Source organism: Capricornis sumatraensis, chromosome 2 (genome assembly GCF_032405125.1).
Source record: "Capricornis sumatraensis isolate serow.1 chromosome 2, serow.2, whole genome shotgun sequence".
Classification (NCBI taxonomy): domain Eukaryota; kingdom Metazoa; phylum Chordata; class Mammalia; order Artiodactyla; family Bovidae; genus Capricornis; species Capricornis sumatraensis.
Window position 1 is genome coordinate 187,982,250 of NC_091070.1, and position 72,089 is coordinate 188,054,338.

The 72,089-nt window shown below is 39.1% G+C and overlaps 1 protein-coding gene across 1 annotated transcript; it reads left to right on the top strand.

The window, feature by feature from the left end:
• The first annotated feature begins 7,431 nt into the window (after window positions 1-7,431).
• Window positions 7,432-44,992, top strand: MYSM1 (Myb like, SWIRM and MPN domains 1). Its single transcript, XM_068966518.1, has 20 exons — window positions 7,432-7,496; window positions 11,828-11,903; window positions 13,525-13,595; window positions 15,590-15,667; window positions 15,758-15,781; window positions 16,895-16,973; window positions 19,819-19,917; window positions 22,258-23,024; window positions 27,317-27,447; window positions 28,602-28,705; window positions 30,455-30,532; window positions 32,152-32,240; window positions 34,706-34,760; window positions 35,099-35,149; window positions 35,859-35,933; window positions 36,731-36,919; window positions 37,563-37,695; window positions 43,498-43,603; window positions 43,778-43,835; window positions 44,825-44,992. The coding sequence occupies exons 1-20, from the start codon at window positions 7,432-7,434 to the stop codon at window positions 44,990-44,992; spliced, it is 2,496 nt and encodes an 831-aa protein (XP_068822619.1).
• The last annotated feature ends 27,097 nt before the right edge of the window (window positions 44,993-72,089 follow it).

Consider the following 72,089-nt stretch of genomic DNA (forward strand, 5'->3'; position numbering starts at 1 on the left):
AGAGTGTATTAATGGGGGACAGAAAATTTGTAAACCCAAGACAGGTTTCCAGCCTTCAGAATACACTTTCTACTTATTTCTAGGCCAAAACACCTAAAAGAAGAACCTGATTGTGATTTATTCTTAAACCAAATGAGCAAAGTATCAATTCACATAATATTGCAAAATACCCTATTCTTTCTGTTACAAATGGGAATATAACAAAGTAAGTGTAGAGTGAGAAAGACTTGGCTTGGAATCCCAGCTCTGGTACTCAGCTATGTAACTGTATCTGAATCTCGGTTTCCTCACCTCTAAAGTGAAAGTGATCATACTTATTTTGCAGGATTCCTATGAGGTCTAAAAATGATCTTGCCTTACACACTCTTAGGGGTTTAATAGGTTGTCATGTTAGCTTTGCTTCACTCTCTGTCTGCAACTCATCTTCCTCCCTTTCCCCATCTAAAATTACTTTGACATTCATTCAGTTTATAGGAAAGCAGAGAGTCGTGATAAATTAAAATGTTCTTTCCTATATTCATTTAACATATTTTTAAACAAATAATTAAATTTTAAAGGGACCAGGAATAAATATGAGTTCATTTTAATGGGAAAAATCTAAATATGATTACTTGAAAGCTTGTCTTTTACATACTATGAAAATGTAGAGATATCTCAGTTATATTTGATCATTTCATCCCATGCTGTTTTCTCTCTCTTTTTTTTTGGGGGGGGGCATGCTATGAGGCCTCTAGGACATTAATTCCCTGACCAAGGATCAAACCTAGACCCTCCGCAGTGAAAGAGCAGAGTCCTAACCACTGGGCCACCAGGGTATTCCCCCAGAGTGTGTTCTTTGTATGAAATTAGTAAAAAGTGATGCAAAGAGGTGTGACAGTGGGAAGGTTGCTTGGGACAGTTTTACCTGTCAAGGCTTCCTTGGGCCAACTTCAATGTCTGACTTATCTTCTCAATATGCAGAGTGGTCAGACCCGAGAAGCTGACTCACACTACTAGGAAGGCTTGCAAGATTGATGTGGCCACCAGTCTGGGTTATTGTTCCTTCCATTGAGCAATTTATAGACTGCTGCACGTCTATAAATCTCACATCAGCATAATCAATCCAATCTCTTGTTTCTATGCGAAGATCATTCACAAAATCTGAAGGCTGCTATCTGAGAGGAGAGTTAACTATGTTTTCAATGTAATGGTTCTGTACTATTAGTCATGGCCTTGTGTGACCATTTACCCAACAGAAAACAAATGCCTGTACACCTTTGCCTTTTATTGCTTAAAAAAATGATACAAATAACAAATAAATTCTCATTGTTAAGGTTCAAACTTTGTTTTGTTATTGTAGTGATTATTTTAGGGTTTATGCTATACAACCTTAATATGTAACAATGATGAAATATTCAAGTGATATTATATCACTTTATATAATAACTTCACAAAAATATACAGACAGACTTCTTTCATTTGTACTTCGCAGGCACTGTGTTTTTTACAAATTGAGGGTTTGGGTCAAGGCTGTGTCAAGCAAATCTATCTGTACCATTTTTCCAATAACATTTACTCACTTCATTTCTCTCTGTCACATTTTGATAATTCTCACAATATTTCAAACTTTCAAGTACTATATATTTATTATAGTGATATGTGATCAGTGATTTTTGATGTTACTATTGTAATAGGGGTTTTTTTTGGTATTTTTTAAATTATGTAGTTTTAGACATAAAGCTATTGCACACTTAATAGGCTACCATATGGTATAAACATAACTTTTGTACACTGGAAAACCAAAACATTTTTGTACTTGCTTCATGTAATATTCTCTTTATTGTGGTGGTCTGGTACAGAGCATGCAGTATCTTTGAGGTATGCCTGCACTTGTATCCCTCCCTTTCGAGACTTTATATTATTGTTCTCATATATTTCACTCATATATATGCTGTTAATCTCACATTACATTGTAATTACTTTTGTTTAAACAGTCAATTCTCATTTAAAGAGATTTAAATACTGATAGGAACAGATCGAAGGGACAAAAGAGACAATTAAATAGTTAATCCCACTAGGGGATTATAAGTAGAAAAATACAGGAGATCCCTGTAAGTTAATAATTACTCAAGAAAGCAGATTTGCTTAACCACAAAAGCAAGCAGGCTTGCGTAGCAACAAATCCTTGCAACAGAAGCACAGGACATGCCCCCAAACAATAAAACAATGGATGCATGAGACCCCCATCCTGTCCAGTGAGCTCAGTACATTAATGATTTCTAGAACATGCTCTCCACACAGCTAAAAAACAGTAATTTTTGAACCTAGCTTGACCACAAAGGGACAAGAAAACTCCCTTTTTCAACCTGGAAGAGGAGCTGATGATGAAAACATTCAGTTCAGTTCAGTCGCTCAGTCGTGTCCAACTCTTTGCGACCCCATGGACTGCAGCATGCCAGGCCTCCCTGTCCATCACCAACTCCTGAAGTTTACTCAAACTCATGTCCATTGAGTTGGTGATGCCATCCAACCATCTCATCCTCTGTTGTCCCCTTCTCCTCCCACCTTCAATCTTTCCTGCATCAGGGTCTTTTCAAATGAGTCAGTTCTTTGCATCAGGTGGCCAAAGCGTTGGAGTTTCAGCTTCAACATCACTCCTTCCAATGAATATTCTGGGTTGATATCCTTTAGCATGGACTGGTTGAATCTCCTTGCAGTCCAAGGGACTCTCAAGAGTCTTCTCTGATACCACAGTTCTAAAGCATCAATTTGACGCTCAACTTTCTTTATAGTCCAGCTCTCACCTCCATACATGACCATTGGAAAAACCATAGCCTTGACTAGATGGACCTTTGCTGGCAAAGTAATGTCTCTGCTTTTTAATATGCTGTCTAAGTTGGTCATAACTTTTCTTCCAAGGAGTAAGCGTCTTTTAATTTCATGGCTACAGTCACCATCTGCAATGATTTTGGAGCCCCCAAGGAAGATAAAAAAGTGAAGAAAGACAAAGAAGGTCCTCTGCCTATTTTTACTTTTTCTTTGATTGTAAAACTGTTGCCCAGTAAGTTCTCAGGGTGTGGCATTTCTAGCCACTCATGTGTAAGCCTCACTTTTTATCTACCACTTTGCTCTCACTGAATTCTTCTCTGTGCTGAGATATAAAGACTATAGTATCAGAGTTCTTCAGAGAGCCCTGAAATGACACTTAATGGTTTCAATACTAAGAAAACAAATCTTATACATTTACCATGTCATTACCATCCCTGTACTCTGCCTTCTTTTACAGGGATTCAGATTTCCATCTATCATTTCTTTCTGCCATATCATTTCATTTCTTTCTATAATTTCTTTCTTTAACATTTTTTTGTAGTAGATAGGTTGATGATGTGTTCTTTCAGATTTCGTATCTCGAAAAGGCTTAACATTGCCTTCATTTTTGAAAGATATTTATACTAGATATACAGTTCTCTAAGCTGCCTTTTTCCTTTCAGTAATTTTAAAATGTTGGCTTACTGTCTTCCTGCTTCCATTGTTTCTGACAAGAAATTTATTGTCATTCTTATGTTTTTTCCTTTGTAGGGAATGTGCCTAGATTGTCTGAAAAGCTTGCTTTTCTATCACTGGTTTTGAGAAATTTGATTACAATGGGCCTTAGTATAGTTTCTTTATGTTTTCTAACGCCTAGAATTCTTTGATTTTCTTGGATATGTGAGTTTATTGTTTTCCTGAAATTTGGAAAAATTTTCCTTTTTTCCTTCAAATACTTTTCCTGATCCCTACCATCCATTTTTCAGAGCCCCCAACTGAGCATGACGTTATCCTACAGCTCACTGAATTTTCTGCTTATTTAAAAGTGTTTTCATTTCTCTGTATGTTTCATTTTGGATAGTTCTTTGATTATATGCTCAAGTTCACTAATCTTTTATTTTGTAATGTTTAATTGTTACCTGTTTGATATCTAGTAGACTGAAGTTGAAGAAAGTGGAGAAAACAACTAGACCATTCAGGTATGACCTAAATCAAATCCCTTATGACTATACAGTGGAAGTGAGAAATAGATTTAAGGTACTAGATCTGATAGACAGAGTGCCTAATGAACTACGGATAGAGGTTCGTGACATTGTACAGGAGACAGGAATCAAGACCATCCCCAAGAAAAAGAAATGCAAAAAAGCAAAGTGGCTATTTGAGGAGGCCTTACAAATAGCTGTGGAAAGAAGAGAAGCGAAAAGCAAAGGAGAAAAGGAAAGATATAAGCATCTGAATGCAGAGTTCCAAAGAATAGCAAGGAGAGATAATGCAAAGAAATCAGCAATCAATGCAAAGAAATAGAGGAAAATAACAGAATGGGAAAGACTAGAGATCTCTTCAAGAAAATTAGAGATACCAAGAGAACATTTCATGCAAAATGGGCTCAATAAAGGACAGAAATGGTATGGACCTAACAGAAGCAGAAGATATTAAGAAGAGGTGGCAAGAATACACAGAAGAACTGTACAAAAAATTTCTTCACGACCCAGATAATCATGGCGGTGTGATCACTCACCTAGAGCCAGGCATACTGGAGTGGGTTGCCATGCCCTTCTCCAGGGGATCTTCTGGACACATGGACCAAACTCGTGTCTCCTGCAGCTCCTGAATTGCAGGTGGATTCTTTGGGGTTGGGCTAAAGCTTCACAGAGCCTGTTTCACCTAAGTCAGCAAAGCAGGAGCATGGTGTGGGTTATGTGTGGGGAGGCTTCAGGCTAGTCCCCCTATTTAAGAGGCCTTTACATCTAGAGGCCTTGGGGGCATACTTGAGTTCTGTGCAGGACTTCCTTTCCTTCTTTCCACATATATTTTAATGCCTACTTATGGTGGCACTGGGCCGGAAAGCCTTCAGTTCCTTGGTGCAAGAGATGCTGTTCTCATGGTGTTCTCTGTCATGGTCTAGTGTCATTTGATATCACGGGTGTCCAAAGTTCCCATCTGGCCTGCTATGTAAAGGTCAATAAAAGGCATCTATATTCTTTTGATTATCTGGGTATGCCCATCTTTCTATCTTACTGTAAATCACATCCAAGAAATACCTCAGAATGCCTACTCTGTTACAAGCAAGCCAGCTACCACTAGAACTGGTCATTGGATAAGTCCTTTGGCAACAGGTAAAGCATCCTCACATGCACGTGACACCACCCTTATGGCAGAAAGCAAAGAGGAACTAAAGAACCTCCTGATGAAGGTGAAAGAGGAGAGTGGAAAAAGCTGGCCTAAAACTCAACATTCAAAAAACGATGATCATGGCATCTGGTTCCATCACTTCATAGCAAATAGATGGGGAAATAATGGAAACAGTGAGAGAGTTTATTTTCTTGGGCTCCAAAGTCACTGCAGATGGTGACAGCAGCCATGAAATTAAAAGACGCTTGCTCTTTGGAAGAAAAGCCATGACAAATCTAGACAGCATATTAAAAAGCAGAGACATTATTTTGCTGACAAAGGTCCATCTAGTCAAAGCTGTGGTTTTTCCAGTAGTCATGTATGGATGTGAAAGTTGAACATAGAAGGCTGAGCGCCGAAAAATTGATGCTTTTGAACTGTGGTATTGGAGAAGACTCTTGAGAGTCCCTTGGACTGCAAGGAGATCAATCCAGTCAATCCTAAAGGAAATCAACCCTGAATATTCATAGGAAGGACTGATGCTGAAGCTGAAGCTCCAATACTTTGGCCACCTGAAGTGAAGAGTCAACTCACTAGAAAAGACCCTGATGACGGGAAAGATTGAAAGCAGGAGGAGAAGGGGACAACAGAGGACAAGATGGTTGGATGGCATCACTAACTCAATGGACATGAGTTTACGCAAGCTCCAGGATGTGGTGAAGGACAGGGAAGCCTGGCATGCAAAATTCCATGAGGTCACAAAAAGTTGGACATGTCTGAGCGACTGAACAACAACAACAACAACAACAACAAAGCATCTGCAGGTTGACCTAAGGATGGGGCACTATACAGTTTCTGAGCACTGGACACCGGATCTTCCTCTGTGATAAACTTTCCCTCCATCTTCTGCCATCACATTCATAATACAGCTCATCTATGGCTTGAGCATAAACAAAAATGAGATGGAAAAAACTCACAACAGTGTCAGAAGAGGACTCATTCCATGAATTGATTGACTCATTCATCAGTATAATATTTACCAAGCACCTTCTGTGTGTCAGACACTTTGCTGAATGATGATAGTATAAGGACTAGTGAAAAGACTAGCAGATACAATGCTTATTCTTAGTGAATTCATCAACCAACAGTGGAGGCAGACAAGTGAATGAACAGCTACAATAACAGAAGTGATCCAAGGGAGAATAATCCATAAGGCCAACATCTAATTTCTTGAGAAACCATAAATTATTTGGGAGAAATGGCATTTGTCTTTCACAGTTCCCAACTACATGATGTGTAGAGGGTAAGCACTCAGTAAAGAGTCAAAAGGCCTAGATTCTGGTCCCAGCTGTCTTTGACCAGCTATCTTTCCTTTCCATTAGTTATTTCAGTTTTCAGAGCCTCAGTTTCCTCATCTGTAGAACTGTGACTGATAATATCAGTCCGGATTAATTCACTGTGCAATTGTGAAAATTAGTGGTCATGAGAATGATATTTTAATTAATTGTAAAGATCTCTACAAAATAAAATATGTAATCATAAGTTATACCCTTAATTTTTTTGATAAAACAGATGTTCAGCACTTCAATAAGTACTGAATAATTCCTTAAAAAATAAAAAAAGGAAAGGAAAGAAAACCAGCAGGTAAGGATCACTGTTGCCACCTTCACAGTTCAAAGTAGGTCTAATCTGATATTTGCAGCACTCTAGATAAAAATTTTAGCTCTTCTCTGGTGGCTCAGACGGTAAAGATCCCCTGGAGAAGGACAGGGCAACCCACTCCAGTATTCTTGTCTGGAGAATTCTCATGGACTGTAGCCCACCAGGCTGTGTCCATGGGGTCGCAAAGAGTGGGACATAACTGAGGGACTAAGCAGCAGCAGATTATTATTATTATCCCCATTTTACAAATCAGAGAAGTGAGGCGCCAAAGAATTTATGCAAGAGCACAGTCTCTTCAAAACCCAAGCCTGCGCTGCTTGCCAAGGCTTTTGTTGAAGCTTAGTCTTTACGTTGTGCCTATTTCGGGATTTCTCAGCAAGAATACGGAAGTGGGTTGCCATTTCCTACTCCAGAGGATCCAATGTAGGGATCGAACTGGCCTATCGCAACCGGATTCTTTAGCACCGAGCTGCTCAACAAAACCCCAGAACCCCAGAACTCCTTAGTATCTTTTCTCTGAAACCCCGCTTCCCCAGCCTGGAAAGAACTGGCCGAGCCGTCGACTCCGCCCCATGACGTACATGGCCCCGCCTTCAGGCCCTCCACTTCTCGCGGGATCTCTCGGGAGGACGGCTGGGGTCAGGTCCCATCATGGCGGCTGAAGAGGCAGATGTGGATATCGAAGGGGACCTAGTGCCAGCGGCGGCACAGTCTGGGTGAGCAGTTGAGACTGGGCTTGCAGAGACGAGGAGGGGCACGGCCGTGAGGAGGTACCCTCTAAAGGCCGCGGTTCCGGCAAGGGTCGGGGGAGTGGAAAACCATCCCCTGGGCCAGGGTCTCCTGCCGGCCTGAGAGGCGCGTCTCGCCCATCCCGTCTGTTGGCTCCTCCTGAGCCCAGAGGGCGGGTACCGTAGACTAGCGTGGGACGCCCATTTACCGGGATCCTGTGAGGGCGCTGACCGCGCCTAGCACATTGCATACTCTTAAGCAATTAGATTGCTTCTTCCCTTACTGCCACTCCAGAACCCGCCTCCTTGCCACCGCCCCAAAAATAATTAGAACAGGGGCAGTCCCTGGACAGAACCCAACTTAGGAATTCTTGTTCCCTCGCTTGCAGGCCGTGTGACCTTGGGCGTGTCGTTTTATCCCTACTAGCCTCTGGTTTCCTCTTCCACGTAGGGGTAGTTATGAAAAACTTCCCGACATGCAGCGTGATCTAAAAGAAAGGGGTGGGACTTAAGAGTTTGACAGCTGTGTTTTGACCCAGCTGGATGGCACCCCACTCCAGTACTCTTGCCTGGAAAATCCCATGAACGGAGGAGCCTGGTAGGCTGCAGTCCATGGGGTCGCGAAGAGTCGGACACGACTGAGCGACTTCCCTTTCACTTTTCACCTTCATACGTTGGAGAAGGAAATGGCAACCCACTCCAGTGTTCTTGCCTGGAGAATCCCAGGGACGGGGGGAGCCTGGTGGACTGCCGTCTATGGGGTCACACAGAGTCGGACACGACTGAAGTGACTTAGCAGCAGCAGCAGTTACTAGCAGTGTGACTTTGGGCCTCAGACAACTCATGTGTAAGCTGACTGTCATGTTATGTACTTCATACGGTTGTTGTGAAGATCAAATGAAATGATTTGGGGATGTGCTCTAGTATAAGAGAGGTGCTCTGTAAGTGTTGTGTTCTTTACCTTCCCACCACGGATAGTATTTTGAGGACCCAGTGAGAGGTCACCATTTAGTACCAGTTCCTGCAGAGCAGGCCAGTGTGACTTTTAAAAAGCAGCCTCCAGCTTGAGATATCTAGCTGTTTGACTCCTTGCTTGCAGAGAAAGAAATTGATACATGCGGTTTTAAAGATGTGCTTTCAGAATTCTCTTTTAGTAATAGAAGAGGCTTAGACTGGTCAGGGTCAGAAGACCTCAGTTCTCAACTCAGCCAGCTGTGTTGTTTATAACTATGAACAAGTTCATTAGAAGTCTCTACATTGAGCCAGGTAAAATTGTGAGGCTTAGACCATTTTTGACCTATAAAATAGCAATTTCACATGATCCAGCCTAATAATAGCACCTTTGTAAATTGTGAAGAAGAGTACCAACCCTGTCCATGAGGGACTGAAACAGAGCCGTTTAAAGTTTTCCTGAACTTAAAACACTATAAAAATGAGAAGTAACTAAGTCTCCTTCAACTGTTTAGACAAAACAGTACAAGTCTATACAAATGAAGAGAAGGCCTTTGATAACAGTCTTTCACATTTGTGTAGATCAAGTTAATCTTGACCGAGTGCTTCTGCATGCGTGGTTTGATTTACTTTCCACAATAAGTGTATGAAATAGGTGTGAGGGATTCTTATCTGAAGTTCAGGGGAGATGAGCTGCCCTTGGAAACACTAAAGATTATCTGAGAGCACTGACTCTTCCCCTTTCTCCATGGGTTTTTCTTTATTTTTATGATAATGTTTTATTTCTCTTTTTCTTTTTTCTTTCCTTTTCTTATTGTTCTGTTTGAGCCCAAAGTCTGCTGATGGCACTTACAGTCACATTAGTCTCATGAACCCAGTAACTGGTTGTTGGTTCCTGATGGTCATCGTCATTGTCTCACACAATTCTATAGAGCGTCATGAACATTACAGTCTAGTGACAGTTGTTCCCTAGTGTTGGTACTCTAATCATGTGGAATTTGGTGTGAGTAAACACTTAGATGCCCCTCTGAATTGTTCATTTATAGCTGATCATGACATCTTGAGGGTTAATTGAACACACTTTTAAGTCCTTGCTAAGTGCTGGTTACCAAGGTTAGAAGATGTGTTGAGGTGTTTTGTTTCCCTTCTACCATTCTTTCTCATCCTCTGTTTCTTCTGCTTGTTCTTTAAATCATAGTATTTCCAAGGAATTTTTGTCATAAGACTTCTTAACTAACCATACAGTCCATCTCTCAAGGCTTAAATTTCTGTTGAGTTGGACCATATGAAATTTTCCCAATGTTCCACCAATTTTGACCCACACAGATGACATTTAATCTTAAATTCCATCTAATAACAGGCTGATATTGCCCAAATCTGTCACCAACTCAAATCTTTCTCATGATCTTCAGATCCATTTATCCATTTTCCTGAATCTATTTGCCCTTGGGTGAGCCACAAGCTCCTCAATCTCACTTTATAGAAGCTTTCCTTACCCAACCTGCTTCCTCAAGTTCCCTAGTTCAATAAATGGCACCATCCACCCACTCATGCAGGGAAGAGACCTAGATTTTAACCTTTTTCCTTACCTCTCTCCTATTAGAGAGTCTGTAGATTCTGAGTATCCTCTCAGATGTGTTCACTTCTTCCTGTTCACATTGCTTCTGCTTTAGGTCTAAGTTACTGTCACTTCTCTCTAGTATCTATGTAATCACTCCCTCTTAACTGCTTCTTGTCTCTTTGACCCTCTTCTAGTCTTTTCTGAAGTTAGAGTAGTCTTTTCTTACATCCAGATCTGATGATGGTACTCCCAACTCCCTAGAGACCTGTGTGATCCATACCCCACCTACCTGTTCATTCAGTCATTCAACAAATATTGATTAGCATTTATATGCCTAGCTCTGGGTTTATAGCACTCACGCAAGCTAAGTCCTTGCTTTTATGGAACTCACATTCTTATTGGATGAGACAGACAATAAACTTTATATTATAGCAGTTTCTAAGAGGTATAGCAGTTTCTAAGTATAGACTGGGAAAAGTCACTAACTAGGAAACTTTTATAACTTCAAAACATATAGAAGCAAATTTTAAATTTAATTATATCACAGATTGGGCCTCCTCAAACTTAACTATTCATATGAAGTGAACAATGTGACTTTCAGTTCAGTTCAGTCGCTCAGTCGAATCTGACTCTTTGTGACCCCATGGACTGTAGCAGGCCAGGATTCCCTGTCACCAACTCCCAGAGCTTACTCAAACTCATGTCCATCAAGTCAGTGATGCCATCCAACCATCTCATCCTCTGTCATCCGCTTCCCCTGCCTTCAGTCTTTCCCAGCATCAGGGTCTTTTCCAGTGAGTCAGCTCTTCGCATCAGGTGGCCAAAGTATTGGAGCTTCAGCTTCAGCATCCGTCCTTCCAATGAATATTCAGGACTGATTTCTTTAGGATGGACTGGTTGGATTTCCTTGCAGTCCAAGGGACTCTGAAGAGTTTTTTCCAGTACTGCAGTTCAAAAGCATCAATTCTTTGGCGCTATGCTTTCTTTACAGTCCAATCTCACATCCATACATGACTACTGGAAAAACGATAGCTTTGACTAGACAGACCTTTGTTGGCAAAGTAATGTCTCTGCTTTTTAATATGCTGTCTAGGTTGGTCATAGCTTTTCTTCCAAGGAGCAAGATCTTTTAATTTCATGGCTGCAGTCACAATCTGCAGTGATTTTGGAGCCCCCCGAAATTAAGTCTCTAACTGTTTCCATTGTTTCCCCATCTAAACAGTGGAAGTAACTATGACTCTCTTAAGTGTGACTTTAGAGAGTTCTAATTAGTTAAAAGGCTGAGAATTAACAAAGTTGAATCCCTCATGGACATAGAAAAGCCCCCAGATGACTCAAGTTAATTTTTGTTATGTGAGTTAAAACAACAGGTTTCTTAGGTCTCTTCACTGTACTGTCCTCCTTCAAGTATTTTCTTTTGTTTCTTCTATTTCGTCTTGCTTTTTCTTCCATTTTGAGAATGGTACTGTTAATGGGTGGCTTTTATGCTTTAGATATAACCAGGAGAGTCATAAAGTTGAATTCCTGTATAGATGTGCATATTCATCAAAAGAAATCTGAAATGTTGGTTCATAGCCACAGAATATGTTGTGTGTGGTTGCTGTTTGGAGGTAGTTTTTTCCTCATGGAGTTGTTTATTCTTGGGAAACAGAAGTAAACAAACTTGATATTTGGCAGTTGAAATAGGATGGAGAAAGGAACTAAATATTTGTTTAACGTACAAAACCTGTCAGTCACTGTGCTGTGTAAATTATATTCATTAACTGGTATAATTTCACTTTCATACCTATTTTCTCAATTATTACAGAAGTGATGAAAATACAGCATCAGTTTTACAAGATCATTATCTTGATTCATCATGGAGAACTGAGAATGGTCTTATTGTAAGTATTTTGTGGAAATATCAGGTATATTAAGCTATTACTCAGTGCGCAGAGTATCTCTCTCTCTTTTTTTTTAACTTGGTGCTAGTTCTCAGTGGTCAGAGGTAAGATAGTGAAACCTTTTTCTTAAATTAAAAATAGAAGGAATTTATTCTTTTTTCTTTTGACTGAAAAAATGGCCTTCTGGGAAACAACTTTGGAGCCAGCTAGATTTAGGCACAAATTGGTGCTCTACCACTTATCAGATTTATAAACCGCAGTTTCTTCATCTAAACTATGGGGATTGTTGCATGGTTCATTTTTTCATTTAGCAGTTATTTATCGAGTCCTTGGGCTTCCCTGGTGACTCAGTAAAGAACCCGCTGCCATTGTGGGAGATGCAGGTTCGATCCCTGGGCAGGAAGATCCCCTGGAGGAGGAAATGGTGACCCACTCCAGTATTCTTGCTTGGGGAAGCCCATGGACGGAGGAGCCTGGCAGGCTACAGTCCATGGGTTCACAAAAGAGTCACACACAACTTAGCAACTGAGCAACAACTATTGAATACTTAGTACGTGCCAGACACCAGGCCAGGTTTTGGGGAATACAACCGTAATCAAGACGGACATGGTGAGGGAAACTGAGAAGGTAACATTTAAGTTGAAAGTAGAAGTAGGAGTGTGAAGAGTAGAGGAAAGCTACTATATGCAGAAAGAACAGCAGCACGAAGGCCGTTGTTGAAATCCAGTATCTAGAATATAGTAGGAAAGGGGGAGAGGTGACAGGTTGGGGAGGCAAATGATGGCCCTGTCACACCAGCAGGAGGCAGGAAGAAAATGAAAAAGACTAGTTAGGAAACATTTCTAGGGACCTAAGCAAGATTTGGTGATGGCTTGGCCTCAGGTTGTGGCAGAAGTTGACAGATTTGAATTATGTTTGGGTGGTAGAAATGCTTGTTTTATTGGGTTTGGGGATTGAAGGAAAAGGAAAGAATCCAGGATGATTCCTGGGTTTCAGGCTGGAATAGCTTGGTGACTAGTAATGCTGCTTACAAAACTGGGAAGGCAGGAGAGAAGCTGGTGAAGGTTATGCTTTGGTAAATTTTGTTTTGAACATGTCAAGTTTTAAGAAGCCTGTTAGGTATCCAAGTGGAAATTTTGAGTGGGTAGTTAGTTATAACTGTCTAAATAGAGTTTGGAAAAGAAACTTGGCTGAAAATGTTTACATTTTGAGAGTTAAAAAGAAGTATGGAGAGATTGTGGCTTAAGGGGAAAAAAGGAATTGTGAGTTTTGGAAATATTAATAGGTGAGGTATCTAGCAAAATCTTAGTAGTATCTTAATTGTTCCTCATGCAGGATAACCATTATTACTTTATCATGAGTAGGAGCCAGAGCCTAGGAATTAAGGCTCAAGTCTCTTCTTTCCCACTTAAAACGTTAGTTACTGCTTCTATGAATGCATCTGTGAAGTAGTGATGCCTGTCTCAGCATTATCATAGGAGTCCAAAGATATGTCTGTGTTCTCGGTAAATGGTAGCTTTATTATTTGTAATCATATTATTGTGTATTTTCATTTAACAAAATAATAGTTGGTTTCAAAAAGCAGTAAATAAAAAAAATTATTCTTCCTTTTTTTTAATAGCCTTGGACTCTGGATAGCACCATCAGTGAAGAGAACAGAGCTGTCATTGAGAAAATGTTGTTGGAAGAAGAGTATCCTTTATTGACTATGAGGAAAGTAAAGATTTCAGGGTTAAAAATCCATTAATGCAAAACTTACAAAAGAGACCACTGTTAGTTGCTAGATATAATGCTAGGGTATAATGTTACCTACCTATTCTGTTTTACCACTAAGTCTGAGATCTAACCCAATACTTTTGAGTTTCTGTTGTCAACCAACTCTTTCGATTACCTTAATATTGAACAGAAATTATAGAAATTTTTTGGTTGTTGTTGTTTTGTTTTTATTTTTTATCTTTTTGCCATGCCACATGGCATGTGGGATCTTAGTTCCCAGACCAGGGATTGAACCCATTCCCTCTTTAGGGAAAGTGTGAAGTCCTAACCATGGACCAGCAGGGAATTCCCTATAGAGTGTTTTAAATCAGCTAGAATCCTTAGTTTAAGTCCAAATTTTCTAGTCCAGACCTCCCATTTTCAGTTGTATGGGATATTAATTCGTCCAAAGACACAGAATTAGAATATGTAAAAGTTCTCACTTCTTATTCTACCAATTTATAGGTGTTACTGGGAGCAATCTAAGTAAAAAACACAAAACTATAGAATGAAGATATTTTTTCTCCCAGAAGTTGTAGGTCCTTATTCACAGTTCAGCCACTGGCTTCTTGCCCTGTTTCTTTCATCTGTTTGTGATATTTGCAACTTAAATTTTGGGGAACTCATATATTTTTTTACATGTAAAATAAAAGGATTGAATAAAAAGTTTTCTGATTTTCTGATTTATAAAGATTATTAATATAACTCTAATTAAAGTAGTGAGTGGTTTGTTTTCAACTCTTGTGTGTTTCATGGATTTTTATCTCCTTTTTAAGCCAGAATTTCTGTTCTTTTTACTCCCAGTTATTGCTGTGTTGTTTTCAGGGTGTCTGTGTACCTTTAATTCTCATAGGTAAACCCCTTTTAGGCTTTCTTACTCTCCAGCTCTGCCCAAACATTACAGCTATAGCCTGGATCATCGCTTTTCAGTAGAAAAATAGTGCAAGTCACATATGTCCTTTACAGTTTTCTAGTAGCCATGTTTAAAACAGGGGAAATCAATTATAATAACATTTTATTTGACCCAGTATATTTAAAATATATTTCAACATTTAATATGTAAACATTGAGATGTTTTACATTCTTTGTTTTATACTCTTTGAAACCCAGTGTGCATTTTATATACTTAACAGTACATCTCAGTTTGTGCTAACCACATTTCAGGTATTCAGTAGCTACACATGTGGCTATTAGCCAATGTGTTGAACAGTGTCATTCTAGATTAATGAATATTTAGGTAGTCGGTGGTTCACTTCCAGCCTTGGGAACAAAATAATGATAGTAAAAGCTATGCGAGCTCTTGGATGAACAAGGATAATGCTTTCTTCTGTCCTTGTCTTCAGCACCTGATGTCTGCCATGATGCCTTGTGCACATGACACACGGTCAGTATTTGCTAAGTGAAGAATCTAAAAATATAACAGTATAGGCTAGGTTTAATCAATCTAAGAGGTAGATTTGACCCAAGCGTTCGTTATATTTGTTAGGGTAGAGAACAACCCTAAACTCTTCTCTGTTACCTTCAGAAATGTGAAAGCAGATACTCCTGAATTATCCTGGACGACCAGTCAGCATCTGTTAATTCTCCATATGTGTTAGGAAAAAAGATTTAAATAAAACATTGAGGATATCTCTTTTCTTAGCCACTTCTAATAGGGAAGAAAGAGAAACTAGCATTTAGGTAGTACACATTTTGTGCAGATACTGTGTATGTATGACTTCACATGTAATATTTAATCCAGATAAAAACCCTATAAGATATAAACATTTTTGTTATAATTATTACACACCTGAAAAATTTTTTGAGAAGAATTGGTTTCACTTGAATTTAAGTGTGATTTTCAGGATATGTGAGTGCCTGCTTTATACAAATTGCATAATAATTTATAGGACTTTATTATTGTTTTAAAAGTTTCTTTAATAATTACACAGGTATTACTTATCCAATAAGTCACTTCCAGGAAAATTCTGGCTTGATCAAAAGGAAGATGATAAAAAATACTTGAAGAGGTAAAATCAATTTATAATGCTTTTAAAAGTCTGAATTGTATTTTTAAAAACTTCACAGGCTTCCTTATTTTCTTTTTTCATGTGGTGCAGTCTGCAGAAAACAGCAAAAATCATGTATGTACTTACATTTTATACTTTAAAGTCTTTTTGATTAGTTAAAAATTAGGGGAAAATTAAACAAGTTATAGTTGGCCTGTGGAGAAATCCTCTTGACCTTGGGTTTACACAATTATAAAATCAAAAATTTCTTGTACAAATGTTGGAATGTTACAAGATAATTTTATTGTATTATTTATTTGTCAGAACCTTTATGGCCCTACATAGGCAATTTTATTAAACTATGAGAAAGGTGGTTTTCTAGGGATTTGTGGGGAAATTTTTTTAAGCTGCCCTCTAGGATATTATGAATTGACTTGATTTCTGTTGCCCTGTCAGTTAATTTTCATTTGTTTCAAATAAAACTTTAATTTGAATTTGTAGTTTTTAAAAATTATCTAGAGAAGTTAAGTATTAACTGTTTTATAAACATCCTTTCCTTATAATTGAAGAAGGTTTGATATTATTCAGTGTTTCTAAGCTTGCATGTTGATAATCCCTTAGAGGGTAGACTTGTAATTACCAAGAGTTTGAGCACTGAACAGACTTTGGCTTTTGCATTTTGCTGAACAAGCAACAACAACTAAAAAATGAAGTTAAAGAAAAGATTAATGGTTCACGTCAATTAAATTAGTTGGCTTCATCTCAATTTTATTTTTAATTTCTTAATGTCTTGCATTTCAAAAGCAATAATTATAGTGTCATAGTACTTTCACCTCTTTTCCGGCTTGATATTTACGTAGATTTACATAGAAGAATCAGATGGTATTTCTGGAGCCCGTTTTATCTCTGACAAGCCTCTCAGGTTTTGGAGATATATTAACATTTGCTGCTTTGTGTCCAACCTAAGGAAGCCTATTTGTTATTTCCTTTGATGTCTTTTAGTGTTATCTTCACTCAGACCCAAGGATTATGTCTTTGGGGGCTCCTGTCCTGAGCTAGAGAAATATATAAGACAGGGTAAATCTGGTCCCCCAGGTAGAGGCTGCAGCCTGCTTTTTCTTCTCTTCTTTTTAATTCTTAGACTCAAAAAGTATTAAGTTTAGCCCATGGCTATCTATAACCTTTAGCTGCATAAATATGGAATGTTCCATTTCAGAAATTTTTTGCAATTCCTCTTTTTCCCCTCAGGGTACACTCTCCTACAAAACCAGCCAGTTACTCAGTAAAGTGGACGATAGAAGAAAAAGAGCTGTTTGAACAAGGGCTGGTAAATAGAGCAATTTTTAATTTATAGTGAAATAATTCTAGAAGCAAATATTGATAGAATTATAAGGTTAATTTATAGAGACTGAAAATTTCATTTTAATTACAGTAATCACATTTATAGTTTTTCTGTAGTTAAATGATGTAGTTAGAATGATTATGTTTGTAGTGTAGTAGGAGAGAATTCCTTTTAACTCATACTTAAGTTACTAAAATATTAAAATATTGATAGATTTGACTCAATATTTTAGGTAGTTTTTCACCCCTTTTTTGGTACTAATAAAACCCAAGAAATTGTACTATATACGTTTTACCAACCACCTGTACTGAAAGGCAAACTTATTTATAATTACCTGATCTTTTCTCTTGGGGAAAAACTTGTATTTGGAACAGTCTGGGTGATCAGCTCAGTTTTTTTCAATTCCGATTTTGGCATTTGTGCACACAATCTAAATATTTTAATGGATATAGTTAAAGACCAGAAACATTCCTTTTGCATCAATGTTTCACTGAGATCTATTTAAATATTCACAGTTGCATAATGGAAAAAAAAATGTACACAAGTTTCTAATTATGAGAAAGTGCCTTAATATAATGAAACTTAACAAAATATGCAGGAATTTTTTTAACTGTCTATAGTAGATTATATTTTTTTCTTTAAGGTACATATTACTCAATTAATTTTGAAATTATATATGTTTATATATTATATATGTAGAATATGTAATATTATGTAGGATTCATGAATGCGAATTGAAACATAGTTAACATAACTACAGAAACTATTTTGAGGGTTATATCTCCTCCTGAGATTTTTCTCCTATACTTTTGATGCTTTTTATACTGGTATTTTAGTCTGTCGTGTGATTGTCATTTATATAATCTAATTAACCAGTCGTATATTTAAGATTGCTGACAACTTTAGTGTTTGTCCATTACCAAAGATCAGAATATACACACAAATGGATTGTGAATTTTGGGGTTGTTCTTGTTGACATTGGTGGTAGTTATAGAGGCTTAGCTCCATGGTTCAGAACTCAAATGGCACCTTAAGTTGTAGAGTGTTAAGTCTCCTTCTGACTTCTGTCTCAACCTTTAGTTTTCTTTGCCTGTCACCTGTTCTTGTGAGTCCTTCCAGAGATAATTTGTCCCTATAAAAGCAAGTGTCTTTATTTAGGTACATATGTAGATATCTATATCTGTCTGTGTATATATAAAGAGATATTTTAAACCTAAAATATTTTCCCACAAAAATACATGGAACCATTGGTTGCATTCTCAGCCTGTGTAACTCATTAGTATCATTTGCTTATAATCTGAATTCTCTCAGGCTTGAGAGTAGGAAATTATGTGGTACTGAATGATGAAAGAAGGTTTTTTCCTTCTTGTCCCTTTGCTCTATTTTTAAATTGGTGAATGTTTTCTTTGCTTCTCTTGCTAGTGTTCCCTCTCCAATTTTCATAGTGCCCAAGCCCCTAGAATCCTAACTAGTCACACTTTATCCAGATCTTTCCTATTTCCAAAAGAGTGCTCTGTGCTACCAAATTACATATTTGCCTTCATTACACAATGTGTGTCCTCAGTCACTCGGCTGTGTCTGACTCTTTGCGACCCCATGGACTGTAGCCAGCCAGGCTTCTCTGTCCATGGGATTTTTCAGGCAACAGTACAGAAGCAGGTTGCCATTTCCTACTCCAGGAGATCTTCCTGACCCAGGGATCAAATCCGCTTCTCTTGTACCTCCTGCATTGGCAAGCAGATTGTTTACCACTGTACCACCTTGGGAAGCCCTTAGCACATACTACAGATAATTAAATCTTCAGAAAGTTGATCTCAGGTATTAGTTAAGAACTATCATAAGTTATTAATTTATACTTACTGATTTTCTCAGAACTACTTTCAGTTTTAAGAAATTGTCCATATGTCAGATTTTCTATTGAATACCAGAAATAAGTATGTAAGTTAAGATTTATCATTTAGGTCAGGATAATTTATTGCCATTACTCATGACTCTCTGGCATGTAAATCTGGCCCTGAGATCAGCTTCTCTGAGTTGTTGTATTTTTTTTTTTCCTTTAAATAGTTTTAGGAAATCTAAAAAAGGATTGTTGAGCTTCTTTGGGAAATGGAGAGTATCTTGTGTTAGAGATAATGTAAAGGAGATTTATGTATCAAATGATAGACTTGATAATTAAAAATACTGTCTAGCTTTAAAATTATACTGCATTCATGTCTGTACTTGAAAACACACCAGAGCTCCCTCAAGTTCTGTTTTTCCCTTCACAGCCTCGATGTTAGTAGGTACACAGCCTTTGACAATGAAGGGATGTAGGGAGGCGTTGGTTGGAGGTCACTTTATTTGTGATTCAATCTTTTTATCAGTTTACTGTGATATCTGAACAGTGTAAAAGTTTTTGTAATGTATATTTTAATATGGAATCTAAGAAAATTTTTTTGAAATTAGTGTTGGAACATAGTCAATTGATTCTGTAATTGGGAAATAGAACATAACAACCCACCTCCCTTTCAATGCACTTTTTTGTTGAGTTATCCTTAATTTTGGAACATCATAATGTATAATACTAATACATACTGTAGGAGTTCATAGAAGTGATGGATCTTCATTTAGGTAGCTATAGAAAGAAATTTCTAAATCATCCTGGTCTGCTTTCAGAAGTCAAGATTCAGAGGAGATTGTGGGCTTTGATTTTAAGAGTCTTAACTATATATGAGACTTGTGTGTTTTAGAAAACAAAAATAGATCATTTTACTTTTTTTTAATTTGGCAGTAATTTGGAATGTTAATTAAGCTAATCAAAAACAATTTCTTTTCCATTTTGATAACATAGGCTAAATTTGGCCGAAGGTGGACCAAAATTGCAAAGCTAATTGAAAGTCGCACTGTTTTACAAGTGAAGAGTTATGCGAGACAGTACTTTAAAAATAAGGTAAGCATGATATAAATATCCTAGTGATCATATTTAAAATAAATAAAATTAATAAGCATAAATAGTTCTTTAATTCAGGCATGCTTGCATACATGCTAAGTCGCTTCAGTCATGTCTAACTCTTTGTAACCCTATAAACTGTAGTCTGCCAGGCTCCTCTGTCTGTGGGGATTCTCCAGGCAAGAATACTGGAGTGGGTTCCTCCAGAAGATCTTCCCAACCCAGGGGTTGAACCCATGTCTCTTACATCTCCTGCATTGGCAGGCGAGTTCTTTTCCACTGGTGCCACCTGGCATTAAAGTCTTAATGTTCAGAGTGTTTATAGTGAAAATATTTTATACCCATAAAGTACCCTATAAATGTTTGTCTTCAAAAATCTCAAAGCATATCTTCAATGTATTGAGTATTGCTGTTAAATTAGTATTATTATGTTACTCCACTTAATTTCGTGCAGTTAAATAGGGCAAATTATTAGTTGCTCAAAAACATCCTATAAAGCAAATAGTATTCCAAAGAGAAAACCTTAGAGGTCATTGCTTCCTGGAAAATCTTTTTCCTTTTTAAATATTTGCATTAAACTTTTAAGAATTATTAGAGCTTAGGGGCCAAAAATGCTAACATGATTCTAAAATCTATTTAATAGCAATGAAACTTGTACAATTATTATAAAGAACTGTCTGAAAACTCTAATAAATTGCAATGTTCAAAAATGTACAGTTACGGTCTAGTTCCTTAGTCTCGAAAGTAATTTGTGCTGTATTCAACCATGTAGTTCTGATATTTAGAATTTTTCTAATATGTTCTGCTTGAGCACTAGAAGCATAATTATATAGAATTTGAAAGTGTCTTAAATGAAATTTTGTTTTTTCTTTTCGTGTAAATTGGGTTGACCCTTGAACAAAACAGGCTGAACTGAGCTGATCAACTTACATGTGGATTTTTTTTCAGTAGTCAGTAATACAGCACTGCACCATCCCCTGAGGTGGAACTGCAGGTGTGGAACTGCAGATGCTAAGGGGCCGCATAAAGGGGAGGCCAACTTTAAGTTATATGCAGATTTTCAACTGTATGGTGCTCCTGACCCGCTGTTGTTCAAGGGTCAGCTGTATTGGGTTTTACCCCGTATACAAAACTTACCTAATTTAGTGTCATTTGGTCATAGGAGGTCAGTAATGGAATGAATTCATTGTAAATCAGTCAGTCTGCTCCCTCTTAATCAGCAAAAGCATTTTCCAGACAGCCTACTAAGGTCAAGGTATTGGGAGCCAGAATAAGCCTAATTTAGTTGTTCTTAGCCATGCTTCTCTGGCTGGTATGTGCGGGACTTCTTGCAGTGTCAGTTTTACTCAGAGGCTTGAGATGAAAGGGTACATTTTAATATTTAAAAAATTAATATATAATTAAAACAATGCAAAATTTTGTCAGCAATTTTAAGCTAAAAATGAGAAACTTCAAATAATTAGGTTGTTAAAGGCTATTTCAGGCTAAATGTCCAAATTTCATTTTCCCTCCCGCTAGCCTTTCCTTTTCCTTTACGTAGTAAGCCAGTTAACTACAATACAGTATCCTCGGAGTCTGTTGTGATAAAGGATCTATACATAATGTCTTTTTAGGAGCTGTTTTGTCTTGGGTATGTTAGTTATTTGCAAGATTTTTCAAAATTATATGTAACAAAGATTTTATTTCAAAGCACATATACTCGTTAGCATTCATTTTCTTTTTCTTATTGCATTACAACATATTTATGTTTATAACAGCAGGTATGATAGTTTCCTGTCTTAAATTATAAGCTCTATAATATTAGAGCTACATTAAATGAACTTGCATAAGCCAGTTTGTTTCTATTGTCTTTGTGTTTAAATGAAAGGTGATTTTAATTTACTCAGTAAATATATGTGAGATAGACTCCTTTAACTAAAAGGAGTTTTTAGCATTATAAAGATGATCTGCTGAGGTATCAGATATTCTGAGAAATAAGCCTTCGCAATATCTTAAAAATACCTTGTATGATGGTTTTTGGTTAATTTTCTATGGTTGATCTGAGCCAGATTCCCATTTTAAGCTTCATACTGAAAACTAAGTATTAATAGTAGGTCATAATTATTTGATTAATAAAAGTCACCATTTGACCATGAATGAGTCAAATATATTTATGGAAATTTGAAGTGATGATCTTTTACACTTAAAATGTAGTTGTAACCCCTTCAGAAAAAGCACAGTAAAGATACACCTTTGACATGTACTCAGTTTAATAACTTTGTATCTTATTTTTTTTGTGTGCCAGTGATTACATTTTAAACATGTTAATATTATGGATATTTTATCTTGATTTTTAATAAGGTAAAATTAGATGGTCCAGAAAAGGAAACACCAAATCAGAAGAATAGCAGTGGCTTCCAGATGAAAAATGAAGATGAAGCGACAAAGGCATGGACAGCATCAGGTTTAAGGGGACGTGCTGATCCCAACTTGAACGCTGTAAAAATTGAAAAGTTATCCGATGATGAAGAAGTAAACATCACAGATGAAACTGATGAGTTGACTTCTCCAGTTCCCCAAAAGGATCTTAGCAGTGTTCTCTTGTTAGACATGTCTAATAATGAAAGACCTGAAACCAGTAAAGCACTGGTTTCTGAAAGCCAAGAAAATCCCATTTCCAAATCTTCCAAGGAATACCTTCTGACTATAAAGCAAGGTGAGATGGAAACGCTTTCAAGCTCAGGAATTAGACTTTGGACTGAAAATTACAACACCAGTGACCAAAAATTAGTTGAATTAAATGATCAGAAATGTGATAAGCTGATGAAGAACTGTGATAAACATGATGGGAATGGAATAACAGATGATGCCAGACAGTTGCCTTCTCCAGAGCCTTGTGAAGCTCAGAAAGACTTGAGTGATAATGAATTGCTTTTTCATTCCTCCTGCCAAATGGAGGAAGAGAGCCAAGAGGAAGAAGAGCTTAAGCCACCAGAACAAGAAATAGAAGTTGATAGAAATATCATTCAAGAAGAAGAAAAACAAGCAATTCCTGAGTTTTTTGAGGGGCGCCAAGCTAAAACACCAGAACGCTATTTGAAAATTAGGAATTATATTTTGGATCAGTGGTAAGGAAAAATTGTATTTTAGATGCTATTTTAAAGCTTATGAAACTCTAAAGTATGTACATGTGCCTGTGCAGAATTTAGTATTTTACAGTCCTAGTGTTCCAGAGAGCTTTAACATATTAATACATTTCAGTAGGCAAGACTTGGTTTCTCATAGTGAAACCGTTTGAAAGTTTTGGGAAATGTTGTCATCTGTAGCTGTCTTAACCCATCTGTCTGTTATTTTATTAGAGTCTGTGGTCCTAAAAGAAAAGGGATAAATTATTACCTTAAAAAGCAGTTTCGTAGGACAATGTTAGGAAGATATAGAAAACACTACTGAACTGGAAGAGGGGAAGAATGTCTATCTTAGTTTATGGTGTACTTTGAAGTACAAAGAGAAAACTTTCGTGACAAAGATAGTATCATTTAATGTGGCTTGATTTCAGAAACTATTCTAAAAGTCTGCCTTAAGTGCTTTTGACTGAACTTGTGACATAATGTGTCAATAATTCCTTTATCAGAATATAAGAATTTTTTTTATATATTCAGTTTACCCTCTAAATTGTCAGTACCTTTTATTTGAGTTACTTAGTGAGGGATGGGGAACAAGCCAAAAAACTTCCCACTTTATTAGCTTAAATGCTGTGAAAGTGATTTGCATTTTTCATAATAGTTTAATTAAGACATCATCAAACATTCATGATTGTTATTGCTTCAGGAGCTATAAAATTGTGTATAGCCGTCTTTACAGAGGGCTTCTGTTCTGACCTAGGAAGATTACCAAAGGAAAAAACCAGGCTTGTTAAATCAGTAACTTTCATTTTACTCACATAATATTAATCATTTTGACATCTAAAGAAAGCCCTATTCTAAAAGAAAAAAAATTTTTTTTTTCTCGCTCTTAACTCTTGGTTATTTTGCAAATGATTGAGGTTGGGAAAATGCTAAGTAAGAGTGGTATCAAAGTAAAAGAATACCTATAAGGAACCACTCCTGCTATTTACATAGGGTTTTATAGTTTACAGAGAGCTTTTCTCTATCTGATTGTTCAGAACAATCCTGTCAACTAGGCAGGTGGTGTTTTCTCTCTTTGAAAGAATGAGCTTGAGGTCAGGAGGGGCTTAGGGAGCTGCCTTGGGTTATACAGACCGGTTGTTGACAAAAGAAGGACTTCAACGCAAGTCTCGACTCTGTAAATCACTCTTTCCATTATTCTACATTGCCTAGTTCACACTTAAAACAGAAAAATTAAATCTCCCTTGGTATCTAATTTTGTGTTTGGAAATAAGAGCATGAATGGCCAAAATTGAAGTACTTCAAAATAATGACTAAATCAAAAGTGTTTATATAAATTATCAAAGACAATTTAATGTTACTTTAATCAAATTTCATTTGTTACTTTGAATTTTGGATTTACAGGCAGAGTAATTTATATGGGTAGCATGAATTATATGGCAATAGTTTCCTAATGTCATTGCCTTAGTTCATGAAACCAGTTCAATATTGCTGTTTCAGTATGATGATTTAGCCGAACAGTATGAAAGCAAAAATAAATGTTTTGAACAGGAACTCAAACCTATTCTCTTCAGAAATAGAACAGAGTATTTAGAGACTGGAGGCGGTGTTAAAAAAAAAATGAAGAATCAAGTTTTAAGATAAAAAAAAGTCCTGCTAGATTTGTTTGTAGCTAGAAGATCTTTTCCATAGCAGTTGACTCCCTGTTCTGGGGGCTATTTTATTAAAATAGTAACCAGTAATCATTGAATACTTATAAATGCCCAACATTGTATTTATCTCTAGTCCTCTTTGACAGCCTTGTCCTCATTTTACAGATGAAAGAAATGAGGTTGAGAGAGGGAACAGCTTGTTCCAGGTCACATTAGGTGGAGGTGATTCCAGAGAATGCAGTCTTGACCCATTGTTTTCACACTTACCACTCTGGGCCTTGACTGACTTTTCACACTGCCTCGAATGCTTTTCCCCACTGGATTTTGGTGAATCTCACTTCCTCTTCTCTTTCAGTTCTGCTCAAGGGAGATTAGATGCCTTCTTTCTCTACCCTGTGTCTACAATAGCTCACATATCTCCTCCCTCTCATTCTCTTACCCTGTATTGTATATATCTTATAGAACTTCTTACCACTGAAAATACTATATTTTTATTTGTGTTTTGTCTCCCCTCTCTCCACCCCAATGATAAATATAGGCTCCATGTTCATTGTTAATTGTTTTGTCCCTCCTGCTTAGAACAATGCTTGGAATACAGAGACAGATTGAAAGAATGAATCATCATTATATCATAAACAGATGTTTCTAGAGGCCTTACCATTTGTTCAGTGCTGTACTAATACTGAGCTCTTTGTTTAAAGCTTTTTGATTTGTGTAATCTTTAATTAGACCAATACAGTTTATAGTTGCCTAGTTTTTGGTAGCTGGGTATACCCTGCCCATTCCAGCTGTCCTGCCTTCATTTGTGTACAGTGTGTACTTTTCACCCAAGACACACTGAAATCCCACCTTTTTAATGGAACTTCTGATATCGTCCCACACCCCATATTATCAATACTTTTTACCCTCACTGACCTTCAGAATTTATGATTTTAAATTTGGTTTCTGCTTAGGTCTTCCCTGAACACCCTATCTAAAATAGTCTATACCTCTCTGCCCTGCTGTATCCCCTTATCCTTATTCTGTCTTCCTAGCGCTATTGCTACCTGACAATACAGTATTTATTCATTCATTTATTGACTTACTAGAATGTAAGGTCTGAAAGTTCAGGAACTTCAGATTCATCTCTGTATCTGTGCCTAGAACAGTGCCTGATATGTAGGACACAAAATATATATTTGTAATATAAAGATTGATTAAGGAATTCCTATGTTATGTAATATATCTGAACACTCAGTTCATAAAGTCTGTGTTTGAATCCTGTCACTTCCTTAACAAAGTGCTTTAATTTCTCTTACCTTCTTGTTGCTTTATCTCAAAAATAAGAATAATAAAATCTACTTTGTAGAGTTGTATATAACCCGTAGTATGGCATCTGTTCTAAGTACTCAGTAACTGTTTGCTACTCTTACTAAGTTCCATTACTAAGACTTCATGTTATACCATCTAGCATGGTATATTAAGTATATTTAGTTGTTGTTCAGTCACTCAGTCATGTCTAACTCTTTGCAACCCTATGGACTGCAGCATGCCAGGCTTCCCTGTCCTTCACCATCTCCCAGAGCTTGCTCAAACTCATGTCCATTGAGTTGGTCATGCCATCCAACCATCTCGTCCTTTGTCCCTTTCTCCTGCCTTCCATCTTTCCCAGCATCAGTGAGAAAAGTGAAAGTGCAAATCACTCAGTTGAATCCAACTCTTTGTGACCCCATGGACTCTATACTGTATACAGGCCAGGATACTGGAGTGGGGAGCCTTTCTCTTCTCCAGGGCATCTTCCCAACCCAGGGATCGAACCCAGGTCTCCTGCATTGCAGGCAGATTGTTTACCAGCTGAGCCACAAGGGAAGCCCAAGAATACTGGAGTGGGTAGCCTATCCCTTCTGCAGCGGATCTTCCCAACCCAGGAATCGAACCAGGGTCTCATGCATTGCGGGCGGATTCTTTACCAACTGAGCTATCAAGGAAGCCCTCCCAGCATCAGGGTCTTTTCTAATAAGTCACCTCTTCAGGTTGACTATCTTAGTTTAGTGACCAAAGTATTTAGTAATTGTTTTATTTTGTAAACCTCTTCTTTCTTTCAGTCTTTGGGTGTTTCTTGATTCTTTAGCATGGAATATAGTATCTGTTTTCCACTGAGAGCACTTAATGTTACTGGCATAAAGATTAAAAGTAATCTATAACTTTTAAGCATTTATAAGGTAGCTTGTAATTAAAAGATGCTGTCCAGCAAAGTAAAAGTAGATGAACCTAAGCAATGTATTAAAAATTGGAATGTCTAATACTAAGCATTTTCAACATATTATGAATATGCCCTTTTTATTCAAAGATTGAGGCTTGCATTTGGGTCTGTAGATAAATATGCTTCTAACTTCAAAGTCCTGGGATCTATGGAGTTTAATGTTTGGGAAGAAATGATACTTGTAAAAGTCACACTGTACTTGTTAATGAGTGTATCATTGAAAAATATTTCATTTCAGAAAAAAGTACACTTGGGTATTATGTATTAGCATTGTATTTACTACACATTTACATATTGAGAAGGGGGTACATTTTAAAAATATTTCAAGTATTAAAAGTTTCCCCCAGAAGTCTTCTTTTATGTTTTTATTTATCCAAAATAATTGTACTTCCGTCTCTTAGGGAGATATGCAAACCGAAATACTTAAATAAGACCTCAGTACGTCCTGGCCTGAAGAACTGTGGGGATGTTAATTGTATTGGACGGATTCATACATACCTCGAGTTGATAGGAGCAATCAATTTTGGATGTGGTAAAAATAAAAACCCAACAACATCTTTTACTCAACATTTTTTATCCTTACAGCACCCATTAATTTCTTTGATAGTCAGAATTCAAGTAGATTTAGTGTTGATAGAAAATACAGAAAGGTGCTCTAATGTTATAGAATAAATGTATTGAGATTTTGTTTTAAAACAGATTTCTGTTGATAAACTATATTTCCTTTTAACCTGCAGTCAAAATTGATGCTTTTAAAGGAAAAATATTAAGTAGTAGAAATGATTTAAGGATGCAGTTCTTTGTCAAGTAAAAGTAAATTTTATGAAAAGTCCAGTCAAAGCCCATTTAATTTGGAAATACTGTATTAATGCTAAACATATTGTCTAGCAGTATTTAAATAAAATAATTTATGAGCCTTTATACTTAAATGTAATAAAAGTGCCAAAATATTTTTTGTGGTAGAAAGTTTTTCTCAAATGTAAAGTCATGCATATTTTTAATGTATTCTGCCCTTTTATTGAATTGCTGCTGCTGCTGTACATGAATGTTTTCATGTACAAGTTGCTGGAGTTGGTGCTAATCATACATAATTTTGAAGAAAGATAATAGTTATAATAGTTGGAAAGTGATAAGTTAATTAGAATGTTGTAACCCGTGATTCCAGTGGAGTATATTCTGTGTTCTTTGTCTATGAAAAGACAACCAGAAAACTTCCTACCAGAGATTATTTCATTTCATGTAGAGATAGATAGAATTTACAGTCTTCCGTGGGCTCTATCCTTCATTTTAGTGTCTTTTCTTGCCCAAAGCAAGGTACCAGGGATGGCTTTATAGGAAAGCTAAGATGCCATAGCTTCCCTAGCCACGCAAAAGAAAGTGAAATCATGTTTACTGTATTAGAATACCAAAATTAGCAAAATAGGCTTAGCACTCATTTAATCAAAAATTAAACAAATGACCCATTTCCTAAATGTTTCATTTTATTGAGATTTCCTTATGAAAACAGCATTACTTTCATGTGAGAACTACCAGGTAGCACATCAGATGTGTATTGTGAAATAAGATAGAAACACAGATACTTAAAAAAAACTTAGAAATTGGGTTATAATTGTAGATGTGTCTTCCTATTGGACAAATAATTCTACAAAATAATAGACTGTTTTCTTTTTTTCTGGGTTCCAATAGAACAGGCTGTATATAACAGGCCACAACCAGTTGACAAAGTACGAATCAGAGACAGAAAAGACACGGTAGAAGCATACCAGCTTGCCCAGCGCCTGCAGTCTATGGTGAGCAGCCCCGCGGCTCACTGAATGATGGGGTGTTCTTTGCTCTGTTGAATAGGCTGTGCCTGCTTCTCTTCACCTGTTTGACAAATGACCATCTAGTAGAAGAAGGTGTTTTCTTTCACCCAAGCCGTTCACTTTTCTGTTTCCATTCAATTTAATGTTAATTTATAGACAAAAAACAAACCCCCCAAATCTAAAAATCATTCACAGACTTTACACAGAAGCATGGTGTTTTGCTTAAAGTGGTCTTAGACTGCTTCATTTTGATATCCATATCTAACATATCTTTTAAAAACCATACATTTAAGCTCTTTTTTTGTTTCCATTTTCTTTTTGTTTGCTTAAAATTCTTGCCATAAGATATAGCTTTTCGGAAGAGCTGTTCGAAATATTTTAGTCTTTTTTAATTCTTGAGGTTAATGAGTTTTACAGGCTTCCATGGTCTTACATGGCTCAGTGGTAAAGAATTCACCTGCCATTGCAGGAGCCGTGGATTCAATCCCTGGGTCAGGAAGATCTCCTGGAGAAGCAAATGGCAGCCCACTCCAGCATTCTTGCCTGGGAAATCCCACAGACAGAGAAGCCTGGCGGGCTGTCTGTGAGGTCGCAGAAAAGTCAGACATGACTGAGCAACTAAACAGCAACGAGTTTTACAGTGTCTTACAATGCATGCATCTTATTTTAAAAATAGGTGATCCAGCAAGTCTCCCAAAAGGCAGAGTCATGCTGTGGTCTTGTTGGCTTTTACTAATTGTTGCTGTTGTTTAGTTGGTAAGTCGTGTCTGACTCTTCTGCGACCCCATGGACTCTAACCCACCAGGCTAGAGATTTCCCAGGGAGGAATACTGGAGTGGGTTGCCATTTCCTTCTCCAGGGCTTTACTAATAAAATAGGTGAAATTGGTAAAAGGTAAGGTAAATAGAGGAGAAGGCAATGGCACCCCACTCCAGTTCTCTTGCCTGGAAAACCCCATGGAGAGAGGAACCTGGTTGGCTGCAGTCCATGGGGTCGCTAAGGGTTGAACATGACTGAGCGACTTCACTTTCACTTTTCACTTTCATGCATTGGAGAAGGACATGGCAACCCACTCCGGTGTTCTTGCCTGGAGAATCCCAGGGACGGGGGAGCCTGGTGGGCTGCTGTCTATGGGGTCGCACAGAGTCAGATACGACTGAAGTGACGTAGCAGCAGCAAGGTAAATAGAAAAGAATAGAAGATGAAAGAGCAGGTTTTTTTCCTCAGAGTATTTAGGCTATAAAACATGTCTACCCTAGTTTTTTTGTTTTTGTTTTAAAGAAAGAATTTTCATGTACAGTTGCTGGAGTTGGTGCTAGTTTTACATATTCGTAAGTCTGAGATACAATTATTTTGCTTCTAGTTTTCATTATTATACCTCTGGCTGTGTATTGCTTCTAGTTTTCTACCATGAAGTTATTTTTGTGGTGGTTCTTCTTGGCGCTAAAAAATATTATTTTCCTACAGTTGTAACTCCCATATGATGAAAGGAAATGAAAATTAAAGGAGAAATCAGAATAAAATTTCAAAAATCATTACTTACTTATTTTTGAGCCAAATGCTTACTGTTGAACATAAATTAATAAAAAACAGGCATTGCTGATGAGGGATTACAGTAATTTAATGGAGAAATTGATGTTTAGGAAATTATCATTTTGGTTTTATATGTTAATGTGCTATGATTTCTCCAAGCTAATCTTGTTACCTTTTGCTCTATTTTAAATTTCCTAACAGCGCACAAGGAGACGCAGAGTCCGAGACCCTTGGGGAAATTGGTGTGATGCAAAAGATTTGGAAGGGCAGACATTTGAGGTAACTTTGATCCCTTCAGATGACTCAGAAGTGAAAATTATTTTGTCAGTATACATTTGTGTATCTTTAATGTCACATATATTATACTTGTTTTATATGTCTAGATGTATAGGTCTCTTTCCCATGTTAATTTATTTGTCTAAAAGTCACCAATAAACAACAAAGAAAAAGGTACTGAGGATGCAGTTAACTAGAAGTGTGACTGGTTTTCAGAACCGTTATGATCTGTCCCAATATTCTGGTCTTTAGCTCCAGAATATCTGTCAGCATGCCAGGGAGGTGTGCCCTGTTCATTTCAGTAAACAGTTCCTGAATGATGTTCTGATATACCAATTAAAATGTTGTTCTGAGCATTAGACATAAATTGAATTACAAATATTGAAGTATTATTTCTACTAACAAAAATTATGGTTCTATAAAGAAACATAGGCAGTGAATTATGTATGTACATGCGTGCACACACACACACCTTCTATGACTATATAATCTGTTTGTGAACAACCAGTGCAGTTAAATGGGAAGAATGTATGAATGTGTACTACTGGCTTTGTTACACTGGGTAACTGTATCGAATCTCAGGGTTTTATTTATAATCCCCTCAAAGGTTGAATAAAATGTATGAAGGTCCTAATACTCGGTACTCAGTAAGTCTTGCATATACCAGGTGTTCAAGAAGCGTCAGTTCTCTTTCTCTCTTCCCCATTCCCTGCCCCCAGCCTCACACATGAGTATTATTCTAGGCACAGCAATTAGTGACACATGGTCCCTGCCTTGAAGGAATTTACATTTCTAGTAGGAAAGATAAAACCTTTGGTGAGTTCCATCAAATTGGTTCCAAGAAATAAAAGATTGACTTAACAGGTATGATCAGGGTAGGTTTCAAAGAAGATGTGATGTTTCATCTGTGACTTAAAGGATGAGCAAGAGAATCTCACAGTGTGGAAATGTAGATGAGGGACTCTCGGCTGAAAGAGACATATAAGTAAAGGTACAGACATGTTCCAGACGTGGGAAAATACCAGGTATAGTCTGGAAAAGGTATGTAGTTCATATGGGCTGGAGTATAAGACTGATACGTGAGTGTGTGCACTTTAGTCGCTTCAGTCGTGTCTGACTTTGCGACCCCATGGACTGTAGCCTACCAGGCTCCTCTGTCCATGGGTTGCCATGACCTGCTCCAGGGGATCTTCCCAACCCAGGGATCAAACCGATGACTCTCGTCTCCTGCATTGGCGGACGGGTTCTGTACCACTAGTGCGACCTGGGAAACCCAATAAGACTGGTAGTAGATAGGAAATGAGAGTTATTTTATTTTATATTTATGTAGGATTTACTATGTTAGACACTACTGTCAGTATTTCACAAACATTAATTCATTTAGTCTTCACAGTAACATCATAGCGTTGTTATTATTAGCATTCCCATTTTAAAGATGAGGAAAACAAACACAGAAAGCTTCAGTAACTTGGCCAGAGTCACCCAGTTAGTGTGAGGCAGAGCCAGGCATTGTCTCTGCAGAATCTGTGCATGTTAGCTTTATGCTGTGATGTCGCTTTATTAATTCTCCCTTTAGTGGTTGATGGATGCTTTGATCAAATGGTGGGGTTTTTTTTTTTTAGCATCTCTCTGCTGAGGAATTGGCAAGAAGAAGAGAAGAGGAAAAATGCAAACTTGGTAAACCTTCAAAAGTACCAAGACCAACAAAAAGGTATAATTTGACATTATGCAAGTATGATTTTGTTAATAATCATAAATGATTAGAAAACGTATGGAAGGAATATCTGATGTTGCAGCATTATATTGTTCACTTATGAAGTTTAAAAATACTGCTGAAAGTTAAAATTTTTTTTATTTCACTGATTGTTAATTTGGGAGACCATAGCAAAAGTTTTAATTTGTTCTTGTTCAATAAATATAGGATCCAACATATGTTGTGAGGCCTTGTTTATGACAGGTGGTTATTTAACTCCTTAGACATTATAAACCAGTAACCTCATGAAATGACTAATTCCCTCTTTTGGTTGGTGCTGAATGTGAGTGAGGCTCTTTTTTTTTTTTAATAATATAAAATATGTAGCTTGTAACATTAAGGGGTCACTGTATAAATTAAATGCCTTGATTTTCTAGACCCTCACTTCCTGCAGATGACCCATGAAATAGACTGTAGTTTTGTCAAGTGTCCCTTTTAAAACAAGATATCCAGGAACACCTCTTGGTTATTTTCAGTGGAAAGAGCCCTAATACTCAGCAGTTAGATGTTCCTGGGTAGGTTACATAATGCCTTTATAAGCCTTAGGTCCTCATTTATAAAATAATAACTTTAACAGCACTATTAGCTATGTTTTAAGCATATCACATATATTAACTCATTTAATCCTCATAACAACCCTATGAAGTAGTTAATATAATCATTCCCATTTTATAAATGAGGAGACTGAGAGGCACAAAGAGGTTATATGACTTGCCCATGCTTGTTAATGGTGGTGGTGTCATTTAACCCAGGCATTAAAGCTTAAGAATCCATGCTCCTAACCATTACATTATATATCACCTCTCTAAAAATTAAAATCTAACTTTAGAATTGTTGTGAGAATAAATTAAATAGATAAGCTACAGTCATCCATAAACTAGGACTCCTCATCTCATATCCAGACGTTCGATTTCCTGAATCTAAATGTGAAACATACTGTAATTTTCAAGTCATTCTTCCAAGTAGGATCTTTTTGAATCCAGATTCACTTTTTTCATATTAGTCTTCATAGCTTTGAATCATGAACATTTCAATAAGCTTGCCTTTTCCACCATTGATCACTGATTAAAATGTTAAACTGAAATAATGTGAACCTCAGACATCATTGTTGAATCAGCTGTATATTACCACAGTTAACCCAGTTAACCCATTCTTCATCTTATGCAGAAGAATAATCATAGCAGATATCTTGCTTACATTTAATAACTGTATTTGAGTCTTTATGAGTCTGCTAGTTTCTAGCATATCATTGTTATCAAAAGTGAAATTTAGGTGTATCTATCATGACTTATAGTTTCATGAGCCCATTATTCTTAGTCACCTCTTCACTTGCTAAAGGCTTGCAAAGCAGTTGTTAAATAACCTCTTCTAGAATTTTCCTCTGCTGCTTTTTTGGTGAAAACAGGCCTGAAAACAGGACTATTCCTAGTCCTCCCGTCATTTTCCATTCTCTACAGTGCCGCAAAAAGTGTTGATGGTGGTTTCGATGATGGTTCTTCAGAGTGCTCTGGGATGTAAATGCTTTGTTTCTGTTTTCTTAACTCTCTTGACTTTTTCTTTTTTTTTCATTTTATTTGCGTTGATTAAGCACTTTCTAATTTGAACATCTTCCTCATTCAGCAAACGCTTTTTAAATGCCTACTGTTCTCAGTATTTGGAATACAGTATTCAGCAAAACAAAGTGTCTCATCTCCTAGCACTAAGTCTCTGGTAGAATAGGAACTAAATAGTTCTGCTCTTTCCCAGTTGTTAACATGAACATATTCCTTGTTTATTTGCTTTCTCTGGATGTAGCCTAACAGTTTTTATTTTTCTGAAACCTCAATTCTTTATTGGTCAAAGCCTTTCTAATATTTCTCTCATATTTATACATGTTTTTGTATCTAGCTTTGGTTAGGTGGCCGTCTTTCCATCTTTTATAATTCATTTTAAAAGATGAGTTTACCATAGAACTTTGTATATACATTAATTTCTTTAACAGAATTATTTGTCATTTATTCATTCAGCAAAGACTTAATGAGTGCTTCCTTTATCCTAAACACATTGTACTGACATAAATGTTTCTGAGAAACGTCTGTCTTTCTTGAACTTCCTTTCCTATCTTATGTCAGAGTTAGGTTTCCATTGAAACCTGCTTTCAGTGTAGGACATGTCTGGCCATTTATAATGTTCTCTTTAGGTGTTAAAAGAAATTAAGACAAAATTACTTTCTCAAAGGTCCTGTTGTTTCTCAAATTTTTAGTCAAGTCCAAAAGAACCGTGCTTCTTTCCAAAGGTTTATATCATAAATTCTCCTAGTTTATTATTTTTACACTTGGAAAGAATTTAGGTTTAGATTATTGGTATACATTTTCAAATTTGTGAATAAATGATGTTATTGAAATTATATTAGGAATGATTTTCTTTTCTTTTTCCTTTTCCAGCTCATTTGATCCCTTCCAACTGATACCTTGTAATTTTTTCAGTGAAGAAAAGCAGGTACTATTCATTCATCACAGAATGACCATAAATAATGCCCTCCTCTCTGACATGAAATATTCTTTTTCTATGTGTACAAGGCATGTGTATATGAAAGGTTGGGTAAGGCAGGGTACACTAAGGGTCAGATGAGTGATACAGATGGAAAATGAGAAAGAATTTCTCCATGCTAGGGCTTTGAATTATACAAATATTTCTTTAAAAGTCTGATTTGTGCTGAGCCTTGGTTGGTAGTGAGAACTTGGTGTGATAGATAAAGGAGAAAAGGGTGGACATTCCAGTTAGAAAGAATAAAATCTCTATTTTTATGCTCCCCCCCTTTTTTTTTTATATTTCAGGAGCCATTTCAGGTGAAAGTAGCTTCAGAAGCACTTTTAATAATGGATTTGGTAAGGATATTATATTGTGTTTACTTAGTTATTCTGATTTCCGTTCTTGTGTATTTTTATTGCAGGCATAAGAGAGAGTATGGAAGACGTGTATTTTGGATCTTAACTAACCTCTTTTACAAGGAATCTAAAAATAAGTCTTTTCTTTTGGAGAAAAGCCAAACAATTGCATGTTTCCATATTTTAGAGAAAATAAATTAATGTGAGTTTTTGCAGACTGTTTCTCATCATTAACCCTATTTTAATTTCCTAGTATCCTTGTCTGCTGCCTTCTAGATAACTGCAACAAAGCACAACTCTTATAATTTGGAGGCTCCTTGTTTTGCACTAAACTACTGAGATCTCCAATAGTTGTGTGTGTGTTCATGGTATTTTTCTAAAGGAGGACCCAGAGTAGTTTTACTTTGTATCCTTATGATACCTTTCCTGTGTCAGGAGAGCAAAACAGTATCTTCATTTTGTAAATGTAAAAAATGGCATCTTGGAGTGTTTAAATGTTTGGTTCAGTTTCTCAGCCAGCAGTAAAGATAGGTCTTAAATCCTAAGTCTGTGTATGCTGAGCCTAGCATCTGGTTCCTCTTCATTTTAGAAAAGTATAATTATCATACTTGTAAATGACTCTCCTATGATAAGTGAGATTTGTTCTAGTATTTTGTCAGATGGATTTGGTTTGTATGTTTGGACTAAGTCTATCTTGTATTTCTTTTAGCATGCTCATGTTTCTATGGCAGAAGTGATTGGTCTGTTAGGAGGAAGATATTCAGAAGCTGATAAAATAGTTGAGGTAAGTTTTCTCTTAAAATCTTAAAAATTATTTAGTCTTGCTGCTATACCAAGTGTTTTTATAGATTTCAGTGCATATAATTAACATATAAACTTTATGATATAAATGAGAATATGCGATTGTAGAAAGTTATTTGTTCCCTGGGACTTCCCTGGTGACCCAGTGGTTAAGAATCTGCCTTGCAATGCAGGGGATGCAGGTTTGATCCCTGGCCTGGAAATTGAGATCCCGCATGGCGCGGGGCAGCTAAGCCTATGCGCTGTGCCACGCACAGCCACGAAAGAGCCTGCATGCCACAGCTAAGACCCGATGCAGCCAAATAAGTAAATATTTTTTTTAAAGGAGGAAGAAAGTTTTGTGTTCCTGGAGGTTACTGAACATTCCGTGTATTGAGCACCTGTTTCCCTTTTCCACCGAGAAGGAGGGAACATTGCCAGGCCTTGGTTGCATATTGCCTTCACCAGTAAAAGCTTCAACTCCTAAGAGGTCACCTTATAATAGAAACTCGGTATACATTATTTGCTAGAAATTACCATGAATAATAGGGGTCATTGAATGACTTTTTACAAACATTTATATGGGCTGACCAACACTTCACTTGTCTGAGCAGAAAAACGGATTTTGAGTTCGTAGCATACAGTCACACTTTTGGAGAGTACTTCATTTGCAAGTTAAAGGCTGCCTGTGATAGAGACAAATAAAAGATTTGGCTTTAAAAAGTTTCTGTTCCTGTGTATGAATTCTGTATAGAATTATCAGGATTTCAGTATAATCATTTAAGGATTAATCCTTTATAGGTCTGTGCAGCAGAACCATGTAACAGTCTGAGTACAGGACTACAGTGTGAGATGGATCCTGTCTCACAAACACAAGCCTCGGAAACCTTGGCTGTCAGGGGCTATAGTGTTATTGGATGGTATCATTCTCACCCTGCCTTTGACCCTAATCCTTCCTTACGAGATATTGACACTCAAGCCAAATACCAGGTGTGTTTATAGGTCTTTGTGTATATAGTCTGAAAATAATTGCACATTCTCTCCCCTCTCATTGTTTTCTATTAATTAAATATGCTTAGAAATAACATTTCTAGCAAAGTAATTACAAGAGTAATCTATGTATTTTGTTTAATACAGACAAGCCATTACAGTACGGTGATAATTCTTCCCAGAGCCTTTAAAAATGATGGGCTGACTAGGACAGAGACTAGGTACAACTGAAAAAATTGGAAATATCATGTATTTTGCATCTCTGGAAAAAAGTTTTGTTTTATTCTTCAGTTTTATATTTGATATCTGGATGTTTTCACTGTTGGCAACTGATTGTAACTTATTACCATATTGGTAAAGATTACAGCTGAAGGGTAGTGAATAAAATTTATATATGTATTCATGGAAAATGTAGATTATATAGGCCAGGTGATCTTTTCAGGTTGGGTTGGACGACTCTTGGCCTGAAAATTTTAGGGTATGGAATAAATTTAATCTAGTTGCTGTTTGGAAGTGAAGTTTCTAACACACCTGTGCATTCCCTTGTCCTCTCTTAGGTGTATAAGATGTTGGTATGGATAAATACTGACTTTTAAGTTTATGTAGTTGAACTAATTATACTTTTTTTTTTTTTTAATTATAGAGTTACTTCTCCAGAGGCGGTGCAAAGTTCATTGGGATGATTGTTAGTCCTTATAATCGAAATAATCCTTTACCTTATTCTCAGATTACCTGCCTGGTTATAAGTGATGAAATTAGCCCAGATGGCTCTTATCGTAAGTTTTCAACAAAAACAGTTCTACTTGTACTTTCATTTTTTTGAATCTTAAAAATCACAGAATTTATACCTAGGCAGAGCAATTTGATGGAAAAGTCTGTGTCCTCAACTAGGGAATCACTGTTCACATACCATGTAGTACAGCTACCCTCTTTCCTTTTATGATTTCCTCCTACAGTAAAGCCCCCCTGGTTACCACAGCCACTGGGCAAAAACACTACAATGCAGTGATAACTTATAGCTAGCTAGTGTGTATATGAGGTCCTGGAGACACTGCAGGAAGCAGAACAGACAAAACCTCTTCTGTTTTCTTGAACATTTTTTGATAAATACAGTTTTTCTCTGCAATGGCATCAAATAAATAAAAAGATTAAAAAGAACAGTGACCACCCTACCACACACTCTCCATGACTTCCCAGTTTAGGCTCAACAGTGCTTATTTTCATATCTATCTCAAGAAAGAATTTGGGTTGGTTTAGCCCATCATGATTCAGTTCCTTTGGGACTTATGTCCACTGCTGTTCCAGTCAGCTCTGGCTGGATAGGGAATTAGACTAAGCAAAGTAGGGATGTTTAAGATGGGAATGCAGATAGAAGTGAAAGATCAGAGGAGACAGTTAACATCTCAAGGATATTTTCTTTTCGTCCTGATACCACTGCTCTAGTTGACTGACTGTACTCTCTGGCTGCTGTCACTCTACATTATATTCTTTCCCATTCGCTCGTGAGCCCCTTGAATGTAGATACTATACTGTACTCATTTTTCCACTCTCAGTTTCTAGCCTAGCACATGGTGTAATGTAGATTTAACAAATTAATTTCTTCATTCTTAGTGATGTCACTCAGATGCCCTGTCTCTGGTAAAGACCCCAGCACCACTACCCTCCATCTCATTTATCATTAGTTTCTGTTCTTTGTGCACCTGCAGCACTTGTTTCCTGCCTTCATGGTTATTTTCATCTTTTAGTATAATTTATTTAGCTTGTCTCACTAAACTGTGAGCCCCAAAGAGTGGGAACTACATCTTTGTATCTCCTGTAGCACCTAATCACTTGCCTTACATGTAGTTTTATTGAATGAGTAATAGTGATGTTAACTTTTTCCAAAATGCCCATTTTGAACATAGCACACACACATACATATATATATGTGTGTGTGTGTGTGTGTATATATATCATTCTTTATCCCAGTATAATTTTACAAAAAGTTACAAAAGGAAGAATCACAGTAAAATTGTTCTCAGTTTGTTTACTTATTTATTTTTGTTCTCAGTTTAAATCATGTCTTAATATCACATACTGCTAGATTTGGGGAGTGAACCTCTAATGTGCTGTCTATACATTCACCTGTGGCTACATATGATGGCTTGCATTAATTAGAATTAAATGAAATTTAAAGTTTAGTTCCTAGAATCCTACTTCTGGTCAAAATGAAGTAACAAGGACCTGTCTGATACAACCAAAAAACTGGACAAAAGATAGAAAACAATGGTATTTATAATATCAAGCAGTGAAGGATATGATTGCTGAGAGATTGGAAGCATAAAGCAAGCCCAAGTTACCCTGGCTTATTAACTTAAAAAAACTTCCAGGTATGGCACAAGGAAGAAAAACCCACCCAGAATCTAGCTGATTCTGAGTTGACATGGTGGAGATAAGACCAAGGAGACCAGGGCAACTAAATTTGCAGGACAGAGTACCAGAGAGCAGAATGCTACCTGGAGAAACTCCAGAGATGTATAGAAGGTTCACATTTAGTATTTAGCAAGATACAGACCAATGCCTGTGTGTGAAGAAACTACCCCAGATGAGAAGGAATCCCCCCAAAGATGAGCAGGCCCAGTGCTGGAGGCTCATGTAAGTTACTGTCAGACAGCACCCAAGTGTCCATGTGAACATGAGTACAGAAAGTTCTCTGGAGTAGAGCTGCCTCTTCCATTGTTAACACTGCTTATTAGGTCTTAATCCTTGGTCCTTTGCTCCTCTTGGAAACCTTCTGGTTCAAGAATTGATTAAAATTTCTCACAAGCCATGCGATACCTTGTATTACAGTACTTTGAACTGGGTGCTTGACATATTGATTTGTTTGTTCATTAATTTATGTCTAATGGCTAATCATTTCTCTGCTTGTAATAGGCAGCAAATATACTTAGTGATTAGTTTTATTCTGACACTTGTGGATAAAAATAATCAGTGCATATGTATGTAATTGAATTATTTTGCTGTATACTTGAAAATAGCATATTATAAATTAATTATACCTCAATTTAAAAAATAATAAGCCTATCAAAAGTAATCAGTACAAAAGGAAATTTTTACTGGTTTAGTACCTTTTTTTAACTTATAAAATACTCATTACCAAATAGAGATGTATGGTGTGTGTGTGTGTGTGTATTTTCTTTTTTATGAGCACAGACTGAAAATGCATTCATTTGTTTACCTCTATTTTAGTCTCATTTTTTACTTCCATTAAGAATAGGAGTTGCTTACCTGGATTCAGAGCCCAGCTCTGACATGCTTTTGTTATTTTACCTAGGGCAGGTTACTTAATATCACTCATTCTTTGCCACCTCTGTAAAATGAGAAAAAATTATTATCTTGCTTACGGGGCATTGTAGACTGTCAGTAATGCATGTAAGTGCTTAGTAAATAATAGGTCTAAAGTAGGTAGTTACAGTTACAGCCTGTGCTTACTCGGTAATCAAAACATATCAAGTAAATGATTGTTATCACAAAAGGAGTTTGTGTGGTAGCTTATGTACTGTAATGTGTCACTCTTCTTAAGTTCTTGGAGGGGGAAAACAAAATGGAAGGGAATTGAGAAATGAGAAAAATCAGCTATCATCATGCTGTTTGCTCCCTTCTCTCCTTCCATACACCTGAAAAAAAAAAATGGGAGAAAAAGCCTTTTTAGAACATATTGACAAATTATGTTTGCATTGTATGGAAGTATAGTTATGATTCTTTTTTTTTTCCCTAGTACCTTCTGATTTGCTGGCATTTTATTTACTCGAGAAGCTTTATGATGGCAAAAATGCAAGTTGAGAGGCAGTATGATGTAAAGGTTAAGAACATAAGCTTGAGCCAAACTGCCTGACTTCAAATCCTGGCTCTATCTCTTGCTAGTTATGTATTAATAAGTCCAAGAACAGATTATTTAATATAGGCTTTCTGTGGCTCAATGTCATCAAAAAAAAAGAAAGGGAATAATGCTGGTTGCTAGTTCATGTGGTGTCGGTGTTAGTTACTCAATCATGTCCGACTCTTTGCAGTCCTATGGACTGTAGCTCCTCTGTCCATGGATTCTCCAGACAAGAATACTGGAGTGGGTTGCCATTCCCTTCTCCAAGCTAGTTCATGCCAGTGGCCTTTATTGTTGTTATTCAGTCGCTGAGTCAAGTCTGGCTCTTTGGGACCCTATGGACTGTAGTACACTAGGCTCCTCTGTCCTCTGTTGTCTCTCAGAGTTTGCTCAAATTCCCGTCCATTGAGTCAGTAATGCTTTCTAACCTTCTCATACTCTGCCACCCCCTTCTCCTATTGTCTTCCGTCCTTCCCAGCATCAGAGTGTTTTCCAGTGAGTCAGTTCTTCACATCAGGTGGCCAGAGTATTGGAGCTTCAACTTCAGCTCAGTCCTTCCAGTGAATATTCAGGACTTATTTCCTTTACGATTGACTGGTTGGATCTCCTTGCAGTCCAAGAGACTCTCAAGAGTCTCCTCTTGAGACTCCTCCTCCAGCACCACAATTCGAAAGCATCAGTTCTGTGGTGCTCAACCTTCTTTATGGTCCAGCTCTCATTTTCATACATGACTACTGGAAAAACCATAGCTTTGACTAGACGGACCTTTGTTGGCAAAGTGATGTCTCTGTTTTTAAATATGCTGTCTAGGTTTGTCATAGCTTTCTTTCCAAGGAGCAGGCATCTTCTGATTTCATGGCTGCAGTCACCATCTGCAGTGATTTGGGAGCCCAAGAAAAGGAAATCTGTTACTGCTTTCACTCCTATTTGCCATGAAGTAATGGGACCAGATGCCATGATTTTTGTTTGAATGTCAAGTTTAAAGCCAGCTTTTTCACTCTCCTCTTTCACCTTCAAGAGGCTCTTTAGTTCCTCTTCACTTTCTGCCATTAGTATGGTACCATCTGCATATCTGAGGTTGTTGAAATTTCTCCCGGCAGTCTTGATTCCAGCTTGTGATTTATCCTGCCCAGCATTTCGCATGATATACTCTGCATATAAGTAAAATAAGCAGGGTGACAGTATTCAGCTTTGTCATACTCCTTTTCCAGTTTGGAACCAGTCCATTGTTCCATGTCCAGTTCTAACTGTTCCTTCTTGACCCACATAAAAGTTTCTCTGGAGGCAGGTAGGGTGGTCTGGTACTTCCATCTCTTTAAGAATTTTCCACAATTTGTTGTGATCCACACAGTCAAAGACTTTAGTGTAGTCATTGAAGCAGATGTTTTTCTGGAACTCCCTTGCTTTCTCCATGATCCAGTGCATGTTGGCAATTTGATCTCTCGTTCTCTGCCTCTTTGAAACCCGTTTATATATCTGGAAATTCTCGGCTTGTGTACTGCTAAAGTCTAGCTTGAAGGATTTTGAGGATAACCTTGCTAGCATGTGAAATGGGCACAATTGTGCAGTTGTTTAAACATTCTTTGGCATTGCATTTCTTTGGGATTGGAATGAAAACTGACCTTTTCTAGTCCTGTAGTCACTGCTGTGTAAGTGGCCTTACATCCATACAAAATCCATACGAAAGTCCCCTCTAGGGACTTTTCTGGTGGTCCAGTGGCTAGGACTCCATGCTCCCAGTGCGGGGGGCTCAGTTCCAATCCCTTGTCAGGGAACTGTATCCTGGATGCCATAGCTAAGACCCAGTACAGCCAAATTAATTAAAGAAAAATACCTTTATATAAAGCCTGGCACATAGTAAGCATTAAACTAGTGTTACTATTATTATTATTGTATTGGCCTTTGGTAATGAATCACCTGAGCTTTTAAAATATACCACAAACATAACTACATGGGGACTTTGAAGAATCTATGAGAAATTTCTAAGTAGGCTCATCTTTTGGTATTTTTGCCTTTCTAACTTATGTAAGGGATACCTACCCTTTGTACTTGTTTCCTCCAGAGTGACTCAAATGTAGTTACTGCCTCTCCAGAATTAAATCCAGTTCCTCCCTGCCTAGTCTTAGGTCAGCACACAGAGGGAGGTGGAATGAATGTAGGCTTAGAAGTCAGACAAGACTGCTGGAGTGTGAAATCCAAGCTCTTTGCTTTACTAGGGGGAACAGCTTGTTCAACACGTCTCAGCCTCAGTTTTATGTGTTAAGTAGGAATAATGCTACCTGTCTTATAGCACTGTGTTGATAACCTGTGTTTTAAGAAAAGTCATTGGGATGGAACATAGCTTGGTTTGCCTAAGTCAATCCCTGTTTAAGCCTATGGTTCTGGCAAGTATATCTAAGTGCCTGCTTTCACTCCAGAAGCCTCTTGGTTTGGACGATGATTTATGCGATCATCTCACCTGTCACAGTTCTTTGCATAAAATTGTCATGCAAATGGCACTGTTACTTTTCTTTATTCATTGCTTGGCATTAATAGGCTTGATGGAGCAAGTTCATCCAGGCAATGCATAATTAATGAATACCTCCTATGTTTAAAGTGCTGCTTAGCTGGTCTGCCAAGTTGCGATTGTGAAAACATTGATGGGAATTGTAAGTAATTAAAAGGAGATTGGAGATTCAAGAAGTAGTTGGTAAAAATGTGCTGCTTTATGCTTTTCTAGGTTTACCTTATAAATTTGAAGTACAACAGATGTTAGAAGAACCTCGGTGGGAGTTAGTGTTTGAAAAGACAAGATGGATAATAGAAAAATACAGGCTATCCCAGAGGTATGTGCTGTGGTTTGAGAGGGTTGCACATCTGCAGTGTTCTCATTAAACTGTTTTAGGGAAAACCCAGGTAAATATAAAATTGTGATGTATGGCATCAGTGATAGTTTATTACAAAACTAATGCGTTTATAGTATTTGTTTCATTGGTTTGTTTTCGTATTTCTTCCAACAGTAGTGTCCCCATGGATAAAATCTTTCGCCGAGATTCTGACCTGACTTGTTTGCAGAAAGTAAGCTTCCTTCAGTTTAATTGGCTTCATTGTTCATAGATCCTAAAGCTATTCATCTTGATGTGTTTTCCCATGATGCCTGATGCTTTGTGGATACATTTTCTGTGTGTTTCTTTTATTGCTTTTTCCTTTCTAAAATTAATTTCTAGGAGATAATTAGTAATGTGTTTTGTTGCCCACGCTTGCATATAGAAATAATATTGTTTTAGAACAAAATTTGCCAGTGTTGGCTGATTATTATTGTACACAATGGAGAGCATTTTTCTTATTTTATTAAATTCAAAAGCACCATGTTTCCATTTAGCTTTAACAAGTGATCATTTTTAAAAGTGGTAGTATAAATCTAACAAATTTAAACGGTCATTTCACTTCTGATAGAAAATAAGAGTCTTGAATCATTTCTAGTTTTGTTTCTATGAGTGTATTGAGAGATTGGCAAGATTTGTCTTTCTTTTTTTCTTTTGGTAACAATTTGGAAATAGAAAATTTTAACTTATTTAAGTTTCTTCTTTAATATTTCTTACCCTCTCCTATTGTAGTCACTTTCTCTTTGTTCTATTGGAAGATTAATATACACATTTCCCGGGAACTAGACTCTAGCATCCTATATTTGAAATGGTATAGTCTTGTTTTTAATGTACATAGATTTTTATCCCATAGGATTCTTTGCTTTGTAAATAAAACTACTTAAAGCAAATCCACAAGTTTATAGAAAGCGTGATACATACAGTCTCAAGTGTATCTCCTTATATAAAATCAGAAGGAACTAAGGCATTCCTCAACAGTGGCTTCCTACACTTCAGCTGTGCGATTATTAAACACAAATTCATCTTCAGCCTTCTTTAAGGAGAGTGTTTCTAATTTAAGCACTAGAATTTTTCTAAGTTAAGCACTATAAAATAGATTTGGAAAGGGATAAAATGATAGTAATGCAAACCCTCTTCTTATACTTTTATGTATTTAACTATAAAACTTTTCTTTTCAACTAGCTTTTGGAGTGTCTGAGGAAAACTCTGAGCAAAGTGACCAATTGCTTCATTGCTGAAGAATTCTTGACTCAAGTAGAAAATTTATTCCTTTCCAGTTACCAAAGCAAGCCAGAGAATGGAGTGGCTGAAGAGAACTGTACTGTGGGGCAAAAGGAATTGTTAATGTAATTATCTTAAAGTAAGGTATTTTAATCTTGACACAGTAGATCCTACTTTGAGAGTTATAACCTTGAAATTATTGTTTAACTGTGGTACAGCTTTGATTTTTTGTTGCTAGTTCCTGAAATCCAAACTTCGCCACATACACCATCTGGCAGGAAAGAGAGCTGGACTTGTTTTCGCATGTGGTACTCAGTGTTGTGCGCAGTGGGGTCGGCCTGCAGGCTCAGTCCTCCACGGCCAAGCGGCGTGAGCTGGAGGGCGGCCTCCCTGCTGTCTCAGGCTGATGGATGGGTTGCGTCTCGAATTTGTACTTCCCCTGAACTAGTCGTTGCAGTTTTGCTATCTCGTGTCTCATTAGCAGCAGCTCCGTTCTCTTCATGCGGTTTTTTGAGGCTTGTTTATGGTTGCAGATGAGATACGGACGGGTGGTCACTGAAGTAATGAACATGGTTGAGAACTGCTGGTTTAATGAATCTAACAACATGCTATGTGAGGCCAGGGGAGGCCTAGAGAAGAGACCTAAAGGAGAAAATCAAATTACCAGCTTTTTAATTACAGATATTTGCTTCCATTTTACTTTATAACCGCACTGCTATAGGATATGCCATTTTATCAGCTGTAACATTTTGTGAGGCTTTCAGATACATAATATAAGTAGCTTCAACTATAGGTGCCACTTAGATTAGTGTTTGTGATAAAACTCAGTTAACTAGGACACAGGTAATCATAATCCTTAAAGTAGATTTTTTATTTTTCCTCCTACTCCCTGCTATGAGGAGAAAGAGGCAAATTACAATAAAGCTTAAATAAATCAGATTTGATTTTAAAACCAAAATATCCTTCCAGGGCATATTATGTATTCAGCCCAGTTTTGTATACTTGCTGAATCCAGAACAAGGGTCAGTGGACCTTTTATGGAAAGGGGCAGTTAATAACTTAGGCTTGGCAGACTACATACCATCTCTGTCGGTCATTCTTTATATTTTTAACAACTCTTTCAAAATGTAAAACCATTTTTAATTCATGAGCCTCACAAAAGACAGGTTGCTGGCTGTTGTCTTCCAAACCCTGCTCCAGAGGATTGCACATATTTAGAATTTATTTTCAAGTGCATGAGCCTGAGCCACGGAAAGGTCTTGCATCATCTTCATCAGTTTTATTGCATCTAATCTGGGTATGATTCTGTAGTTTTACCTTTTTTTTGGTTTAATGAATATCCAAGGAAAATAAGTCAGTGTTGGAAGGAGCAGTGAGCCAGTTTTAGATGATCTAGGTCTTGACTCCGTGTTGTGAATTGGGGAAATATAGTCTACCTTCTCTGGGCCTAAATTCATGTGTAACTGAGGTCTAAATCATCTTCCCTCCATCCTACGAGTTCTAAAATCTTGTGATTCATTCTAATCATTGGACCTATTCACCTGGAGCTTATATTTTGAGATGGTACAGTTCCAAAGTTAATTTTAAATGTTTTTTAAGGAAAGTGATAGTATTTTCCATTTTTCTATATGCATTTAGGATAAACAGTGAAACATAACTTACAAAGCAGTTACTTTGGGGACCAGGGATATTAGAACTGTAGACCAAAAATAGGAAACCTGAGTTCTTACCCGAATTCTCTTAGCAGCTTTGTTGTGTGACAGTCACATAACCTCCTGCACTGCAGGCTCCTCACCTGTAATTCAGGCGCAGAAAGTGTGCTTCTGTAAAAGGAAGTGGCTCATTCCTTTGTGCTCTTCCTTCTGACGTGTTTTCTTCATTATACCTCAGGAACAGACCCTAGAAAGTGGTATTAACTAGCTTTCTTAATTGACATTTCCCTGTTATATTGATGAATTGGGGTTGGAAAATAGTGAAAATTAAGAATTCTGTTCTAAGTTTGGGTCCTCTGCATGCTTGTGGGTTACTGCATTTAGTAACCTAAGCCATACTATGAGAAATTCAAACATGGTACTGTTCAGAGTTTAGTGCTTTGGGAGCACAGTTTTTTAAAGTAATACTTCGTGACTTTTTTTCTGATGATAGAGCACATTTATCTTTTTAGAAGATAATTTTTAAAAAACAGAAACCATAGTTAACATTGTAGTATAAACCTTTCATTTTTTTTAACATCATGTAATTTTGATTACAGTCTGTGATATTTTCCTCCCCTCCTCCCTCATTCATTCCTTTATATTTTTTTATGATAGTCTTAAACCATTTTTGCAGCTCTCGGTGCCCACATTCCTATCGCTGCCAACCTTGGCCTGCCGAGGGCAGTAGGAGTCAAGCCTTGAGAAGCACAGGAAGTCTTGAAATGAGTGGCAGTGTGGAAGTTTTAGAGGCAGGGTCTTAGAGGGAAGCCTACCTTTAGCAATGCTTACAGAGTGGAGATAGGACTTGAAAACATCAGAGTCTCTTCATCCTGATTTGGTCCTTACTTTTGTGCAGTGACAATAAAATAATGAGCTTAGTTTTGTTTTATTTTTTTTCTTTTTCCAGCTTGCCTACTGGAAATTGACATTACAGTTACTTCACTAGTATTAGCTCTCTTTTACAGTCTCATCCCAAAGTAATATTCAAAAAAAGAAAAATCAGCGGAATAAGATCCTCAAGACCAGAGGCTGCCCCTGGGTAATTTCAGCCTTGGCCCATCGGCCCTCAGTGCTGCACTGTAACTTCTGTGGGCCTTAGACACTTTGACTTCTTTGACCCTCTTCTTCCACAAAAAAACTACTAAAAATTAATGTTACAACTGCATTAGTATAAAATGAATGTAATATATATGCATACATCCTTCCATCTGAAAGTGTTTCTTGTGTTATAAATTTAAAAGAAAACATTTGGGAGGGTCTCTAAATGTATTATAAACATGAGACCTGGTGTCTAATAGCTCAGTGGGCCCTGCCTATATTCTGTTACCCCTCCCCTATAAACCGACCTCACAAACCCTAGCGGAGCTTTGCCACACAACCACAAACACTGCAGTTCCTGTGGCTTTAAATCCATAGACACAAACTTTGATCTTTACTGACTCCACCAACATTCAGGACTTAGTTGGAACCATTCATCCCCCGAAGAAAGATGGGCTGCAGTGGCTAATTTTAGTTTTCAGGTGGATATTTTGTTCTGATTCTTAATACAAGTCACAGCTCCTGCCACCTTTTCCTGCATTTCCCTCAAGCTCTTTTGTTTTCATCCCCACTCCCTCACTCGGCACCTGTTGGTGTGTAGGTATGAGATCCCTCGTTGTCATGTGTTGAAAGCAAGGCGTGAAGAATAGAGTTGAACAGAAGCATTCTTGTTACCCAGAAGCTGACTAATGCTGCCCCAGCCTTCTCTCCGTAACTTTCCTCCCCCACAGGAGTGGGGCAAGGGCTGTGACGTGCAGATTCTTTGGGCAGCGAGGAGACGGTGGCCTCGGCATGCCACCCTGAGTGGGCCTCCTGTTTACCTCCAGTTTACCTTCTTCCTGTTTATCTTACCGGGTCCTCATGAGCTGAGCGGGGAGGACCTGGAGAAGTGGGTACAGGCAGGAGGCCCTAGGACTGATGCTCTGACCCGTCCCTGCATCACCTGGAAGGTAGCTACCATCTCAGGGGACATCCAGCTGGTGTTAGCTGTACTCTTCTCTACCCAGAGCTAGAGGCTCAGTCTAGTCACACATTATGACATTTAGGAAGACTTACTTCACACAAGCACAGAGATAAAAAGACATACATTTGTGTCATCATCTGTTCCATCAGAGTTACTACAGCATTTAACAAAGAAATGTGATCATTTCCAGTTTACAGTAGTTTAATAGCTTTCTTACAAATTAATATCATATTTTGCAATATTTCCAGAAAACCACTGTGGAGAATAATGTAATATGCTTTAGCATAATTCCTTACCTTTTCTTAAATGGCTTTAAGCATGCTGTTCCCTCAAACTCTGTTTTTTCATTTAACCTATAATTTGGGCTTTCTGGTATTTTCTAAATCTTTTCTTTTAAGCTTCGTTAAATCCTTTCTAGAGCAAGGCAAAGAGTATGTTATCCCAGCTAAGTCAAGAGAAAGTCAAATATCCCAGAGAAGCTGTGATTATGCCAGGGGCTCTATACCAAACTAAATTTGAGAAGGTAAAATTAATTCATGATATGTGGGTTGTTTTATTCCTTTGACTATATTTATGAATATATTCATAAGAACTCTTAATTTCTGCCAAAAAAAAAAAAAATGCATGATCTGCCGTCTTTGAGGTTTCCTGGAGTACTCTCTTAGGAATTAAGAAATATGTTAACTGTGATCTTATAGTTTGTATTCCTGTTTCATAGGTTACCACAGAACATTTGTTTCATATGAATTATAAAATAATATTTAGATTCTAGCATGATTTAAATAGATGAGTCATATATATCTTTAAATTTGTGGATCTGATGTGTAAATTGTGTACTATGTACAAGTTTGCCATGATTATTAATAAGCCTGTTGCTGTTGTTTTCCCCAAATGTTATTAATATCAGTGTTAATGGAATTTCTTTTATTAGTTTGAATCTTGGAATGTTCTGTACTAAAATATAATTTAAACCATTTTGTACAATTAAATATGATGCCATGTTGTGTATATCTGTATTAAAGAATATTGTAAATATTAATGTTTATACAATTATGAAAAGCTTTTCCTCAAAACAAGTGAATTCTCCTTGTACTTAAATTGTGACATAAAATAACTGGTTTTAAACTTTGGGGTTTTATCTTATAAAAACTTAAGGGAAACATTCTAAAGATTGTATATAAATAAAATTTTGAAAATAAAGTGGTGAATCATTTGGTCTCTGTCTAAATTATTAGCAGTATACACACTGATTACAAACAGTGCCCCCATTAATTCAGCAAGTATTTGTTGAGCATTTTAGGGACACAAAGGTGAATAAGGTCTTGGTTCCTTTCCACAAGAATCCTACTACCTAATCTTACCACCTGATAAATGAGAAGCATATAGAACCTGACATAGGTAGGTAAGACACTAAGATAAAAACTGGAACTGATTATAAATGCCTGTAAGACTTCAAGGGTAAGAGGTGTGTAGATAAATGAGAATTCTTTAGAATGTAAGCAGTGAGTTGATTGCCTGGAAGAGATCACCTTTAAACCTTAATGATATTTGGGGAAGATGTTCCAGGTAGAAGGTGTTTCAGAGATAAGTGACCTTGGAGCATAGACATGGAGGTAAAGAAGGAGAGTTAGAGAATGATGAGTCTTGGCTTTAAGAGAAAAGTCTCACTGTGGAATTAACTCATTAACTAGTCCTTAACTTCCCAGTTCTTACTTTCTGCAAAACCTATCAATTTGAAAAACTGAACAAGGTCAGACTTGTGTATATTCAGTACATACATATCTTCAGTGTCTGTCCTTTTATTGAGGACTTCTTTCCATTCAGCACATAAACATCTACTTATTCTTTGCAAACAGTGGATAGCACTCTATAGTACAAGTTTGCCATTATCAGCTTTGAACTGATGAACTTCAGATTTCAGATGTTCCCATTTTTCTGTGAAAAGTTATTTTTGTTTGCACATTTCTAAAACTCTGAATAGATTCCTAGATACTTCACTGCTAGAGGAAGATCTGGGTATAAATATAAATAGATTTATATTTTGTTAGTAATAGAAAAATTTCCATTTCTACAAGTGAATTCTTCTCTTAGTAGTACAGTTCATCATCTTGTTTACAGAACCAATTTGAATTCAGGCTCCTAAATGAAAATAATTTAGGTGGCAAAGTATAATCTTAGGAGTTCTAATTCCATGAGGCATTTATTTCATAGGACATTCATTCCTGTGTATAGCTGTTAATGGATTCCTGCTAATCAAGCATTTGCTATAATTTTGATTGGCCAGCATCATACTCAGTCTGTGTATGGCTCCAGACCAGGATTGTCCACAGACCTATTTGTACTGTAATAATGGTTTTTCTCACTGTGGCTGATGTGTTTCTACATCACTGATTCCCAATTATCTTCCCATAGAATGCTAGCTTAAAAGAAAATAGTATTTGCCGCAGCTGCTGCTGCTAAGTTGCTTCAGTCGTGTCCGACTATGCAGTCCCATAGATGGCAGCCCACCAGGCTCTCCTGTCTCTGGGATTCTCCAGGCAAGAACACTGGAGTGGGTTGCCATTTCCTTCTCCAATGCATGAAAGCAAAAAGTGAAAGTAAGTCACTCAGTCGTGTCCGGCTCCTAGTGACCCCATGGACTGCAGCCTACCAGCCTCCTCCATCCATGGAATTTTCCAGGCAAGAGTAACTGGGAATGGGTTGCCATTGCCTTCTAGTATTTGCAGAGTTATAGCTAAATTAAAAACCTGCTTTTGTCTTCTGTATTTTTTCTGCTATCAAAAACAAGCTTTATCAGTTAATAATTCTGATAACTTGTTACCAGGTATAATCAAGGATTCCTTGCCCACCTCCATTAACAAGTTAACCTCAAAATGTGGAGTTGGATAGTTCTGAAAGCAAGTTAACTGCTTAGATTATTTTACCCAGATTAGTGATTACTGAACTTTCTTGTGTTCCAAAACATCTGTTAGAACTCAACAGTAATTATGGTATCTTTAACTATCAATAGGCTTCCCTGGTGGCTCAGATGGTAAAGAATCTGCCTGCAGTGTGGGAGACGGGTTCAATCCCTGGGTTGAGAAGATCCCCTGGAGAAGGAAGTGGCAGCCCACTCTAGTCCTCTTGCCTTCTTGCCTGGAGACTTCTATGGACGGAGGCTACAGTCCATGGGGTCACAAAGACTGAGCTTGGAACCATCAATAACTAGGAGATTGTCCACACCAGGCTCCCTTTGTGTAACAAAATAGTTTAAAGGAAATCTTGATAAGATGGTTTTCAGAGCAGAATTATCTTCCTAATCACAAAAAATGAGTGGACTAATCTTCCCTGCCTCTCCTCAAACACACACCCTCCCCGAGAGAGAGTTTCCTTTTGTGCAAAATCGAATTCGATTCTAACACCACAGAGTTGGAGGGTATGTTAGGAAAATTAAAACTAGCTGTTGTTAGCACCCTCCCGCCTAATTTTCAATGTCTTAACACAGTACGTTTATTTTTCACACTGCAGGGTCGCTGCCTGGCTCCCCTGGGCAGCTCCCCTGGGCAGCTCCCCTCCCGTGGGTAATTCAGGTAACCAGGTTCTTTCACATGTGGCTCTGTCCTGTGACTGTAAGTAGCCCAGGTGTCTTCCACTTGGGGACAAGTGGATAAGAAAGAGAATCACACATGATAATTTACCTTGGCTTGGAGTATCCACATCATTTTTGCTTTCTGTTTTTTGATAAAAACTAGTCATATGGTCCCACCCTGACACTAAGAGGGGCTGCTCAGTAGAGTCCTGACTGTGCAGCCGCTTCCCAAAATTCTACACTGTGGAAGGAGAACATGAAATCTTCTTAGTGACTAGCCATTTCTGTTACACATGGCTAGGGTTGGTTTTTTAAAACATTATGAATCCATCTTCAAATGGGCCCTAAATTACCATGCCAGAGCCCTAATATTAAAGTAGAGGGCATTACCTGGTGGTCCAATGGTTAGGGTTCTGGGCTTCCACTGCAGGGACCGCGGGTTTGATCCCTAGTCAGGCAACTATGATCCCACAAACTGTGTGACATGGCCCAAAAATAGGGAAGGAGGAAGGAAGAAAAGAAATGGATGACTTACTCCCCTCAAATCAAAGAGTCTTAAAAGTTAGAAAGGACCTTGGAAATGTTTGGGCTTAGATTTCTATCTTCTAATATGAATAAACCAAAGTTCACAGAAATGAAGCAACCTGTCTAGTCACATAGGTCAAGTTCGTAGCAAGGTTATTTCTAGAAAAACTCCAGTTTTGCTATTGCACTATCCTTTTGAGTGATTCCAAATTATTTTTAATTTCACAGCAAAAAGTACTATTCTGAATATTTTACGTGCAATTCAAATGTTAAATATAATTTGTTTTAATTTAAAATATAATTTTGTCTTTTAGAACTGCAAGGTCTAATAAATGCCCAGAATGTAAGTTTTATGGAAAAGTTGACTAAAGAATTACTATTAGAAGTGATATAATTAATGGCACTTTATTGGCTTTATGTAAGATTAGATTTATTAACTTTAAGATTCAGTTCAGTTCAGTTCAGTTCAGTCGCTCAGTCGTGTCTGACTCTTTGCGACCCCATGAATCACAGCACACCAGGCCTCCCTGTCCATCACAATCTCCCGGAGTTCACTCAGACTCACGTCCATCGAGTCTGTGATGCCATCCAGCCATCTCATCCTTGGTCGTCCCCTTCTCCTCCTGCCCTCAATCCCCCCCAGCATCAGAGTCTTTTCCAATGAGTCAACTCTTCGCATGAGGTGGCCAAAGTACTGGAGCTTCAGCTTCAGCATCATTCCTTCCAAAGAAATCCCAGGGCTGATCTTCAGAATGGACTGGTTAGATCTCCTTGCAGTCCAAGGGACTCTCAAGAGTCTTCTCCAACACCACAGTTCAAAAGCATCAATTCTTCGGCACTCAGCCTTCTTCACAGTCCAACTCTCACATCCATACAAGACCACAGGAAAAACCATAGCCTTGACTAGACGGATCTTAGTCGGCAAAGTAATCTCTGCTTTTGAATATACTATCTAGGTTGGTCATAACTTTTCTTCCAAGGAGTAAGCGTCTTTTAATTTCATGGCTGCAGTCACCATCTGCAGTGATTTTGGAGCCCCCAAAAATAAAGTCTGACACTGTTTCTACCGTTTCCCATCTATTTCCCATGAAGTGATGGGTCCAGATGCCATGATCTTCGTTTTCTGAATGTTCAGCTTTAAGCCAACTTTTTCACTCTGCTCTTTCACTTTCATTAGAGAACACCAAATCTTTGCTGTTTGCTTATAATCCACAAAGCTACGTTTGTTCCATCATTTTAATGAAAATGTTAATATCTAAAGCCACTAGAGGGCGCTCCATCACAGTCTATGAACTCGACGATCTCCGTCCTGTAGTGTTCATTGGCTTTGCAACGTCAGGGAAAGTTGCTCATCTGGCTAAATTTATGAACACTGTAAAACATTCACTTGGCTAGTACCTTGAGCTTGTGTGATTTTGGGTTGAGTGTCCTTGTTTCATGGTATCTCCAAGTAGCCATTTTCATTTTTGAAGTTTTCATTTTGAAGGTATTACAGTAATAGCATGCATCCTTCTAAATGCTGTACATACGATATCACATTTATTCCCCACAACATCCCTGCAAGATGTTTTATTATTCCCATTTTAAACTTACCTTTAGGAAATTCTCTGGCGGTCCAGTGGTTAGATGGAGAAGGAAATGGTGACCCACTCCAGTATTCTTGCCTGAAAAATCCCATAGACAGAGCAGCCTGGTGGGCTACTACAGTCTATGCGCTCACAAAGAGTCAGACATGACTGAGCACAAACCCATGCCAGTGGTTACGACTTGGCGCTTTCACGGTCAAAGGCCTGGGTTCAATCCCTGGGCCGGGAACTAAAATCCCACAAGCTACATAGCACAGCCAAAAATAAATAAGTAACAAACTTAGCTTTAGAATGTTTAAGTAACTTAGGCAAGGTCTTGCAGTAAGAAGTAGCAAAAACAGAATTCAAACTGTTCAAAATCAGCTCACCAAACTATCATGTTACTGGTTTCAGAGCTGCAAGAAACCTAAGAAACAATTTAGTTCTTAATGAAAAACCGAATTTAGTTCTTTAGTTTAAGATGAGAGAAATAATACCCGAAGACGAGGAGTGACTTGTTCAAGTCACAGATTCAGTCAAGGCCAGATTGAGAAATCAAGGTCTTCCCATTGTCAGGGTTCCTGGATCACATTGCAAGGGAATCCCCACCCTCTCTAGGGCAGTCAAAGAAATCCTGTGCTCACAGACGCTGCACCATGCTGCACCCTAATATGGCAGATGAAGTCATTGGATTATACATACAACTGTCTGTTGCCTAGACAATAGGGCTTCCCAGGTGGCTAAAGAATCCGCCTGCAATGCAGGAGACTGAGTTTGATCCCTGGGTTGAGAAGCTCCCCTGGAGAAGGAAAAAGCAACCCCCTCCAATATTCTTGCCTAGAGAATCCTGTGGACAGAGGAGCCTGGCACGCTATAGTCCATGCGGTTGCAAAAGAGTCAGACATAACTTAGTAACTAAAAACAACCTAGACAAAAGAAATGGACCTCATAGACAGAAATTTGCTCTAGCGTGGTTCCCTGTCTTTCCTATTACAGCCAAATCTGAAAGAAGCAAATTCAAAAAAACACCTTGCATTTTCAAAAGTAATTAATCTCTCTGCCTCCAATAGGTCCCCCTACCTCCTCCGCACTCCAGAAGGATTTTCTTTTTTATGAAGCATGGATCTGAAGCATGTCCTTTCTCTGCTGAAAATTCCCCAATAGCTTACCAAGCTTCCTGCACCAAGTCCAGCTCAGAAGACCCTTATCCATCTCACCTCTTACCGGTCTTCCTGCCCTTCCAGTCCAACACACAGACATAGACACAAACACAGACACACACACACACACACACACACACTTGCACTCTCTGCTCTAGTCACACTGAACTATTGGATAAATCCGTGCATGCGCCAGCTTCCCCTGCTGCCTGCCCATGCTGCTCCCTGCATGGGACACCTGCCCCTGGTCCCACTGTTGTCTTACTCCTGTGAAAACTTCAAACTCAGACACCACTCCTGCCTAGACTCCTGTTCTTCACTCTTCTACTCTTCCCTCCAGACTGGGCTGATCCCATTCCCTGAGCCCCTCTGACATCCTGTTCTTATCCAGGCACGTTGGATCTCACTTGTCTCTATACTTTTCTGCCACCTTCGCTGGCCTGTGAGCCTCTGAATAGCATGGACCTTAACTTTTAAAACATTTTATCCCCAGTGTCTATTATGATGCCTAACACGGATTAACAAGGCACTGAGAGGCAGTCTGATGAATGAATAAAATGATGAATGAATGAATGAAAGAAAGTAGAAAGCAAAAAAGGAAGGCAGATCTCTTGGTCGGGGGTGGAGGGGAATCAGTTCTTTTGCACTCAGATACCAGGTGTTTTTGTTTCCCACTATAAGGAGGGGAAAAGAACAGGCAGGACTGTTTGTTCTGAAAAATGAGCCCCCGAATGGAGTTGGGGTGGGGGTGAGGGGAGGAGCTGAGGGACCGGGAGAAGCAGCATGTCTTCATTAGCCTAAGTGGTGTTGAGAGCTTCTGGAGACAAGAATCAACTGATTAGCGAGGGCCGCTTGCTCCAGAAGATGTATCCTCCTGCAATTTCCTCAGAAACACAAAGACAGGTGAGATTATAATGCTATAAACATAATTGCATTTTCTAATCAAAAGTGCAACAGAACTCGGGTAATTATGAGCCTTCAGTAACTTAACCATTTTACATTCTGGGTATTTTCATCGCTGAGAGCTGCTGGAGTGGGGTGGGGGAGGTGGGATGGTGCTCAAGCATTTGGAGCCGTTGCTTTGTGCTCTTTTCTGCAGCATCTCCACGGAGGAAACAACTCATAGTGGAGGAGCAAGCGATGAGGTGGCAGCCACCTCAAGGTAACAAAAGCGCCTGAGTAACTTGAGGCCAGGCAGTGAAGTGGGCTCCATGTTCTGGGGGCAACTGGTGTTTCTCTGTTGGGCAAATGGGGACCATAAGGACGTCATCTCAGGCCGTCTGAGTGGAGCAGGAGGGGCAGTGCCAGCTGACATCCACAGCCTTTCTCCGCCCTGACGCAAGCCCTTGAACTGCACCATCTTCTCATCCAGGGACTCAGCACAGCCCTGGCAACAAATGGAGGGTGGAGTGTGCTCTGGGCAGACCCAGAGCGGACTGATCTCTCTGCTGGAGAGAGAAGAGTGACAACAAAACCCAGAAAAACAAAAACACAAACCAGGTCTTTGTGGAACTGGAGGGCTTTTTATGGCTGTAGAAGGAAAAGAAAAGCATCCTGCTGAACTTTGCTGGTGGTCCAGTGGTTAAGACTCCATGCTGCCGCTGCAGGGGGCATCGGTTCAATCCCTGGTCAGGCAACTAACAGTCCATGTGCTGTGTGGTGTGGCCCAAAGACTTTTTTAAAAGAAGAAGAAAAGGATCCTGCCAAGCCCAACTCCTCTCCCCAAGGTTTAGGTATGCAACAGCACTTCTTCCTGGCCCTCAGACACAGAGATTTCTCTGTAAAGCGGAGCACAGTCAGAGAAAGCCATTCTGGGCAGAAGGTACTGGGGCAGCAGTGACGTGGTGATAAGAGAAGATAGTGCCATGTGGGGTGACGTGATGGTTCCACGCAGTTGGTACACAGTGTGTAGGGCCATGACCTAAAATGCAGAAACGGGGTCATGCCTTGAGGCTGTCAGCTGCCATCGTAGAGAGAGGTGTATCTGTGAGCCGCGTGAGAAAAGATTCAGGCTGTCAACAGTCACCATCTTCAAATCCCAAAATGAAAGGATTCCGCTAAGTCAATAGTGTGCAGGCTTTTTTTTTTTTAGGTGGAGATCTTAAAATTTTAAGGCTTTTCAGGTGACTCAGTGGTAAAGAATCCACCTGGCAATGCAGGAGATGCAGGTTCGATCCCCAGGTCAGGAAGATCCTCTGGAGAAGGAAACAGCAACCCACTCCAGTATTCTTGCCTGGAGAATTCCATGGACAGAGGAGCCTGGTGGGCTACAGTCCATGGGGCTGCAAAGTTGGACACGACTGAGGCAGTGAGCACACGCACATTTGAAAGCTTACGTAAAATCAAGCTCTTGTGACAGATGGTAAAACAAGTATTATATGTAAAACAGACAACAGCTCAAAAGTAGAAATAATCAATTGGCCATCAACTGGTAAATGGATAAACAAAATGTGGTCAATCCATACAATGAAATGATATTCAGCCATCAAAAGGAGCAAGATACCAACAGACAGTACAACAGAGATAAGCCTTGAGAACATTGTGTTCAGTGGAAGAAGCCCGTCACATTCATGCATGTGAAATGTCCAGAAAAGGTCAATAACAGAAAGAGAAAGTAGACTGAAGGTTGCTAGGGGCTCCAGGGAGGAGGGAATGGGGAGGAGCTGTAATGGATACAGGGTTTCTTTCTGGAGTAATGAAAATGATCTGGAATTAGTGGTGGTGATGACGATGATGATGATGGTTGAACAACCTTGTGAATTCCTAAGAACCACTGAATGTGCTAAAACCGTTACTTTAGAATGGTGAATTGTATGGTATGTGGATTTTTGTCTCAGAACCAAAACAAATGAAAACCAGATAAAGCAGGACTGATGTGGGAGAAGGAGGAGAGCCTGTAGCCTTCACAGCTGCTTTGACCATTTTGTGTCTCTGCCCATCTTCCATCCAGAGCTTTCTAGCCTGGCTTTCAGCGCCCTGGGGAGCAAAGTAGGGGGGAAAGTGGGGCTTTAAAATTGAGAAAGTAAACTTTCACTTAATTTTCCTGTTTTCTCCCAATCCAAAAAAGTTCTGCTTTCCTAGTATGCTTTCTCCAGATGCCGCACAGGCGGTGACCTAGTAGGGTTGGGGAGGGTCAGGTGCTCACTGAGGTGGGAGCAGGAAAGCATCAAGGGGCAACTCACCTTAAATTGCTGGGTTTTGTTTTTGTTTGTTTTTTTTAAAGCTGGAGTGGATTGCCGTTTCCTCCTCCAGGGGATCTTCCTGACCCAGGGAACAAATCCCGTCTCCAGCATCTCCTGCATTGGCAGGCAGATTCTTTACCACCAAGCCACCTGGGAAGCCCCCTTAAACTGCTTACTTCTCTGGCACTTCCTCCCTTCTCTTCTTACCAGCCCTCAGCCTTTTAGCCCCAGCTCCATCCCCAATTCAAGCTGCGCTAGTGCTGTAGATGCCTGACCCTTGAGGGGTTAGAGAAGTTCTACAGGTAAATGGGTTACTTCTTGCCTTTCTCTGACTTTCCCTGGTCTGCTAAGTCAGGCCTCTCCTGTTTCTCTTCTACATCACACCTGTCAGTACAAAGCAAACACCACCACTCTGCTGTGTTTTTCTGATGTTCCAGGAGAGATCAGAGGTTAACTGTCCACAGTCAATCTTTCATCTTTAACCCAGAGGTAAAGCCATGGCTTTCCATATTTCTTAAATTCCCTTCAATTAGCACACAATTTTATAGTTGAGAAAAAAGACAGAAGGAGAAAGGTGAACATTTTGGAGGTCAATTTGAAAGCACTTGGAAACTGCAAACAGATTTGAGAGTGAGGCAGGAGTCCAGAGAGACGGGAGGGCAGAGTCGCCATTGGCAGAGATGTGGAGTCAGACTCCAGAAGCAGGTTCGATGCGATGAGTCAGAGTTATGCTTCTCTGTTCTTCAGGGAGGGATCCAATTTTGAGCTATGATCACAGGACACATGGGGAAAGACCAGCTTTCCAGAATGAGCACTTGGGTGTGCAGTGTCACCAGGATCTGACCCAATGCCCCAGCTGCCCCTGACCTTGGAAGCTGGAGTCGTGTGACACCCTATAACCCTGAACCCAGGCTTGTCCCTTCCCCATATTCTGGAACTAGTTCTAACTCTGGTGGGGGTGGATGAGATACAGGCCATCCTGGGCTCTGGAGCGTTTAGCATCTGGGAACCCCAACCACAAATTCCCCTCCAACTCATACCTCAACTCTAATAACCATCCTGTGGAAAAGGCCCCAGCTTACAGCCCAGTTCTAGCACCAGCCTACCCAAACATATTTCCAAATCCATATGATCTGGGCCTGCTACCAAGGCCTAAAATCAAAGCCAGAACACACACCCTGTGGCTAGATCCTTGTTAACCTGAGCTCAATAGTCTTTGGCACGCCCTTTGATGATTCTCAAGACCTCCGACCCAGCTCCATCCAGAGCCAAATGCTGCTTCACCCAGGCACGTTCATGATCAGTAAGGCAGTTAACGCAGCCAACATCATCTTCATCCCTGGAGCCTTGAGGTCAAGACTCAGGAGTAAGAGAAGGAAGCAAGTCTCATTTCAGTTAGCTGCTCCAGGCTTACCCTCAAGTGGTTCTCAACCCCTGGGCTAAGTCCAGACCTGGCCTGTCTTTCCAGAGCTTTCTGGAGCACTCAAAAGCTTCATGATGAAAAGAAGCTCATTATTAGAGAAACAAAACAACAAGGAAGTGTCACCTCACACCAGTCAGAATGGTCATCAGCAAAAAATCTACAAACAATAAATGCTAGAGAGGGTGTGGAGAAAAGGGAACCCTCCTACATTGTTGGTGAAAATGCAAATTGATTCAGCTCTGGAGAACAGTGTGGAGGTTCCTTAAAACCTAAAAATAAAACTACCATAAAACACACCAATCCCACTGCTGGTCACATACCCTGAGAAAACCATCACTGAAAAAGACACATGTATCCCCAATGTTCATTGCAGCACTGTTGACAATAGCTAGGACATGGAAGCAACCTAGATGTCCACTGACAGATGAATGAATGAATGAAGAAGTTGTGATACATATATAGAATGGAATATTACTCCACCATAAGAAAGAATGAATTTGAGTCAGTTCTAGTGAGGTAGATGAACCTAGAGCCTGTTATACAGATGAGTCAGAAAGAGAAAAACAAGTATCATATATTAATGCATACATATGGGATCTAGAAAACTGGTATTGATGAACCTATTTGCAGGGCAGGAAGAGAGGTGCAGACGTAGAGAGAAGGGACTTAGGGACACAGAGAGGGAGTGAGAGGGTGGGATGAGTTGAGAGAGTGGCATTGACATATACACACCACCAAGTGTGAAGTAGATGCCTAGTGGGAAGCCGCTGCACAGCACGGGAAGCTCAGCTCAGTGCTCCGTGACGGCCTAGAGCGGGGGCTGGGGCTGCATGAGGAAGGCTCAAGGCGGGGACTTGGGTACACACAGCTGATTCACGATGTAGTACAGCAGCAACTGACACAACAGAGTAAAGCAATTATATTCCAATTAAAAAAAAAAACCAGATTCAATAGATTACAAAAAAAAAGCTTCATCATTTCTTCCCAATGACAATAGATACATTTTCCTGCTGCCCAGATTAGACCTGGGAAGGTCCCATCTAGAGCCTGCTCAGCCAGTTTTGCAACATAAATTCAGAGGAAAGACTACACAGGAATCATAATAATAAGATTGCATTTTCTATTGTAATCGGATCTTACTGGTCCTCCACTAGTAATTACAATAAGTGCTTTTTAAATGGTTAAAGCCAGTGAGGGGTCAGGGAGCCCTGGGATCAAGTGGAAGAAATAGACGAGATATCTAAGACATCTTCCTGGCTATTGGCATTTTTGTGGCAGTGCACAGGTTTAAATCCATGCCATCACTCACTATGTGTGTGACCTTGGGCAATAATTCTGCATCTCAGTCACCCATACTGCCTGACTCATTTGGTTGTTGCAAGGAAGAAATGAATTAATACATGCAAAACACTTAGAACAATTCCCAGGATGAGGCAGGTGCTCCATAAATATTAGTGATCACCATTATTGACTTTATCATTCATATTATGATTATAAATGATGTTGGTATTACTTAAATACAATTATTTCTTTATTGTGTGTGTTAAGTCACTTCAGTCACGTGTGTCTCTTTGCAACCCCATGGACTGTAGTCCACCTGGCCCTTCTGTTCATGGGATTCTCCAGGCAAGAATACTGGAGTGGGTTGCCCTGCCCTTCTCCAGGGGATCTTCTTGATCCAGGGATCGAACTTGCCTCTTTTATGTCTCCTGCAGTGGCAGGCGGGTTCTTTACCACTAGCGCCACCATTGTGAAAGCGAAGTCGCTCAGTCGTGTCCAACCCTTTGTGACCCCCATGGACTGTAGCCTACCAGGCTCCTCAATCCATGGAATTCTCCAGGCAAGAGTACTAGAGTGGGTTGCCATTTCCTTCTCCAGGGGATCTTCCCAATCCAGGGATTGAACCTGGGTCTCCTGCATTGCAGGCAGATGCTTTATTTACCATTTGAGCTACCAGGGAAGCCCACCATTACTATTATTTAAATCACTCAAGTTTCAGTGTGGGAAACAGAAACCACTGTAGGTGTTTTATGCAAGAGGAGATTTAACACAGGAAATTAGATGCTTACAAAACTACTGGAAAAGAGCTGAAGGTGTGGGCTACAGTCAAGGCCTCCAGGAATGGCCACCAGGTCAAGGTTGCTAGAATCTCTGAGGTTGCCCCTGGAGCCTGCTGGAATTGAAATCCCACCACTGCTGCTTCCGCTGTCTCTGAGTGCTGGGGGGTTATGTCAGTCACCCAGAGGATAGGATGCTGGTGAAGGAGCCCTTGTCAGCGACTGATGGACAGACAGATGGTAGATGCACAGAAAATTCTCACCTCCACACTTGCAGCAATAACATGCCAAAGACGCAGGAAGATGGCTTTCCCCTCATGCCTACCTGCCAGGTCTCCTGAAAGAACATCCAAATGACATGACCTAATTAGCATGTGGAACTCTAAGGGTCTGGAAGTGAGGTTGTTTGTTTTCCAATTGTTCCAATGAGAAGGAACAGGAACAGATGTAGGGAGAGACATCCAGGCAGGCAGCCAAATGAGAAGAATGTCCTAAGCTGAAGGCACCCCTCTGTCCAGAAAGTGGGCCTCACCTGAAGGGGGAAGCCATTCCTAGCATTGGTGCATCAAACCAGATGAGGAGGGAGTCCTGCAGCAGTCCAGTGGTTAAGACTCCCCACTTCCACTGTAGGGGGGACAGGTTCGATCCCTGGTTGGGGAACTGAGATCCCATATGCCATGCAGCATGGCCAAAATTTAAAAAAAAAATTAAAAGGGAACCCTCTTACACTGTTGGTAGGAATGCAAACTAGTACAGCCACTATGGAGAACAGTGTGGAGATTCCTTAAAAAAACTGGAAATAGAACTGCCATATGACCCAGCAATCCCAATGCTAGGCATACACACCGAGGAAACCAGAACTGAAAGAGACACGTGTACCCCAATGTTCATTCCAGCACTGTTTACAATAGCTAGGACATGTAAGCAACCTACATGTCCATCGGCAGATGGATGGATAAGAAAGCTGTGGTACATATACACAATGGAATGTTACTCAGCCATTAAAAAGAATGCATTTGAATCAGTTCTAATGAGGTGGATGAAACTGGAGCCTATTATACAGAGTGAAGTAAGTCAGAAATAAAAACCCCATACAGTATATTAATGCATATATATGGAATTTAGAAAGATGGTAATGATGACCCTATATGCGAGACAGCAAAAGAGACACAGATATAAAGAACAGACTTTTGGACTCTGTGGGAGAAGGCGAGTGTGGGATGATTTGAGAGAATAGAATTAAAACATGTATATTAGCATATGTGAAATAGATGACCAGTCCAGGTTTGATGCGTAAAACAGGGTGCTCAGGGCTGGTGCACTGGGATGACCCTGAGGTGGGATGGGGATGGAGTTGGAAGGGAGAGTCAGGATGGGGAACACATGTACACCCATGGCTGATTCATGTCAATATATAGCAAAAGCCACCACAATATTGTAAAGTAATTAGTCTTCAATTAAAATAAATTTTTAAAAAGACACCTACATTAAAAAACAAAACAGATGAGGATAGAGAAAGTGTGTAGGTATGAACAGAGGGGATCTCAGTCTCCTGGCCTTTACCATGAAGTTGGGTCTGTCATGAGTAGAAATATTATCATCCAAGAAAACACAGGAGAATGTTGCTGGAACACTTGCCTTTCAGGCAAAGCACAAAATTCAGAAGCCACAAGAAAAAAGACTGACCTATTCAACCAAAGCAAAAACCTAAAATAGAAAGACAAGTGAAAGTTTGAGGGGAAGTATTTACAATTCAAATAATCAGTTAATATCCACACTATATCAAGAGATCCAATAAGACAATAGGATTCAAAAGTTTGACTGGAGCAGGTCACCGAAAAGCTTTTCATAGTTTGGTGGGTTGTGTAGGCTGTGTCCTCTGTCAAGAGTGCCTTTTCCCCCTACCCACCTGGAAGAGTCTCTATTAATATTCAGACACTAATAATATCCCCTCTCCTTGACTTATTACCTGACTTCCCCTCTGTAGTGGATACCATGGTGCACAGCCAGATTCCCTTCAGAATGGAGGCATCGTAGTCCTCAGCCACGGGATAGCTGAGTCTTGGACAGGAATTGCTCTTGACGAAGAAAAGTTGCCCTCCCAAGTCCACATCACTAGCCTGGGGGCAGCCTGTATCCAAGACGGTGGATACAAGAGTGCACATATCCAGAGCCCTTGGACAACTAAGGCAAGCAGTCGAGCCAGATGAGCTCCAGAGATGCCCACAGGGAAAGCTAAAGTTTCTGTCCCTATTTCTCGTGTTCAGCCAACTCTGCCTCCCTCACCCCTCACAAATACTGGTCCAGAGAGCACTTCCCAATAAACCTCTCGCACACAAATCTAAGAGTATTGGGATCTGTTTTCCTGGGAATCTGAACTATGACAATCTCTTATTGATGGCTTATGGATTTTTTCATAGTGATACGTGCTGATTTACTTCAATCCATCTTAACAGCATTTTATTGTACAAACATACCACAGTTTAGTTATTCTTCTCTTTTTATGGATATGTAGTTCATTTCCATTTTTTTGCCATACAAGCCGTGCTTCTGTTAATATCTTTTTACATATCGCCGTGATCAATTGCAAGTGTCTCTGGGATGCACAGCTGGAGAGGTGGGGCTGTAAAATCAGAGATATATGAAGTTCCAAGTTTAGAGATATCACCAAGTTCTCTGCAAAGTTGTAATATCCACTGACACTCCTACCAGCCTTGCATCAGAGCTCCTAATTCTCCACACCTACCCAGGTGTTGTCAGACTTTTACATGGTTGCTGGTCAACTGGGAGGGAAAGGGCATTTCATTGTTGCTTGAATTATAATTTCCTTGTGACTAGAGAGCTGGAGCATCTTTTTGTGGAGGGTGGTGGCATATTCCTCTCTAGGAATTACTTGTTCATACCTTTGACCTGTTTTCATATGAAGTTGTTTGGTTTTCTTATTGATTCTTTGAGTTGTTGAATACTTAGGCTAAATAGGGACCGTTTGTTGGTCAAATGCATGACAAAGTTACCTCCCTCTTTAGATTTTCCATTAATTTCTTAGACCTTTTCACATATATAATTTTTTCCAGTCCAAACTGCTCTTCTGCACTCTAGGCCCTGGTCCAGACATCTGGCATGACCCACAAGCCTTCCTGTCTCCAGAAAGGAACTCAGTGAGCTCCCATTCCCCATTGTTCCAAATCAGGACCTGTGCATCCTCCAGAATTGCCCATCTTAGTTCATGGCACCGCCACCTACCCCATCAGCTAGGCAGAAACTTGCATGGCAGGCTGCACTCCTCTCCCTCCTTCCCACATACCTTCTGTCTATATAGTTTCCTTACAATGCCGTATCGCTCAGATGCTCTTCTCCAAACCTCTTTTTGCTGTGTTAAGTCAGGCCCTCATCACATCTCCTGAGCTAATCTGTTAGCATGGATCCTATTTCAACCTCGTGTTTTCTCAATCACACTCCTACCCTGTCCCAGCTATAGTTCTCCTCCCTTCTAGACTACACAATGGTCTCTATACACACCAGTTTAATGGTATCCCTGTTCTCCTTTAAACCATTCAATGTCTCATTATTATAAGGACAAATTCCAAATTCCTTTAGCTTATCTTGACTCCTGTTTTCAACTCAGCTCTCCTAACTTGCAGGCTTGATCCCAATTTTACTCAGCTATTCATGGCTCACTAATGTGCCCCATCTCTCAAGATCCCAGCCTTGTTGCTATTTTGCTCTTTCTGCCTGAAATTTTGTTCCTGCTCTATCCACCTGGCTGATTCAGCATCATCTTCTGCACCAAGTTTCACTTGTTTTCCCTGATCCCAGCACAGGACTAAGACCCATAGCACGTTTGACTGAGTTCCAGTGCTTACTACTTGGATATGAATTGTGGTTTGTCTGTTTCCCCCTAGAGGGTTTGTTCCTTGGTGGCTGAAATTGCTCACCGCCATCTCTAGGGTCTACTAGAGTGGTTGGGTAGATGGGTGGATGGATGGATGGATGGGTGTATGAATAGGTCCCCTGTTCAAGATGGCATAGTCAGCAGATAAAATGATAAAGCCCCAAACCAAACCTTTTCATATTCTTATTTCTGTACTGCCTATCTTTAAAACCTGTTCATCAACTTCCCAGTTTTCCCAAATTACACCTTCCATTGCAGGCTGCTACAAATGATGATGATATGCCCTGAGAGCTTCAGTTGTTCAGACGAAGGGCTCTGTGCCCAGTGAGTACAAGGTGGTAATTTGTCCAATGAGCTTCTGATGCACTGGACTGAATGTTGAAGAACCAGCTAATGAAACCTACATTGTAATTAGGCAAAATATTCCTGCAGCAGGTTGGAGAGATAATTACTGCCTAATTGTATGTTCCACCAGTATTTTAGCCCAATCGTCTAGAAAAAATAATTTAGAATCATGATTTTTATAATCGTCTTTTTTGAGAGGTCTGTCCAGAATTATAATTAGCTTCCAACAGGTTTGAGAGCTAGCTATGGTTTAGGCACTAAAGGCCCATCTAGTTAAAGCTATGGTTTTTCTAGTAGTCATGTATGAATGTGAGAGTTGGACTATAAAGAAAGCTGAGCACCAAAGAATTGATGCTTTTGAACTGTGGTGTTGCAGAAGACTCTAGAGACCCTTGGACTGCAAGGAGATCAAATCAGTCAATCTTAAAGGAAATCAGTCCTAAATATTCATTGGAAGGACTGATGCTGAAACTGAAATTCCAATACTTCGGCCACCTGATGTGAAGAACTGACTCATTGGAAAAGAACCTGATGCTGGGAAAGATTGAAGGCAGGGGGAGAAAGGGATGACAGAGGATGAGATGGTTGGATGGCTATCACTAATTTGGTGGACATGAGTTTGAGCAAGCTCCAGGAGTTGGTGATGGACAGGGAAGCCTGGTGTGCTACAGTCCATGGGGTCACAAAGAGTCGGACATGACTGAGTGACTGAAATGAACTGAACTGAACTGAACTAAGAGTTTTATATGTATTGACTCATTTGATTATCTCTAAAGCTCCATCAGGTAGGTCCTATTTGCCTTATTTTATAGATGAGAAATTTGAGGTTAGCAGTTTGCTGCCAAAGAACATGATCTTATCCGCTTCTCTATGCTGCCTCCACAGTTCCCAAATAATGCCTTTATTGAGTTAATTTAGAAATTCTTTATCATTAAACAGTGGCAGGTCTTGTTTTAGGTGCTAGATATACAATAGGGAGCAAAACAAAGTCTATAGTTACATGGAGCATATGCTCTAGGGACAGAGGAAGGCAAATAATGAATAAATAAATGTATAGTATATTATATATTGGTAAATGCTATGTAAAAAGGTAAAGAGAGAATGTGTAGGGAGAAGTGTTTAAAGAATGGATGTAGGGCTTCCTGGTGGACCAGTGGTTAAGAATCTGCCTGCCAATGCATGGGACAAGAGTTTGATCCCTGGTCCCAGAAGATCCTGCATGCCACAGGGCAACTAAGCCCGTGAGCCACAACTACTGAAGCCCATGCTCCCTAAAGCCCATGTTCCACAAGAAAAGTCACCAAAATAAGAAGCCTGAACATTGCAGTGAAGAGTAACCCCCACTTACCACAACTAGAGAAAGCCCGTGCATAGCAAGGAAGACCCAAATGAAAACATAAAAAGTGGGGGGAAAGTGAAAGAAAAAAATGAATGAATGCATCTAAATTCCAAATCAGTAATGTTATCAGAACTTAGTTCAAGTTCCCTAGAGACACACTCCAAGCCTGAGTTGCCCTGCAAAAGATTGACTGGGACGTGCTCTCAGGAAAGGTACCTATAAGGGAATGAGGACAGCCAGATTGGGCGGGGGGAGAAGCTGAGCCAAGATGTGATTGCATCTGAGCTCTCAGTAGATGCTACAGAAAACTTGCCATTGTGGGAGTTCCTCAGGGTTGTCTAAGTCAAGGCAAAGGGAGCTGGGTCTTTGTGTCTCCACATCACCAGGCATTGACCCCTGTTGTCACTAGGGGGAATTGAAGCCTCCCCCTGTGGCCAAGGGCAAAGCCCAGTGAGAGGCATTTTCTGGAGTCCTGGGTGTTGTTCCTTGACGGTGGGTATTTTCCATCAAGTCTCTTATTGGCTGATGCCAAAGAATTTTTCGCCCGAGTTTTCAACCTTCATCTCTACAAGAAAGGATAATAATATCTCTGTCAGAAAATTGACTGTAATGATTGCAATGATAAAATGATGATAAATGACCCTACAGAAACATAATAAAGATGAGATGAATTAAGGTCCCCTATACTGTAAAATGGGTGCTTCCCAGATGGCAATAGTGGTAAAGAACCTGCTTGTCAATGCAGGAGACATGTTAGATGCAGGATCCCTGGGTCGAGAAGATCCCCTGGAGGAGGGCATGGCAATTCACTCCAGTATTCTTGCCTGGAGAACCCCATGAACAGAGGAGACTGGTGAGCTATGGTCCACAGCATCACAAACAGTCAGACATGACAGAAGCAACTTAGCTCGTGTGGGGAAAAAAAACAACACAGTACCATGAGGATTCTAATGAAACACAGCAAGCCCTTGTCCATCCTTGGTTCCACATTCCAAAGGTAACCTCATTTAACTCATTAAGCTATCTCACCAGTTACTTCTGTATTTCTAAACAGTATGGTCATTTTACTGTTTCCTGTTTTATCAAGTTTAGACAGTATCTGTTGTCTATTATGATCCACACACTTAGCATTCTTGTACCACTCTCCCATCCTCCATCTATCCCATAGCTTAAGTAAAGTTGAAAATCAGGGTTTATAACTGTGTAAATGGTTCTTTAGTTTTTAAAAAACTCTTCATCAGATCTCCCAGCTACCTATTCTTTGATTCTTGTTTACAAACATCCTCACATTGGATATTCTGTTTGCCATGTACCATATCACCTCCTCTTTCTGTTTCTGCATGGGGGAATCTCTCTGGGGGCTTCCGTCCTGCACCAGACAAGTCACTCTCAAGGTCTATCACACAGCAGCCATCTGCGGGAGCCTCTTGTTGCTCTCCTGGGTAGAATCCTCTATTGCCTGGATTTCCTGTCTTTTTCCTCCCCAGTTTTGCTGGAGCACATCCTTTAAGAAAGGAACTTGGCAGGAAGGGGTGTAAGTTTCCTCTTCAATCATCCTCTGGATTTGCACTTGGCCAGAAGCAGGAAGGTGTTCTCCCTAGTAAGGTAGCTCACACACCTGAGGTTAAACAAGTATAAACACAGTGTAACACACTAATCCATTTATTTAACAAATATGGACTTGGATCCTGCCCAGGGATCTAAAATCAATAAGACAGGAACTCTGCTCTCAAGATGTTTTTTCATTGAGGAAAATAAATAAACAGGCAATGACTTAATGTGGTCAATATTATAGCAGACACTTCATAAGGCGCTAAATAGCACTCCACCCTCACCCAAAATGGACTTAACTTAGGGAATTCTTAGAAGACTTCTTAGAATTGGAACTACCTAAACTGAGCCTAAAGAATGAGAATGTATCTTTATGTATTGAGTTTATGGCTAAAAATGCGTAAGATATTTTGTATAATCCTTATAACTGCTCAGGTATACTTAAATTCAGGCTTCCCACGTGGTACTAGTGGTAAAGAACCCACCTCCCAATGCAGGAGACATAAGAGAAGTGGGTTTGACCCGTAGGTCAGGAAGATTTCCTGGAGGAGGGCATGGCAACCCACTCCAGTATTCTTGCCTGGAGTATCTCATGAACAGAGGAGCCTGTGAGCTGCTGTCCAGGGGTTGCAAAGAGAAGGACACGATTGAAGTAACAGCATGCACGCACACAGTGAAATTCTTCCAGGTACTACAACTGTGCTTCAATCTCCCTGGCCTTCTGAGTTTCGACATTTTGCTCAGTGACTTGAATAGTGCCTGGTACATGATATATAGTTATTGAATGAATGGATGTCCAATGTGACATTATAAATCAGTGGAGGAAGCAAGTTCTTTTAAACAGAACCTTTAATAAATGGTTCTGGGACAGCTTACTATTAACTCCCACAAGAAAATAATGAAATTAGTTCCTTGCTTTTCCTCATTTACAAAAATTTCAGATGAATTTAAAATTTTGTCGATGTTTTGAAGACAGTACAAATGAATATCTATATGACAGAAGAGTAGGGAAAGATTAATTAAATAGGACACAAGGCATAAATCAGAACATTCACATTGACAAGATGGACACCGAAAGACACTTATCACAGAGTACTGTCAAACTTGTCTCTTCCCCTGGACTTCAAAGTTCACTTTTGTCAGTCCAATAGACTTTGACTCTGAATGTGACCTTGCTGTTTACTAGCTGTGTGAGCTTGCTCAAACAATTTAACTTCAGGGTGCCTCTCCTGAAAAGAGAGAGATCATTTTGGAACATTAAGTGATAAGACAACTGTGAAGATCTTGGCAGAGTGCATGGTTCATTTTAGGTGTCCAGAGTGCTAGGCGTTGAGGTTTTCAGGATAACTAATCTGTGAAAAGGCAACAGAGTTCCAGAAAAACATCTTTTTCTGCTTTATTGACTATGCCAAAGGCTTTGACTGTGTGGATCACAAGAAACTATGGAAAATTCTGAGAGAGATGGGAATACCAGACCACCTGACCTGCCTCTTGAGAAACCTGTATGCAGGTCAGGAAGCAACAGTTAGAACTGGACATGGAACAACAGACTGGTTCCAAATAGGAAAAGGAGTATGTCAAGGCTGTATATTGTCACCCTGCTTATTTAATTTATATGCAGAGTATATCATGAGAAACGCTGGACTGGAAGAAACAGAAGCTGGAATCAAGATTGCCGGGAGAAATATCAATAACCTCATATATGCAGATGACACCACCCTCATGGCAGAAAGTGAAGAGGAACTAAAAAGCCTCTTGATGAAAGTGAAAGAGGAGAGTGAAAAAGTTGGCTTAAAGCTCAACATTCAGAAAACGAAGATCATGGCATCTGGTCCCATCACTTCATGGGAAATAGATGGGGAAATGGTGGAAACAGTGTCAGACTTTATTTTTGGGAGCTCCAAAATCACTGCAGATGGTGACTGCAGCCATGAAATTAAAAGACGGTTACTCCTTGGAAGAAAAGTTATGACCAACCTAGATAGTATATTGAAAAGCAGAGATGTTACTTTGCTAACTAAGGTACGTCTAGTCAAGGCTATGGTTTTTCCTGTGGTCATGTATGGATGTGAGAGTTGGACTGTGAAGAAGGCTGAGCACCGAAGAATTGATGCTTTTGAACTGTGGTGTTGGAGAAGACTCTTGAGAGTCCCTTGAACTGCAAGGAGATCCAACCAGTCCATTCTGAAGGAGATCAACCCTGGGATTTTTTTGGAAGGAATGATGCTAAAGCTGAAACTCCAGTACTTTGGCCACCTCATGCGAAGAGTTAACTCATTGGAAAAGACTCTGATGCTGGGAGGGATTGGGGACAGTAGTAGAAGGGGAGGACAGAGGATGAGATGGCTGGATGGCATCACTGAGTCGATGGACATGAATCAGTGAACTCCGGGAGTTGGTGATGGACAGGAAAGCCTGGCGTGCTGCTATTCATGGGGTCGTAAAGAGTCGGACACGACTGAGTGACTGAACTGAACTGAACAAGCTGTGATTCCATCCTTCATCCTCAAAGAATTTACAGTCAATTGGGCAATCTAGACAAACGCTTAACAAATGTCATCACAGTTCTCTTTACTTTGGCCTCTTGTAGATCAAGAAGCCATGGCACCCCAGTCTGGGCTGAGGGGAGCCCCTCTTGGCCTCCTCTGTTAGTCCCGTTCCTTAAGACTCTATTACAGCTTTGTTCTCACCAAGCACTTCTTCCCATGTGATCTCATCTGCTTCTCTGGCCATGAATGCTTCCTCTGCCCTGAAAATTTCAAAACTTGTCTCCAGTCAAGACCTGATACATCCACTTGAATTTCTAATACACATCTCACACTTGGTATGTCAGAAATGAAAAACTCTTAATCTTTCTCTGTCTCTAAATAACCTCTGTCTGTCCACTGGCCCAGCTAGACAAATGATCCTCAATCCACTCATT

Bases quoted from the DNA above. Each gene is read 5' to 3' on its own strand.
- MYSM1 (XM_068966518.1), top strand. From the start codon at position 7,432: ATGGCGGCTGAAGAGGCAGATGTGGATATCGAAGGGGACCTAGTGCCA. The intron at 19,918-22,257 runs GTAAGCATGATA...ATTTTTAATAAG, and splicing joins GACAGTACTTTAAAAATAAG to GTAAAATTAGATGGTCCAGA. The intron at 30,533-32,151 runs GTAACTTTGATC...TTTTTTTTTTAG, and splicing joins TGGAAGGGCAGACATTTGAG to CATCTCTCTGCTGAGGAATT.